The sequence below is a fragment of the Podarcis muralis genome, chromosome 10, assembly GCF_964188315.1.
Source record: "Podarcis muralis chromosome 10, rPodMur119.hap1.1, whole genome shotgun sequence".
In the NCBI taxonomy this organism is placed as follows: Eukaryota; Metazoa; Chordata; class Lepidosauria; order Squamata; family Lacertidae; genus Podarcis; species Podarcis muralis.
Window position 1 is genome coordinate 9,272,549 of NC_135664.1, and position 72,089 is coordinate 9,344,637.

At 42.5% G+C, this 72,089-nt stretch overlaps 1 protein-coding gene across 4 annotated transcripts; it reads left to right on the top strand.

Annotated features, from left to right (window-relative positions):
- The first annotated feature begins 2,491 nt into the window (after positions 1–2,491).
- Positions 2,492–57,692, top strand: CPNE8 (copine 8). 4 transcript variants are annotated; one of them, XM_028745840.2, is made up of 21 exons: positions 2,500–2,831; positions 20,659–20,699; positions 21,600–21,646; positions 25,644–25,747; positions 26,769–26,808; positions 27,617–27,693; positions 28,465–28,536; positions 30,662–30,725; positions 33,360–33,463; positions 36,601–36,705; positions 40,803–40,844; positions 41,424–41,499; positions 44,800–44,853; positions 45,708–45,769; positions 48,499–48,545; positions 49,358–49,539; positions 49,825–49,952; positions 50,287–50,389; positions 54,035–54,092; positions 54,624–54,697; positions 55,958–57,692. In XM_028745840.2, exons 1-21 carry the CDS (start codon positions 2,698–2,700, stop codon positions 56,144–56,146), a joined length of 1,803 nt encoding a protein of 600 aa, XP_028601673.1. In that variant the 5' UTR covers positions 2,500–2,697; the 3' UTR covers positions 56,147–57,692. The 4 variants fall into 4 exon arrangements, 3 of the variants coding, with proteins under 3 accessions (XP_028601673.1, XP_028601674.1, XP_028601675.1); XM_028745841.2 differs by lacking the exon at positions 28,465–28,536 and having other exon boundaries at positions 2,501–2,831; XR_013394554.1 differs by lacking the exons at positions 41,424–41,499; positions 44,800–44,853; positions 45,708–45,769; ... (5 more) ...; positions 54,624–54,697; positions 55,958–57,692 and adding an exon at positions 37,062–37,209 and having other exon boundaries at positions 2,492–2,831.
- The last annotated feature ends 14,397 nt before the right edge of the window (positions 57,693–72,089 follow it).

Below are 72,089 nucleotides of genomic sequence, written 5' to 3' on the forward strand. Positions count from 1 at the left end.
TATTGGGGGGGCTCGGCCCCCCCAATAATTAAAAAAATTATCGCGCGCCTTGGCTCCCGCGGCCGGCGAGGGGAGCCCGGGCCGCGCGCGGCTGCTGCTGCCGCCTCTCCTGGGGGCGCCGCCTCCCCGGGCGGGAACGCTGCGGTTGCGCGAGGGAGGAGGGCGGCCCCCGGGGGCTGGGAGAGCCGGGCTGCCGTGGCCGAGAGGGCTGCTCTGCCGGGCGCCGCTGACATAATTTAAGCAAATTATCGCGCGCCTTGGCTCCCGCAGCCGGCGAGGGGAGCCCGGGCCGCGCGCGGCTGCTGCTGCTGCCGCCGCCGTTTGTGGTCATGGCGGAGCTGCCGCCTAGGGAGGAGGGGAGAGGGGGCTGGCGGGGGGGGCAGGCGGTGAAGGGGGCTTGGCTGCGCTCTCTCTCTCTCTCGCTCTCTCTCGGGCTCTCTCTCTCTCTCTCTCTCTCTGGCTCTCTCATAGGCGCCGACTCCATGGGGCTAGGCGCAGCACGCTCTCCCCTATTCGCTCACGAGGAGGCGGCGCCACTTTATTTGCATATTCATGAGCTTATTTATTATTCATGAGCTTTCCCGGGCCCCCCCAATATTTTTTATAAGTCCGCGTCCCTGTGCTGTGCTTGCCCCACCCGTCTGCTGAATGGGCCTGTGTTCTGTTCTGACAGCTCCTGTTTACATTTGGGGCGCGTCTCCTGAATAGATGCGGTGTGTGACGAAAACGGACGGCCTCCTTCCTTTCCTATCCCAGCGCTTTCGGGAAAGCGATGCAGCACATTTTGTCTTTGGCAAGCAGCAGAGGAATTCCCACTGTCGATCCTGCCGCTCTCTGTTGTGCAAGCCACCCCCGCGCCGTCGTTTCTACACTCGTCCCCTGGGCCTCGCTGAACTCTCTGGGGTTATTGCGTCACACTGTTTCAGACGTCCACGTGTTCCTATTTGCTAAAAGGCAGAGAAAAGCCATTCCTTTACCATCAGTGATGACTTGAATCCGGTTTTGCTGTCTCTCGCACACACGCGATGCCCCTCTCCGCCCCCGTCTCATTTGGAAGCTACCCCGGTAACAACGATGCCAACAACTTCCTGAGAATGCATTTGCTCTTTAACGTGCTATTTCTATACTTTTTTCTAAATTAACGTGAGATGACTCACGCATTAGGAGGTGGGGAGGAGAGCCTGCTTTTTTTTCTCGGGCTAGCCCATGTTACTGTTCTGTTGTGCAATCTTTTACTGCGCTGATGCCAACTCCCCTTCATAAAGGGGGGGTGGAATTGCACAAAAACTCCCGCGATCTGTCGGAATTTCCGCTGCGATTCCACTAACACGTGCAACAATTTCGCAACCCTCTTCGTAATGGGGGGGGGGGGGGAGGGAATTGTGCATTTATTCCAAAGGGCATTTCCTGCCAAGCTGTTGGGTTTCGGCATATCCGGGCCAAACACAAGCCAGTCCCGCGCAATGCAATCCGACGCGTGTCTACTCGGAAGTAAGCGCCCTGAGGTTCAGTGGGACTTGGGAGTATAGCGCTGCTCCCTGAACTTTCGTGGGCAGCGCAGCAGCTGCTACTGCGGGGGGGGGGGGACACGGGACACGTGCGTGGCGGTGGGCGCTCGCAGATGCGTGTACGACGCGTGTCTGCACGCGGAAGGCATCTACAGACGCGCGCTGAAACTCACGGGGAGAAATGACCGTGGCGCCGGCTTGCCAAAAAGCCCCCTGGGCCAGTTTTAAGGTGTCACCCTCGTCGCGAACTTTAGACCTCCAACTCCTCTCTTCTTACCCAACGTTAAATGCATTTATTCATCCTACCAAAAAAACCCCACCCCATCCTCACGCACAAATGGTAAGGCAGGTTCTGGGTTCGAATCAAACCCTGCCTCCGTTTTCGCGCGGGCTTAGGGTTCCTCTTCTCTACCGCCAAGCCTTCCTCTGAGGGGAAACCAAAGCAGGGCGTCTCTAGATCTCCGCCTAAAGCGCTCCACAGCCCGGTCAACACGCACGTGTGAGCGCAGCTCGCGGGGACAGACTGAGGAGCGAAGCGTGGTGCGCGCGTACGCGCAGGGCTGCAAGCCTAGCTGCTACTACGACACGGAGGCGAGCCGGCGAGCGAGCGAAATAAACCGTCGTCGTCATTTCGCTGAGGCGAAATTTCTGTCGGGCGCGGAAGAGAACAAACTCCCCGCGCTTCTCTTTCTTTCTTCGGCGCGCGGATGTTTTTAGGGCGCCCTTTCGCCTGCCTTGCCCGTGCCAGGCACCGGAAAACACAATGTGGAACTTTACGGGGAAGTGGCGGCGGCGGCGGCTTCTCCTCCTCCTCCTCCTCGCCTGAGGAAAACAAGCCTCGCGCCGCCCTCGGGGACCGTTAGGAGGAACTCCCGGTTCCAACGGTCACCGTGAGGGGGGGGGGGGTTGGGGGGTGTCACGCGCGACAACCCCCATAGTGACGTCACACACAAAAAACCACACTCTCACACCCCGGCGCGCGCGCGCTCTTCCCGCTCGCTCGCTTCCCGTCAGTCGGCAGTCGGCGTTCCTGGTCTCCCGCCCGCTCCCTCAGAGCCGCTTCGCTCGGCCCCTCCGCTCCCCTCCCTCCTTCTCCGCCCTGCCTCGCCTCGCCTCGCCCTGCCCGGGAAATTCCGTTAGCGCCACCTCCTCCCCCCGCCTTTCCTTCGTCTTCTTTTTTTGTTGCCCCATGTTCGGTCCGGACAAACTCTTGGGGCAGCTGTCCAAGCTGGACAGATACGGGAACATGGCGTCCGTGGGGGATTTTAACCCGCTCAGCGCTAGCGTCCCGGCTACCCGAGTGGAGGTGTCGGTGTCCTGCAGGTGAGGGGAGATAAACAAAGATTTTTTTTGTAGGGGGGGTGGCGGTGTCTCTCTGTGGATGTTCGTCGTGGTTTCCTCGGTGGGTGGACGGGGAAGTGGAAGGGTGAGGGAAAACGCTGCTGTTTGAGGCGTGGGCGGACGAACGTGTGAACGGGGAACCATGGTTTAGTCTCGTGTTGTTGACCCCCCTCCCCCCTTGTCGAGAAGTGCGAGTGTGTGGGAGCGAAAGGCGTGTCGGTGGGGGAGGCGAGATCCCTCCCTGCCGTGGTGTGGAATTCCCCGATGGCACGTAGGGAAGGAGCGCGGACACGTTTCTCTCCTCCTACCCCCACTCCTGTGGGTCCCACTCCACAGGATGTTGGCTTCTCTCCTCCGTGCAATATGGGGGGAAGCGTGGGTGCCTGCGATGAACGTTGTGCCCGTGGCCCTTGAAACGGACCACGACGAAAACAGTCCGCTTAAAATAAACACGGATCGCCACAGTAATTAAGGACAACATCCCTCTTGCAGAGGGTTGGACTAGATGACCCTCGGAGCACTTTGCAATTCTGTGGTTCTTACTTGCTCTGGGAGCAGAAGGCTATCACATCTTGATCTACCTGTGGCACCTTCCCCTCCAGAAAAGGGTTATTATATTTTCTTAGTGCGACACACACATGCACTGTGATGAAAAGTTGTGTCCTGTCTTCCCTCTGTGCAATTATGTGGCAAAGGGAAATGAATACGCCAGCATAATATTTCCCTTCGCTGGATGTGGTAAGGCTAAGCTGTAACTTCTTGTTCTACCTGAGGTGGCACTTGCCTTGGTGCCATATATCCTCTCCTGTTGATGATGTAGGTGTTAGACTTGCAGTGGGTGTGTAATTCCTTTGCGTTCTAGACCAGAAATTCCTTTTTCTGTTGGTGTTGTTCTCTATGTAACTCGGGCAAGAAACTGTTCTGCCTGTCTTCCCCCACAATTTTATTTTACCAGGCTTGCTCTTCCTTGGGTGTAAGACAAGATCACATTAGGAGGCAGCTCTGTACCTCTTCACCACAGTATTTCCTAGAGGTGCGTGAAATGCAGAATTTCCATTGGTGATCTCCTGGCTTCGGATGGGATGACAATTCCCATCTCTTTGTAGTGGATCAATGTGGGAAATCCCCTTTCCTTTCTGAATAAAATGAATTGGATAAGGATCTGAAACATATCTGCCTCTGCAGACAACACCCCCTCCCCCCACCCCATGCACAGAAGGTAAAAAACTAGGTTTCTTTTTCCCCAGTCTGAATGAGATTAAAAAAGAGGGGCAGTATTTTTCCTTGTGCTGGAGTGAATTGAGGAAGATGATGGAATTAGTGTTTGCTTTTCTTCATGCACTAGCCCCATGTGATTTATTTGCAGTGCCCTTTTGCATAATTTGTGAGCTTGCTAAAGAGCTTCCTGCTCTTGTTTTGGTAATGGGTCAGCTGAGAATTTGTAAATCAGGGTACAAGAAGACTGAATGCTATCTGTTACAGTAAGAAGTAAATTGCAGGGAAATGTTTACTGGATTATCTCAGTGCAAACATGAGAAGTGTATTGTATGCTCCTGTTACTTACTTCTGGAGACAGATTTCTTAATCACATTTATCCTGAAGTAATTGGTTTGAAATCTTGTTAAGGAGCAGGCCATTCAAACAGCTTTCTCCACACCCACCCATATCCTTTTTCCTGTAGCCAAAAATGAAATGTTAGCCCTTTAAAATACAGTTATTGTGGCATTTCAGGCAAGAGAATAGTTGAATCAAAATACTATTGAGAGAGAAAATTGAAATTGGTAGTGCATATTATGAAGTCAGCATCCTTTGTCTTTTATGGTTGCCTCTTTTTTATTTTAATAGGAATCTTTACAGAGTCTCCTATCTTGGAGCTCAAACAAAGATTCGTAACTTATTTCTCATATAACTCTTTTAATTGAAGAATATGTAAATTATTCATGTTCAGAAACATGGAAAATTCTTTTGGCTTTGATTTTTTTCTTGAATGATTATGCCTGGAGTACAATTCATTTATAGCTTCTATACATTTTCAGAGGCCTTCATCAAGAAAATCAGATAAAACGGAGTAGTCCTTTCTTATTCAGGAGTATTTTCTAGGTTTCGTAGCATTTATTTTTGAATGTTTAATGATAAAATAAACCAGGAGCTTTGTGTGTTGGTTTGCAATACAGAGGTATATTTGTCATGTCACCAAAAATAGTTAAAGACCAGTATCAAATGTTGGCAAAACATGGTGTGATCTGGTTTTTACTAGTTCTTTGGAGGAGAGTTGTCATGGAAGTCCTGGTGAAAGGCAACAGTCTCTTGTTTCTTTCTTTTCATGGTTGCATTTCCACGAAAACATAATTTGATGTTCTTTAAAAATCACTCCCCCACCAAGCCTGCTTCTATAGATGTAATTTGTTTAGATTTAGAATCATGGCACTGGGAGAAAATTGAAATTCATCTGTGTCTTATACAACATTAACCCAGAATGAATGCCACCTCCTATACACAGCTGCAATCACCAACTCAAGGTTAGGATTCTGTTTTCACCTGCTTTCAACCTGTTTAGGTTCTGCTTTCAACCTATTTAGGTTGAAAGCTACATTTTTTACCCATTGGCATCCTGCTTGTAAGTACAAGGTATTTTCTGCTTTACATAGCCCCTACAGTGCAGGCCTCCCTGCAAATGTGTCTTGAAAACTCTTCCGTGCCAGACTGCCTTTCCTTGGTAATGTCTATGCCACTGAATCAGACTCCCTGCTTCCGTCAACATTTTTTTTACAGTACTTCACAGTATACGTTAATGTATCTCATCTCATGCCAACTGTGAAACACTTAAAATACATAAATTCGACAGATTAAGAGAACTTAATATAGATCAGTTATCTTGAGTATGTGTCTCTAGTATACGGTAACTCCTGTACTCTGGCAGCTTCCACCATGTTTGATACCTCTTACAGACTGGTCCATGCATAAGGAGAAAACAGGAGGTACTACAGTATTATAATAAATAAGCATAGGTGCTTCCAGGTTTAGGAAGATTTGTAGGGAACTTGACTCAAATATTAAAAACCAAGCAAACAGCCCATCCTTCAGAAGAAAGGAGTTACCGGTCCTTTACCATTACTGTACCTTTTACCTGTACCAAATCCCAGAGTGATTGTTTTGATCTAAGTTCATAAGTTATCTGCCTGTATTTAGTTTTATTATATCTCCTGCCACTTTCTGTGGATACTTTCTTGTGACTTTAAGTTTTGTTGGCCTTAATACAGTACTGCTGAAACAGACATGACAGAGGAAATCAGTGAAGACCTCCCAATACTTTGTTTGGAATGAACTGCTATATTCTGATGTAGTCTAAAAGTGATTTAGCACTCTTAGTGGTGAACCTTGAATAAGCAGATATTTCAGATTTTTTACCAAGTATACATGGAAAGTAACAGGGAACAAGTAACAGGGAAATGTGAATCCATTTAAGTAGCCTGAACTGTCTAGTTCTTTGATAATAAAAGTCCATAATAAGAACCTCCATGTAAATTTCTGATTAGCTACATTGGCCATTTATAGCAGAGATGCAGCTTCTTTTACCAATGATACAAAAACCAATCTGTGAAGATTCTGATTTTTACGGGTCTCAGACTGTAGGGGCCCCAGAAGGACAATTGCTCCAGGCACAAAATTCTGAAGGGCACAACCAAGTTCTCCCACAACAGGCTCCCTCATCAAGGCCATGTGGCTGAGCTGCTGCCACAGTCCAGAGATGTGGGGAGGCAAGCTGCACCCAGGCTGGGCCTTTGGGGTTGGGGCAGCAGTGGTGCCTCCCCGTGGCTGTCAAAGGGACGCCTAAGCACATGCCCCACCCTAGGCCGGCCAAGAGGCGAGGTTGGGCTGGCTCAGCCAGCCTTTCACTCAGTCACACATGCTCCCGCAGCATGCAGGCATCTCACCTTCTCAGCCTTGGCGTCACCTCCATCCAGTGGGTGACAAGCATAGAGTAACTGAGAGATAGTCTCACTCAGCCCAGTTACTTGGAAGCCCCGCTCGCATTAGGTACCTGCCATGCCAAGGTGCGGTGCAGCTCTGAGGCAGTGTCCCAGCCACTGAAGAAACAACAGTAGAGTGCTCTTCTTGCCTTTTGCTGCTGGGCAGACAGGGAAGGGGGTGAGGAGCCAGCAGCAAAGGCAGTGCTTTGGGGCTATTGCTCCAGTTAAGCAACAGTTGCTTGGGGCTTCACTCTGAGGGAGGCTGAGGGAGAAGGGCGGCAGGGGCTGGAGGGCCAAGGGGTGGCCTCTGGTATTTCAGGGGGTAGGAGAATAAGCAGCCCTTCAACATGGCACACAGCAGTGGCAGAGACCTCCACAAGGGCAAGTACTTGGTGCTGCACACTGCCTTGCTGTGCACCTCCTCCTCAGCCACTGCTATTGTGATTTTGGCCAGCTTTCCCAGCATCTCCAATACTGACCCACTGATCCCTCTGCTGGATTGAGACTCTCTTACACTACCTTTTCCTCTCCCCACTTCTTCTCTCTTGCCCCCCCGATACTTCACACGCTTAATGGTTTACGGGGTGCAATACTTGCCTTGCCCTGGGCACTGGCAACCCACCCTCCGCCATGAGTCTCAGATTCCCATAAAAATGTAGAACTTCATTCTTAGAGTTGGTCTACTTGTCAGTTGACTTCTGAAGCTGCAATCTAAACCAGTGGTTGGCAGTGGTGGGATTTGATAGACTGGCATAGTCACTGCCATGCCCACAGCTCTGCAGCTTGCAGCAGCTTGGGGGGTGTGATGAAGAAGAATGCAGCTTTGCAATGGCAGCTCCCAGGCCGGCACAGTGAAGCAATCAAGCTTGGACCTGTCATCACTTGCCAATGGTAGGACTGGCAGTTAATTAAAATACGACTTAAAATGCAGCTTCATTTTAGTAGTAGACCAGAAATCAAGACCATAAAGGAAGGAAACATCAGATGTTCACCCAAGCCAGCTATCCATGGGCCAGCAAAAAAGCCAAGGGAAAATTTATATACCAAATCCCATATAAGGGGTCAGAGTGAGTCTAAGCCAAAGGCTCAAGTCTTTCTGGCCCTCGGAAAGATGTCAAATCCCGCAGGGCCCTGGACTCTTGTAACAGAGCATTCCACCAAGTTGGGTCCAGTGCTGAAAAGGCCCTGGCCCTAGTTGAGACCAATCTAAGCTCCTTGAGGCTTGGGACCTCCCAAGTGTTGTTATTTATGGACCTTAAGGTCCTCCGCGGGGCATACCAGGAGAGGCGGTCCCGTAGGTACAAGGGTCCTAGGCCGCATAGGACTTTAAAGGTCAAAACCAGCACCTTAAACCTGACCCTGTACTCCACCGGGAGCCAGTGCAGCTGGTAAAGCACTGGATGAATGTGATCCCGTGGCAAGGACCCCGTAAGGAGCCTTACTATGGTATTTTGCACCTGCTGGAGTTTCTGGGTCAGCTTCAAGGGCAGCCCCGCATAGAGCGAGTTACAATAGTCAAGCCTGGAGGTGACTGTTGCATGGATCACTGGGGCCAGATCAGGGCAAGAAAGGTAAGGGACCAACTGCTTAATATGGCAGAGATGGAAATGTGCCACCTTTGCTGTGGCTGCAACCTGCGCCTCCATAGAAAGGGAAGCGTCAAAGGTTACACCCAAACTCTTGACAGAAGGCGCTGACACTAATTGAGCCCCTGCAAGAGATGGGAGTTGGCCCCCCAACCCCATGCCGTCCCAACCCAGCCAGAGGACCTCTGTCTTTGAAGGATTTAACTTCAACAGGCTCCCACGCAGCCATCCAGCCACAGCTTCCAAGGATCTGGGTCAGAGTCAGGGCTCCAAACTCCGGACAATCTGGGCAAGGGGGCGCATAAAGATATTGAAAAGCATTGGGGAAAGGATTGCGCCCTGCGGCACCCCACACACCAAGGAGTGCCGTGACGACAACTCCTTCCCTAGCGCCTGTTAAACCAGGTTCAGTCCCATTGCTCATTTGCTGCTGATAGCAACATTTCCTGGTTTAGCAGCTTGGGAATTAAGCATAAAAAATGGGCCTTTAATTTCTTTCAAGACAGGTGCCTGTTGTACTATATCAGCAAGAGGGAACCTGTTCAGTATTAATAGCACATTTGCCATAATAGCAAATGTGCACATGTTATGTGATTTATGATTCACATAAAAATTAATTATCATTCGAGATGTACAAGCTCCATTGCGTCAAGCTCAATCTTGTTAGGATGCCTTGAAACCCTTAAATTGGTTGCAGCATAGACATAATTAGACATCATACCAAACCATGGCTTGTATTTTCTTTAGTTTAGAATCCAAATAAACATTTGGGTTTCCAAACAGAAGAAACTGTAGTTTGATACTTTTTTCTATATGATCAGCATTCAGATCTCTAGGTGCAGCAGCCTCTGGAAAGAAAGCAGTGGCTCTCTGGTATGTCAATTCAGTCAGCAAGATAACCCATAGATAATGCAAAATAAAACCATGGTTCTGGTTTGCTAGCCAGTCACAAAAATGGCTGCCAATTCAGACGTTGCAGTAAACCAAAATTAGCCTTCTTTAACCATAGTTTGGTATGTTTTTTGATTTGAGCCAATGAAGCAAATTTCTCATGGTAAACAGACTGCCCCCATGTGTTTGAAGTTTATTTTTCGAAAGCATGAAAGCTAGAAATCCATAGTAAACATAAAATGAGGCTCTGAGGTTTATGCCATTCTTGGAAACATGTATTTAGAGAAACATACTTATCTTTGACTCCGGAAACATAATGATTGAGTGGCTACTTGAATTAATTGTCTATTTTATAGGTAAATGCATTCAAATGTCAAAAATGGATCAGTTGCAGTATTTTATGTGGGTAATATTCTTAAGGTTTTGTTCAAATGTGTAATGCATGGCACTTGAGGTTTTGGTAAACACATGTTGAGATACATATTCACATTCAGCTGGCTTTTAGCTAAGGAAATAAAAATATATCCAAATAACTTTTCAGTATGATAGGCTAAGTTACACAAAGCAGAAGAAATTTAGTCTAGTGACACCTTAAATACTGACTTATTTTATTGTTGCATAAGTTTTTGTGAGCCTCTTTTCCCACCACACATTTTATCTTCATAGCAATTCCATGAAGTAGGTTAGACTGAGAGAGAGTGACAGGCTAGGATCACCTAATGACCTTAATGTCTGGTTGAGATTTAAACCTGGGTCTTGTAAATCTTCATATATACAGCACATACCCTTTTTATAGGCAGTTCTTTCAAGAACGTATGTGAATATTCTAGAAAAATATTTCATGTTTGACGTGGTCTTCCACAATTTAGTGAAGGTAAGACTCCTAAATATTAGAAGAGGTTTGCTAGTTTAGACCACCTTGACTTTATACTGTCAACATACTGGTCCACCTAGTCCAATATTGTCTACCCTAAGGGTTGCCAAGCTTTTTAAATCAGAAGGAGCATCTTGAATTTTGAGAAAGTGCTGTGGGCGCCAGCCACAAAATGGCTACCATGGTTGTGTGGCATAACACAAAGTCAGAAGAAATACAGTCATTGCTCCTCTCCCTTACTGGACATCCTTATACTTGTTATGGGAGGTCACCTACGTCCTGCCTGATTGTGGAAATTTCACTATTTTGATCCCTGTCCATTACTTTTGCTGTAATAATGGAACATGGGAGCATGGGACGCGGGTGGCGCTGTGGGTTAAAGCCTCAGCGCCTAGGGCTTGCTGATCGAAAGGTCGGCAGTTCGAATCCCCGCGGCGGGGTGCGCTCCCGTTGTTCGGTCCCAGCGCCTGCCAACCTAGCAGTTCGAAAGCACCCCCGGTGCAAGTAGATAAATAGGGACCGCTTACTAGCGGGAAGGTAAACGGCGTTTCCGTGTGCGGCTCTGGCTCGCCAGAGCAGCGATGTCACGCTGGCCACGTGACCCGGAAGTGTCTCTGGACAGCGCTGGCCCCCGGCCTCTTGAGTGAGATGGGCGCACAACCCTAGAGTCTGTCAAGACTGGCCCGTACGGGCAGGGGTACCTTTACCTTTTAATAACGGAACATTTCCCAGTACCAGGAAAAAATATACAGGATGGCCAAACTTTCTCTCATTCAAATACACATTCACTGCACTTGTACAAACCACAGACATACATACATCTCTCTCCCTCTCCCAACACATACATGTGAACACACACTTCACATATATACAGTCACACATACCTAACTGCATTTCCATCAAAACACAGAGCATATACTTGAGCACCCCTACATGCTCACACATTCTAAAAAGCCCCTTCATATGTGAGGGAACTGCTTGCTGTTAAAATAATAATAATTGTAATGTAACTGGCTCATTTAGCCACATGTGGTTATTTGGCAATGGCCCAAAGCTGGGCTGGCCCACCCATGAGGCAAGTTGAGGCAGCCACCTCAGGCAGCAGAATTCACTGGCACAGCAGATCCCGATGTTGATCTTTCTTTCCTGTTCCTAATGTAGAGCTTCTCTCATCCCTTCTTCAGACATCCTTCCTCCTCTTTCTCAAAAAAAAAAAAAGGGGGGGGGTTAAGAGCAGATATCATCCATAGTGAATATCAATCAAAAGAAGTCCTTTCCTTCTACCACCTTATCATTCATCATGTCCATCTTGTCTTATGGTCTAACCACTTACTTGGTTAGCTTCCTGCTTATGATGTATATATAAAAAAGATTTATCCACCACCATGTTGAGTCACAGAAACGAAAAAGCTTTACATACCTATTGTCTACAATAATGTAGATTTGGCAACAGTTTTGGTTTGTTGAGTATGACCCTAAAGCTATTTTTACATTGCAAGTTAACTTCCTTTTACACCTGTTCTTTTCCTCATTCTAGTACTCCTGTATCATGAGTTTGTTCTGAGCCAGTTCCCCTGTGCCTAGGTTTGCATGTAGAAAACTGAGTGATTCTGGATAAATCAGCAGTGTGAGGAGAGATGTATAAATCTCAGGTTGCCTTTGGTAAGTTCCTCCAAGCAACCAGTCAAGGAAGCTTTAGAAAAAATGGTGTGGGTGTTGCTCTTAGGTTACAAATGTCTAACATAAATATGTTGAATAACAAAGCTGGTAGCAACTTTTATGCAGTTACTTTCATGACTGCTACCTCTGTTTAGTTTTGTAACCTGGCATCAAAGTAGTATTGTGCTGTATTCAGCTAAATAGTTATGTTAACAGAAACTAGCACACTTCCTGCTAGTGCAATGAAACTTCCCTGTTATTTCCCACACACACACACACACCAGTGGCGTAGCGGGGGGGTGCAGGGGGGGCCGGCCGCACCGGCCGCAACATCTGGGGGTTAGGGTTAGGGGGCGCAAATCCACAGGTTAGGGGGCGCAAATTACTTGCCTTGCCCTGGGTGCTGACAACCCACGCTACGCCACTGCCACACACACATTTCCCTATGCCCCCCCCCCCCGATCTATTCCAGAGGGTTGGGGCAATGCCTTTTTGCAAGGGGCCAGAGGGGGAGATCATTCTATCAGGCCAGTAGAAATGAATATACTTACAGGACAATTTCCTTAGTGCCATGTTGAATACAATGCAATCACCATAACAAGCAAAACACTTTAAAGAATTTGTAGTATTAACTTTATGGCTATAAACAGTGATCATAGTGTGTCTTTATCAAAGTTCAGCTGTTTGACTACAGTCCAGTCCAAAAAACCATAGCTACAGAAAACCTTATTAATATAATACAATTTTTAATGGTGTCTTTTATCACGAGTTGAGATTTTGGGGACTTAATTCTAAACTGTAGTTTATCATTGCATGAATGAGTCTCAGCAGGAACCGGGGTCACACCATCCCTTCTTCCCCCCTCTGACACAACTATGTGGAAGAGATTGGATGTTTCCATGTTTAAGCTAACTAGAGTTCCTGATTAAGATCCAAATTTGGGGAACTTTGGTTAGTTTTAAACAAGCCAGGACCAAACTCTGGTTTATTATCTGGTTGGTTCTCAAACCATAGTTTGAATCGGCCTTCCTTGCATTTGAACTGATAGGAGTGATAGAAAAACTGGACAGACCTCTATATTCTGTGAAAAGCGGGATGTGAATGAAGAAACCACTCAATCCAGACAAGACAGATCCACTAATAATTAGGAATTCAGGGGTCTGGGGAAGTACACAGCCTTTTCTAGATGAGGCTGCACTTCCTCTTAAAGAGCAGGTTTGTAGCTCAGAAGTACTGTTAGGTTTGGCTGTTAACGCTGAATGTTCACATTTCTTCTGGGGGAGAAAGCTCTTGTGTGCCAGCTACAGGTTTATTACCGTGATCTATGTTCTTCTAAGATCCAGGGTAAATGATCTGCAGTGCATTAGGGTGAAAACTGTTTGAAAACTTCAGCTGCATCAGAACATGGCAACTAGATAACTGTCCATAACAAGTTAGTCTGAACATATTTTACCTGTATTAAAAGGACTTCCCATTTAAGCATCCAAATAAAATAAACATTTTTCTGTAATTGGTCAGTATTTTATCAGCTCATGTGACATTCATATATATATTGCCCTTAGAAATGAACATGGATGTTAAGTGTTGTTGCTTTTTATTCCACCCTCTGTATACAACAACTTATAAAAGTTGTTGTATACAGTTGTTGTTGTTGTTGTATCCCAGCAATCCTCTGGCCACCAAGCCACTCTGCTTTCCTTTCAGGTCTTCTTTCTTCCTCCTTGATCTTCTTCCACTTCTGTTGCCTTCTCCTGGCTGTCCATCACAATCTCCAGTCGTGGACCCTTCAACCATATAGCCAGCTCCTAGCCATATAAGCACTTATTCTGGCCACTCTAGTCCAACCCCCGCCAAATTCAAAACTTGTACCCGTCAATCAGAACGTGCGGAACTTCTGATAGGTTTGATTGCATCATAGGTAGAAACCTAGTTTGGAACTACATTGAATGAAAGCTTAAATTAGGAGAAATTGTACTTTCTTTATACCTTGTACTCTACAACATTTTGTTACAGAAAGGTTGTCCTTTTCAAGCGAGCCATTATGATAATGCCCTTGTTCTCACACCAAAGATCACTGCCTTAGTGCCTCTGTCTTCCCTTGTATGTCATACATTACTTGAAAACTTTATCTACCCACTTTATTTCTTTACTCAGCAAGATATTGTCTACCATAAAACTTTTATTGTTGTCATCCTCCTGCCTTGAGACCTTGTGGTGAAGGGTAGGTAAGGAATATAATTAAATAAACAAACTGATTGCGGGAGGAAGGGAAGCTGACAAGAGCCGAGGAGGGTCTGGTTTCGATTATATCTTCCTCATTGGATGAAGGTGAAAAAAATTATGAGTATTTAAATTGGGAAGAGGTAGAATTTAGCATTGACATATGCTGGAGATTTAGAGAGGCTGGAGCGCTATAGGCTAAAGTTCAAGTACCAAGGACACTTGGTGAAAGATACTACAGTATATATAAGTGTTTATTTGCTAATGCAAGAAGCTGCTGAGCAAAGATAGATGAGCTGGAGTGCTTGGTCTGAGAGGACAACATAGATATGATGGGTATAACATAAGCCTGATGGAATATATTAATTATAGTTGATCCTCTAGAGACCCACAACAAAAGTAAAATAGCTGGTGTCTGTTTTTAAAATGCGAGGCTAGCACACAGAGAGCCCCAGTAGCAGAATATTAAGTCCCATCATTAGGCAGATTAATGAAGCACAGGAATAGGCTATTAAACCTTATTTATTCTGTTTGTTCAGCTGCATAAGGCAGCTGACCCCCTTTAACCCCTTTTTCAATAAATACACTACAGACTGCAAAGTAAGTTTGAAATGCTTTACTTACAGTTTCTTAGTCTCAGACATGCATTTTCCTTACACAGCAGCAATAAAATAAGGCATGTAAAACACTATTAGTAGAAATACAGCAATTATAGCTTCAGAGCCTGGAACAGGGGTCAGCAAACTTTTTCAGTAGGGGGCCGGTCCATTGTCCCTCAGACCTTGTGGGGGGCCGGACTATATTTTTTTTGGGGGGGGGGGAATGAACGAATTCCTATGCCCCACAAGTAACCCAGAGATGCACTTTAAATAAAAGCACACATTCTACTCATGTAAAAACACGCTGATTCCCGTACCGTCCACAGGCTGGATTTAGAAGGCGATTGGGCCAGATCCGGCCCCTGGGCCTTAGTTTGCCTGCCCATGGTCTGGAAGGTACCGGGCTCGTCTGTCTCCATGGCTTGCAGTGAAAGGGGTGGGGGACACTGGAAACAGGCTTCACTTTCTCCCTCTCAAGGGAAGAGGAGGCATGACTTTACTGAGCCTATTCTAGCAGTAAGAACTCCGTGGTCCTTAACTCATTCACATAAAGGTAAAGGTAAAGGTACCTCTGCCCGTACGGGCCAGTCTTGACAGACTCTGGGGTTGTGCGCCCATCTCACTTAAGAGGCTGGGGGCCAGCGCTGTCCGGAGACACTTCCGGGTCACATGGCCAGCGTGACATCGCTGCTCTGGCAAGCCAGAGCCGCACACGGAAACGCTGTTTACCTTCCCGCTAGTAAGCGGTCCCTATTTATCTACTTGCACCTGGGGGTGCTTTCGAACTGCTAGGTTGGCAGGCAACTCATTCACATACTAACTAGCAAATATGTATTGTTAGGTTTGTTTGCTAAAATCTCCCACACATAAGAGGAAACTTCCTAAAAATGAGGCTGTGGAAGTTGAAAGCCAAAGTCAAGAGGGTCTAATCTCTCCAAAATATTTGGGGTTGTTTAAAATCACAATAGTAGAAGCTCAGCTAGACTGTATACAACAGATCAGGAAAGGAACCACCAGGACCAAGAAAAACGCAAGTCTTGTCCAAATGAGAGAAACAGAACACAGACTTTGATAAAAGAAATACAAACAAACAATAAGGTATGCTAAAAAAGAATTTGAGGAACATATTTCTAAAAGCATGAGGATACCACCAACTTAAAAATAATAATATCGGGAGACCCGCTAGGGAGGTGGCTGGATGTTTGAATGGCAACTGAGTCAAAGGTATGCTAAAGGAGGAAAATAAGATTTGCAGAAAAGCTGTGTGTTTTCAGGTCTCATTCGCAAAGTAAAAACTGACAAATAACCTGGTCCTGATGGCATCAACTCAAGAACTCAGATGTGACATTTCTGATCTTATATCAAAAAATATGTAACTTGCCTCTAAGATTAGCCTCTGTACTGAGGACTGGAAGGTGACCTGTGTAATGCCACCTTTTAAAAAAGGATCTGGGGGTGAGGAGGATCTAAGAAACGACAGATTGCTTAGTTCCAGAAAAACTGGTGGAAAACATTGTTAAAGATAATATTACAAAGCATTTTGCTGAGCAGAATCAGAATTGCTTCTGCAAAAGAAAGGATTTATCCACACTTGTGTTTTGCCCTGCTCTTTCCAGGCAGAGGTCTATGCTTTAATGCTCCATGTCTGAGCCATTTTGTTTTTGGTTTTTGTGCTGAGCTTTCCCCATAAAAACCAGCCCTTTAAAGTTGAATAATAGCAAACACCAATTTTGGTTTTCCACAGATTGATATTTGCTCCAATTGAACTTTAAAGAGCAGGTTTTTGCAGGGAAAGCTCCAGAGCAAAAAAAAGGGGGGGTATAGACATGGAGCTTTAAATTGCATACAATGTCTGGAAAGAGCAGAGCAAAGATAATTTTGGATAAGCCCTTAGTTCTTTCTTACTAACCTCTTAGCATTCTTTGAGAGTGCCAATTAGTACAGCATATAGATGGTGATCCAGATGACAATGTGTACTCTGAATACCAGAAAATGTTTGATAAAGTCCCTCACCAGACTCTTGAGTGAGCTTGTCAGTCATGGGATAAGAGGAGAGACACTCTTATGGAACTGGCTAAGAAACAAGAAGCAGGGAGGAAGAAAAAAATATTCAGTTATTCCAGCTGAGGGATATGGAAAATGGAGTCTCCCAGGTACAGTGGTACCTCGAGTTGCGGACTCAATCTGTTCCAGGGTGCCGTTTGCACCCCGAAAAGTCTGCAACTAGAGCACCGCTTCTGTGCACACGCTTGGCGCAATAGAGCACTTCTGCGCGTGCGCGAAGTGTGCAGATTGTTTCTGTGCATGCATGTGTGGTGAACCCGGAAGTAAACACTTCCGGGTTTGCCACGTTCGTAACCTGAAAAGTCGCAACATGAAGCAGAAGCAACACAAGGTATGACTCTATTGGTAAAGAGACCCGTGCTTTTTATCTTGTTCATAAACTATCTAGAGTTGGCAGTGAGAAGCGAGGTACGCATGTTTGCTGATAGTGCCAAATTATTCAGGGTGGTTAAAGCAAAAAGGGATTGGGAGGAGCTCCAAAAGGATTTCTCCAACCTGAGAGGAGGGTCAATAAAATGGCAAATGTAATTCTATTTAAGGAAGTATGAAGTGATTGATTCACATTGGGACACCTCTCCCAATTTCACATATACATTCATAGGGTCTGAACTGGCAGTGGCTGACTGGGAACAAAACCTTGGGATCGTAGTGGATAGTTTGATGAATATGTTGATCCTAGTATGAGGAAGCTGTGAAAAAAGCAAATTACCTACATGCTAGGGATCACTAGGGAGGGGATTGGGAATAGAACTGCCAATATCATAATGCCGTTATACAATTATGGTGTGAGTACTACACCAACTATGGTGTGAATACTGCATATAGTTCTGTTTGCTTAACCTTTGGTTGCAAAAGGGCGACCAAAACTTTTGGTTGCAAAAGGGCAACCAATGCTCTAAGGGTTTGGAGCATTGCTGCTGTGAGGAGAGGTCTCAACATTTGAGGCATTTTAATTTAGGGGAAAGATAGGTAAGTGGGGACATGTTAAAAGGTAAAGGTAAAGGACCCCTGACGGTTAAGTCCAGTCGCGAACGACTCTGGGGTTGCAGCGCTCATCTCGCTTTACTGGCCGAGGGAGCCGACATTTGTCAGCAGTTTTTCCGGGTCATGTGGCCAGCATAACTAAGCCGCTTCTGGCAAAACCAGAGCAGCGTACGGAAACACCGTTTATTTTCTACTTGCACTTTGATGTGGTTTTGAACTGCTAGGTTGGCAGGAGCTGGGACCGAGCAACGGGAGCTTACCCTGTCATGGGGATTCGAACCTCCGAGCTTCCAATTGGCAAGACCTAGGCTCAGTGTTTAAGACCACAGCGCCACCCGCGCCCAGAGAGGGACATGTTAGAAGTATATAAAATCATGCATAGTGTGGATTAAGTGGACACAGTGAAGTTTCTCTCTCATAAAACTAGAACTTGGGGCAGTCCAATGAAATTGAAAGCTAGAACATTCAGGGCAGGTGAAGTCCTTATTCACACAGAGCATAGTGATACTAAGAAATTTATTCCCACAAGATAATGTGATAGACACCCACTTGGATATCTTAAAAAGAGGATTAGACAAAGGGCTATTGTGAAGGACAGACCCTGGCTCCGCCTCCTGAGTGGAGTTTCAGCCAATCAGGAAAGTAGGCAGTTAGAACCTCACAGTTAGAACTGTGAGGTCATAACCGTCGGCAGGAGCCCAGATGGGGCTTGTCTGTCAGAAGCCCCATCTGGGCTCCTGCCCTTTCTTGTAAAGATCCTAGAAGGGGCTGGGAGTTTTTTTCTCCTAGAACAAGAGCAATTTCCATTCCTTTCTAGGAGGAATGAGTCTATTCAGAGCAGTGGTGTAGCGTGGTAGTGGGGCTGCGGGCGGGGCACAGCGTCATAGTGACCTCTGCCCACTGCAGCAGTTGGGGGGGGCATGTCCTGCCCCGTCCTGAGCTGTTGTGTCCTTCTCATCGCCCTCCAGCTTGGGGGGTGGCTGAGAAGGTTGCAACAGGCATGGACCCTGGCCCTTCGATCCCAGCACTGCTTTTGCGAGCTGCGCTGCTTGCAGGGAGGGTGTCGTGAGCTGTGGTGTCCTCCTCATGATGTCCTCCAGCTGGGGGGTGACATCCTGTTGCATCTCAGCCGCTTCCCAGCTGGAAGGTGGCGTGGGAAGGACGCAACAGCTCACGACACCCTCCCTGCAAGCAGCGCAGCTCGCAAAAGCAGTGCTGGGCTTGCAGGGGCCAGGGGCCATGCCTGTTGCATCCTTCTCAGCCACCCCCCAAGCTGGCATGCCCCCCCCAACTGCTGCAGTGGGCAGAGGTCACTATGGTGCTGTGCCCCGCCCATGGCCCCACTACCACGCTACACCACTGCTCTAAACAGGCTTATTCCTCCTAGAATGGAAATTGCTCTTATTCTAGGAATAAAAAGCTCCCGGCCCCCACGGTGTGCCCTGATGCGGGTGTGCTGCTGATGTTGCCTGCCCCGGGCGCAGGCAGGAAATGCTCTGCCTCTGATTCAGGGACAGGTTTAAGGTAAGAATTTTAAGGAAGTTCTTCACTATCTCTGTAAAGAGTGTTTGTCTAAAACAATGTTGGTACCTTATTAGAGTAACAGCTTCTTCTCCAGAGCGATCTCGGCCCTGAATGGGAAGCCTGAACTTTGAAAGTCATCTAATCTTCCTTGCTGTATTATACTGTATTGCTTTAATTAGTGTTTTTATAGTTGTTTTGATTTTGTGTGGAGTGCCCTACCTGGGTGGATGGAGCAGCCAAGTAATTTCGTTGTCCCCGAGAGGGGGCAATGACAATAAAGATATTATTATTATTATTATTATTATTATTATTATTATTATTATTATTATTATTAAGCTATACCTTTCATTGAGGGGAAGTGTTCTAGCTTTCCCTCCAAATGTGCCTCATTCTTACTTTAATCCTCTGGGTAATGGATAAATGTTAACATGGTTTCTCCTTGCCACATCTTGCTGCTGGCTACTATTAAGAAGTGAATGCCCCATGCAGATAATAGCAGACCTCTCAAGTGTTCTGACAGGGAGACTCTTAAGTTTTAAAACCACCCCAAAATTGGATCATATTTATTGATGGAAGTTGCTACAGCTGTCAGTGGTCCTAGCGATGATGACTGATGTGCCTCCACTGTCAGAGGCAGGCGTTGTACTCAGTTTCTGCCTGTGTGCTTTTCATAGGCATCTGGTTGGCCACTGTGAGAACAGGAAGCTGCACTAGATGGTCTGCTCCAGCATGGCTTTTCTTATGTTCTTACAGTTTGCTAGTTTGAATGTAGCTGCAAGCTACGGTTTGTGCTATACAGTGGTACCTTGGTTTATAACTTAATCCTGTCCGGAAGTCCGTTCTTAAACCAAGGCATGCTTTCCCATAGCAGCGGGGGACTCAATTTACAAATAGAAGAAGCGAAACATGTTCTGCTTCCAAGGCAAAGTTCACAAACCAAAACACCTACTTCCGGGTTTGCAGCGTTCTTCATCCAAGTTGTTCGTAAACTAAGCCAGGCATCCCCAAAACTTGGCCCTCCAGCTGTTTTGGGACTACAGTTCCTATCATCCCTGACCACTGGTCCTGTTAGCTAGGGATGATGGGAATTGTAGTCCCAAAACAGCTGGAGGGCTGAGTTTGGGGATGCCTGAACTAAGCTGTTCTTAAACCAAGGTACCACTGTATTGTATTGCTGAGGTTGAAGGCAGTGTGTGAACATGGAGAACAGTAAAAATAATCTTTAGTTCAGGGCAACTGGCAGTTCATCAGCCAGTACAAAAGCTAGTTGGACTGATGAAGCAGAGTACTCTCGTTTGTTGGCCCCAATATACATGGCAATGAAGGCGGAGATCACTTTCTTTAATAATCTCTTCCAATGTGACTCTTTCTGTTTAAGATCTTTAGTAGTGATTTTTAAAAACAGAACGGTAACATGATCTTTTCTTTCATGAATAGGAACCTTTTGGACCGAGACACGTTTTCAAAATCTGATCCAAGTAAGTATAACATTTATTTGTTAATGAAACTTTCAATTTCCTATTCACCTCTCACAATATTTTCTTTTAAATTAAAATGAATTATGCAAGGGGCTGGAAGAAAGGTTAATTAGCCAGTAATCCTTACTTATAATTTTTGGTACTGGTTCTTGTGTAAGTAAATCAGTGCCCTGGTACTATAAAGCCAGGGCTACAATGAAGCCAACCTTGCATCCTTCTGATATGGTTTTTCCTTTACCACTAACACTGAATAATTCTTTTGAGTGATGGATGCATAAATAAAAACTGAATATTTGCTAAATGAAGAGTTTAACATAGTTTCTGTTTGGAAGATCAAGGAAAATAATTAAAGAAAGCCTTGTTCTCTTCATTGCTAGTAGATGTGCATATGCACTTTTCTTGGGCACGGTAAACTAACTAGAAGAGCCAACCTTTAATACCAGAATATTAAATGTCTAGAAGACAAGGAGATATTTCCTCCATTGTTCTTAAATGGTTTCCCAGTTAGGATGATGCTGGTGAAAGAAATGTCTTTTAAAAAAAAGTATGGTAACTTCAGCTGATAGGGCTAAAATATTTTGTAGCTGTTAAACTTGAAACAGGTTTCCTTCTACTTATAGTTTCTTAGATCTGATGTATATGGTCAGGAATAACAGCTAGACTGTTTGACATAGTATTCAAGTGAGACAGTGTTTGAATGCTGGATCTTATTGTGAAGTTTCATTAAACATGAAGCACGATCTCAGATGGCTTATACCTCCTAAATGGACTTGGATGTCTTATGTAATATTTTAATGTTTGCCTAATATCTGTAGCATTATAGCTTTGAGTATTAGTTGTAATGGAAAAGTTAAACAGAATATATGAAATTGATCACATTCTTCTTTTTCGTCCCCACAGTCTGTGTTTTGTATACCCAAGGTATGGGAAATAAGGAATGGAGAGAGGTAAAGCTTTTTGCTGTTGCATTTATATATGTATATATATGCAATATATATATTGTTGCATGACACCCCAATCTCAGAGCAGTGCGAGATTACTAGTAACCGTAGTAATCTTACCCAGGGTTCATGTTTGCTTTGGAATGAGGTACAGAAGAGACTGTGGTTCCATTATGATGTATGGTTTATTTACATATCTATACAACCTGAGCCTGCAATGGAGGGGATCACAGCATTAACACCCCAAGAGGGTCTTACTTCCTCCATAGTGATAGCCTTGAACTCAAACAGAAATTGAACATTGCTCTGTCTGGCTTCCCAGCTTCTAGCTCAGGGGCCAGCAAACTTTTTCAGCAGGGGGCCAGTCCACTGTCCCTCAGACCTTGTAGGGGGCCAGACTATTTTTTTTGGGGGGGGGATGAATGAATTCCTATGCCCCACAAATAACCCAGAGATGCATTTTAAATAAAAGCACACATTCTGCTCATGTAAAAACACCAGGCAGGCCCCACAAATAACCCAGAGATGCATTTTAAATAAAAGGGCACATTCTACTCATGTAAAAACATGCTGATTCCCAGACCGTTTGCGGGCCAAATTTAGAAGGCGATTGGGCTGGATCTGGCCCCTGGGCCTTAGTTTGCCTACCCATGTTCTAGCTCATATCACTCAACTCTCAATTCTACCCTTTGTCTTTCAAACTCCCAGGCAGTTCAGGGAGGGAGCCCACCCATTTGCCCTCTGGTGCCTTTGTTCCCTTCACAGCACATTACCTAGGCTAGCACAGTACCAGGAAGCTAGCCTGGCTATTCCAGGAATTAGAAGGGGGGCTAGGTTTACACCCCCCCCCCCCGAAAAATCCTCACAGTATATAGCAGTACTTTGTTGTTCTGGTAGAAGGAAAAGCTTGTAGCTTCGTTTAAAAAAAAAAAAAGATAGCTCCAGGTTGTTAATATAGAGACTTGGGGTCACATTTTTTAAAGAGCAATGCATACTGGGCTCATTCACACATCACACAGTAACATAAGTAATGATTTAACATGAATGTGCTTAACTCACCTGTTTTGCTCTTCTCTGATAATATGTGGGGGGAACAAACCATGATTCCTGACATTAGTATTAATGCAGAGATTTTGGATACAGATTAACTATGATCTGTAAAGAGGAATTGTTCTTGGCTTAATATGGTTTGTTTCTTAGACGTTCTAGTAGGGAGGAGCAAAGCAGGTGAGATTGGTATGTATGGATTACCTTGATGTGTGAATGAAGGTACTCTTTTCCCAATCCTTGTTATATTACCATAATATAAGTTTGCTTCTTGCAAGTCATGTTTATTTACTCTGAAGTAAGACCCATTGACTGCAGCACAAATAAATACTTGCAGGTACAAATGTGTATCATATTTTCTTTTTCAAAATATTAATGGTTTCCAAGGGTAAAGCCTCAGTTGTAAAATTCAGCAAGATGCCTGAAGGTATTATTTCAAAGCCTTCCAATTTGGAGTTCCAGAAATATTAGTATCAGCTGTAAATTTATTCATTGGCTATATTTCTTAGGCTCCCATTGATCCACCTAAGAGCTTGGATTTGCAGGATCTCTGGCAATGACTTAGATTAATTACATTTTCTGTACTGGCTGAAAAAGCCAGTCCTGGATTGTCAGGACCTGTCAATGGATAGTTGATCTATAAATGCAGGGAGGTAATATCTGACACTCGGCTTCCATTTGCTTTGTGGCGCTATTTATTTATTTATTTAGAGCACTTGTATGCTGCTCTTCAGCCAAAAAGTCTCTCAGGAGCGGCTTACAAGAAATCGAAACAAGACACTCCCTAGACACTCCGCAGGTTTACATTCAAATAAAAAAATAAAAATACAACACACAAGGGGAAAGGAACAAAGCTCAGACTCCAGTTTCTAGACAGTTGTTGCTATATTGACCAGCTGGCATAGTTCAGAAGCAAGAGGTATTGTATCCCCGTCCGAGTCCCATTGCCAAGCAAGCAGGGGCTAGGAGTCGCCAAGGAACACTTGTCTGAGAGCAGAATCCATATACAAAGTCAGACAGTTAGAGGTTAGGGAATCCAGATGACCACAGAGCCAAGGGTCCAGTCCAGGGATCCAGATAGCAAGCAGCAAGGTAGAGCCAGGAACCACAAGTATTGTTTCCAGCATTTGACTGTTACTGAGAGCTCTGTTTAAGAAGGCCAGAGCCAGCTGGCTCCCATCAGTGCCTTCTCCTCTTGTGTCCTTGAAGGCTGATCATCTGCAGGTAGAGTCACTTCCCCTTCAGACTGCTGTTCAGCAGGCAAAAGCTACACTAGGTGCTTGATGGAGCTGGGCCTCAAGCAAAGCAGATGCAATGAACCCTGCTTCATCTCTCTCCCAGTGAGGCAGTCTGATGAAATGGCTGCCCCCAGATGACAGTTGAGGGAGAAGAGGCCTGATTTGTAGTCATAGCTTTAAGCACCTGTCTAGAATCGGTGCTGGAGGAGACTCTTGAGAGTCCCATGGACTGCAAGAAGATCAGACGCATCCATTCTTAAGGAAATTAGCCCTGACATCGTGAAGCTGAGGCTCCAATACTTTGGCCACCTCATGAGAAGAGAAGACTCCCTGGAAAAGACACTGATGTTGGGAAAGATGGAGGGCACAAGGAGAAGGGGACGACAGAGGACGAGGTGGTTGGACAAGTGTTCTCGAAGCTACCAACATGAGTTTGACCAAACTGCGGGAGGCAGTGGAAGACAGGAGTGCCTGGTGTGCTCTGGTCCATGGGGTCATGAAGGGTTGGACACGACTGAACGACTAAACAACAACAAGAATCTGTGACAACTGATGTTACTATTACTTGCCAGAGCTTTCTATCCCTTTGATGCCAAATTCCATATTTTTGGAGGCTACAGAAACACATCTCCTTAAAATGTTGGACTTCATGACTTGTATTGTAGTAGCCTCTTAGTCAGCGCCATAGCCTTAACCCATACAATATTAGGAATATAGGAAGCTGCCTTAAATAAAGTCAGACAATTGGTCCATCTAGCTTTCTACCCTGATTGACAGCAGCTTCCTAGGGTCTTATACAGGGAACATTCCCATTCGTACATGGAGATGCTGCCAATTGAACTTGGAGCCCACTGCATGCAAAGATGTTCTATCACTGAGCTGTGGGCCGGCCCTTCCTTGGTATATTGATTTTAGGTTTTTGCAGATGCTCCCATTTAGATTGTTCCTGATTCTGACCTTCTTGGTTCTTATGGAGAAGATAAATTGTCCACTTTGAAATCTTCCTTTTAGCAATTAAAGTGTTCTGGCAGATTTAGAAGTTTTGTTTGTGTGCTGTTTAAAAACAAATACAAGTAAAATGTTGTTAATTGGCAGTTTGCTTAGAATCTCAGAGGAAAAGATTGCTTAATAGTGTCTGCTAGTTATGACGCCCTGTCCTGCATCAGCTGCCAATTCCAGATTCTGAGCAAATTAGCAGAAATGGTTCTTTCCATCTATTACTAAAGATTTTCTTTAACTCTTCACTTGTTCTGAAGCTTTACATCATGTTTCATGGCTCAAACAATGGTTTAGTTTTTAATTATTTTTATATATAACCTCTGAAAATTTATATGGGAAATGAATATGATGTATATACCATCTTTCTGGAAAATTTATAAAATGCAGCGTTTATTGCAATACTTTACTTTAGGATATCTGCTACATATTTTGGAAAATAGTTTGTCTGTTTGATTTCTGTTTGGCACCTCTTAAGATATTGTAAACAAATATTGCATGATGGCTCCTGAGATCTTAAGTAAAATAAATATTGGTGAAAATTACATTCATTGGGTGTTGAATATTCTCAGGCTAGGAGCTGCTTTTAGCTAGGTCTCTTTCCCTGCCAAATGAAAACCTTATATTTCTTCATTTTTATTTTTATTTTGTCTTGTGTGTGCGTATGTGCTTACCATATGTAGTTTTTATTGATATACTTCCCACAACTTCTTATTTTACAGTTTGGGAGAACCGAAGTAATTGACAATACTTTGAACCCAGATTTTGTGAGAAAGTTTATATTGGATTACTTTTTTGAAGAGAGACAGAACCTGCGATTTGACTTGTAAGTTTATTTATATACTTTGGGGTTTGATTATATTATGACAGTATATCTGATCTACAAGAATAGTTAATGAAGTGGAATTTTAAAACATTTTGACATTAGATTGTATCTTAATGTAGTGGTAAAACATGTTTCCAGTTAATTCACTACAGCAAACTATTTTGTTTCAAATTCAGCTAATGGATCTACAGTTTTCATTGGTTTAATTATTATTTTACACTATGGTTACTAAAGCCGGTCAGCTTCGAGGAAACTTTTAGCAACCTTGTTAAAACACTTTTTCCAGATTGCCCATCCACTCGTTAGGCCTCACCAGCACTATAACGGAAGACCTTTGTTGAAGCCTCTGCTTCAAGTTCTGCTGACCTATTTAAGTGCAGGTCTGTTTTTGCTGTTCATTTTTCCTGGAATCTTCCCCTGGCTCTCCTACCAGACATTTCCTGCCTAGCATTCCAAACAGCACATCACTTCTTCTCCATCAGTGCTATAGAAAGGTTCTCCACTTGTCTCTTCAGCTTAAGGCAAGTGAGTCAGCTATCCCAGCAATCCTCTGGCCACCAAGCCACTCTGCCATCCTTTCAGGTCTTCTTTCTTCCTCTTTGATCCTCTTCCACTTCTGTTGCCTTCTCCTGGCTGTCCATCACAATCGCCAGTCATGGACCCTCCAACCATATAGGCAGCTCCTAGCCATATATACACTTATTCTGGCCACACTAGTCCAACCCCAGCCAAATTCAAAACTTGTACCCACCAATCAGAACATGCGGAACTTCTGTTCTTTTGCATACTGAGAGTTCCATCACCACTCCCACCCCAAGCATTAAGGGTTAAGGTTCTGCATTGACAGTTAAATTGACATTCACCTGAACATACATAGAGAGTTCCGCCATCAGACACATTACAGTGTACATTACACGATACCTGCTAAAACCCAGTTTTAACCAGCAAGATGATGTCACTGTTTTACATGGGTATTTGAGTTTATAAGTAGATTAAAATATTTTGTTCTTTTTCACTTTAGGTATGATGTGGATTCAAAGAGTCCAAATTTATCGAAACATGTAAGTGCTACTTTATTTTAACCTTAAGTGTTTCCATATCTCATGTACACATTTTATATATTTTAAGCTCTAATTATCCCTGACTGTAATTTTTGCATCTCATTGCCATTTAACACCCACCTTACAATTTTGTCCTTTATATACATGCCACTTACGATTTCACTTCATGCATCTGATGAAGTGAGCTTGAGTCCATGAAAGCTTATACCATACCATTTGTTAGTCTTTAAGATACTACTCTAAATATTTTTGCTGCAGTATACTAACAAAAGTGGACAACATTCAAGACAGTTGTCAATCTTCCCAGGAGTGGACATCAGCACCATTGTTTGTTCCACAACCACCATCAACAAGGTGGCCTCAGGAGAAAGTTAGCTGGTATTCCCAGCCCCTGCTAAACTCAGGAAATTATAAGTTTGCTCAAATTCTGATCCTTCACTGAACATAGAGATTGTAGGGAGTCTGTCCCCCAATATTCACACCAGTACATGAAGATGAAAGAAACATTTTCCTCCTGCACTTCTCACAATTATTGTTGCAGCTTATCATAGTTAAGATAGTTCTGGATCCAAACTGCATGACAAGCTTTGGTTCATGAAAAGCAAAAGGTTCCAGACTTGCCCAGGTTAAGGTGCAATGCTCACTTAAGCATGTTGCTATAATTATGAACCATAATTGATCAGTGTGTCCAAATAAAGCCTTTAATTCTATCTAAATACTGCATTTCTCATATCCATAAGCTTACTAAGTGAAAAGTGGGGATGGCGCTGTGGGACTTAGCTTTATCATTTTCATAATAATTTTTCAGGACTTCTTGGGACAAGTTTTCTGTACGCTTGGAGAGATTGTCGGATCGCAAGGAAGCAGATTAGAAAAGTCAATCATGTAAGTGTATTCTTTTCAAAGAAACTGATGCTAAACGGCCTATATCCTTCCCACTAGCTACTGATCCTGCCTTTGGGTCTGGCAGATCCTTGTGTTCTCTGGTATTCGACAAATAAAAATTCTAGACAGGGAATACTGTCAAGGCATGTCATTTTTTATTCACTGTTGGATGTTCTGAATTTGTGTGGTGCTGTTTTAAAGTACATTATAGCACTGTCTTCAATTCAGGTGAATTGCTTTTTCATCATTCCATCATTATATAGCCTGAAATTGTAGTCACCATAAAAATCGAGATAATTAGTTCTATCAATAGGAAATTTGACATGGAAAATCCACTTTTTGGAGGTATAATCTAAGCAAATGATACCGTTTATGAACTTGGCTTGTTTCAACAAACCATAGTTAAGATTAACCACAGTTGGTCTGGTTTCAGAATAGAACGACAATCTGCAGTCAATCTAACACAGAAGCAAAAGCTTATGATCTCTTCCTTGCAGCCATATCTAAGAAGCAAACAGTGAGGGGAGCTTGTGAGCTGAAGGCTTATTGTTGGCGATTCTCATGACTCAAAACTATGGGGTTAACATTCCATCAAAGCAAGACCATTGGCTGCAATCTTTTTTCCTTTTGCCTAAAACATAATTATGTCAAATGCAAAAATATGCATTTAGCTACCTCAGTAAAACTTCATTATATAGCCTTGTTACAAGTTCCCATTTTAAATCAGTCACTGAACTAAAGGCAATATTAAAACTCACATCTATTTGGCAGATTGAAGCTTCCCTGGTGGAACCTGCTTTCCAAAGCAAAAATGGCCATTGGCGGCGCAAGCAGTCTGCAGAAGTGTGTATTTGTAGATGGGGAAAAGGAAGCTCCTGTGTGTGTTTGCATGTGGCTGCATAGTGCTGCATGTGTTTGCATTTCCCTAAAATGACTCTCTGGGAACGATGCAGCATTGTGACATAGCTTTGTTCCCATTGGGACATTTTATAAGAATTAAGAAAGCTGATTGCATTAAGAATTACAGCTGTGCCACCACTTGAAGCAGCAGTGAAACTTTTTATAAGAAAGGGAGAGAGAAAATGCAAAACTCCTGCCACTTCATCTTATGGTAACCCTTCCTGCTCCCTATGAAATTAACTAGAAATTTTATCCCCTTCCCCAAAGCCTGTTAAATAAACCTCCACCCGCCACTTCCATGAGAGGTGAATGGCTTTGTGAAAATAGAGGGCATTTCTGGCCCAGCTTTGGGCATGCTCCTTTGCATGGTGCTGTACATATTTGCATAGTGTTTGTGTGCGGCATGCTTTTGCATGTTGCTGCATATTCTCCTCGGTTTGCATGTGACACGCTGCTATATGTAGCTATGTGAGTGCCACACTCCTGCAAATCTTTGCATGTAGTTTGCTGCTCTGTGGGTGCTCTGCTGCTGTGCCTGTTTGTTTGAGGCATTTTCCTGCATGAATTTGTGTGTCCTGTGTTGCAGACCTTTTTTGCATGTGGAATACTGCTTCATGTTACTGTGTGTGCTTGTATGTAGAATACTGCTAAGTGTATTTGCAGGTGATATGCCACTGTGTGTGTAGAATTACTATGCATGTTTACATTTGATGTGCCTCTGCTTATGTGTGCATGGAGTGTGCAGTCGTGTGCTGCGGACTTTACATGGGCCGTGCTTAATAGGTAGTATGCTCCTGAGTGTGTAATGTGATGCTATTTGCATGTGATGTGCCTTTTCATAGCTGTATGTGTTTGAGAGAGCGAGTGAGTGAGTGAGTGGAGCAGCCCCGACTTCACAATATATTCTGTCTTGCCTTTGCCCACTTCCTCTAACATTCTGCTTTACAGTGGTACCTCGGGTTACATACGCTTCAGGTTACATATGCTTCAGGTTACAGAGTCCGCTAACCCAGAAATATTACCTCGGATTAAGAACTTTGCTTCAGAATGAGAACAGAAATCATGCAGCAGCGGTGCAGCAGCAGCAGGAGGCCCCATTAGCTTAAGTGGTGCTTCAGGTTAAGAACAGTTTCAGGTTAAGAACAGACCTCAGGAACGAATTAAGTTCTTAACCCGAGGTACCACTGTACAACTCGTTTGATACTTCCTCCCTATTCACTTGATTTGCAGTCTGTAACAGTGGACTACATTTCAGGGTTGGTGACAGCCACTTTGCCAGCTATAGCCCCTCTCCCCCACTGGAGCTAAACCTCAGTGCGCTATGTTGTCTGGCTTTGGGGGACAAACTATGAAGGTGATAAAAGCAGGAATAATGTGCAGGCGACAGTAAAAATGGCCTTAACTTACAGATTACTCAGATGTATGAAACATTTCCTGTATTTTCACATAGTATAAATGCTGAGTATTACAGGCTAAAAAGCCAAGTTTAATCTTTTAATTAAGTTTTGCACTCCCCAGTTATGTGAGTTTTCTGGAAAACATATAGGAAATTTTTCTGATGCCCTAGAAAGTGATCTAATTTAGCATGTTTATTTTACTTATATTTAGTAAACAAAGCCGAAAATGTTGAATCTGTCAAGCATGCCAAATATTTATTTACAGTTGACACCAATTTGTTGTTACTAATGAATGGGAGATATGGAATTTTATTGGTGGAAAAATAATGCACCAAATTTTTTTCCATCATCACTGATAATCTCACATTTTGTGCTCGCTTGCAACATAACACCCATAAACCAGTATTTCCCTTGGTCTTTTAGCCCCAATCATAATCTTCTGCATGTTGTGGGAACACCAGAAGTGAAGTCACTATGGTGCAGTGATACACTGATCCTCCACTTCCCCTATTAGTTAAGGAGAATGGCATATATTAGTACCAAAGGACTATATATGAGAGCTTGCTCAGGTTGATGGATGGAGAATGCAGAGAGGGAACTCTGGAGAGGAACGAACTGGTGAGTTTGGAATCCTTGTATTTAATTGCTATTACAATGTTGTTTTGTTACAGAGGAATTCCTGGGAAGAAATGTGGCACGATAATAATGACAGCAGAGGAGCTCAACTGCTGCCGGGTAAGTTAATATTTTGGTTTTCTTTTGTCAAAGTATATTGTTTGTCTATAGAGTACAATTCAAAGTGCTGGTGGTGACCTTTCAAGCCATAAATGGCCTCAGTCCAGTCCAGTATACCTGAAGGAGTGTCTCCACTCCCTCACCTCACACTGAGATCTAGCACTGAGGGCCTTCTGGTGGTTCCCTCAATGCGAGAAATGCAGTTGCAAGGAACCAGGCAGAGGGTCTTCTTGGTAGGGGCATTCACCCTGTGGAACGCCCTCCCATCAGATGCCAAGGAGATAAGTAACTATACAAGCTTTAGAAGACATCTGATGGCAATCCTGCATAGGGAAGTTTTAAAATGTTTAATTATGTTTTTATGTATGTTGGAAGCTGCCCAGAGTGGCTAGGGCAACCCAGTCAGATGGGTAGGTTACCGTTGTTGTTGTTGTTGTTGTTGTTGTTGTTGTTGTTAAGGTACAGTTGTTGTTGTTAGGGTACGGTTGTTGTTGTTGTTGTTAAGGTACATTTGTTGTTGTTGTTGTTAGGGTACAGTTGTTGTTGTTGTTGTTTTGTTGTTGTTGTTGTATTAAATCCATGTTATATTGCTAGACTTTTAAGACTAGCTATTGCATGCTAATACAGTGGTACCTCGGGTTACAGACGCTTCAGGTTAGAGACTCAGCTATCCCAGAAATACTACCTCAGGTTAAGAACTTTGCTTCAGAATGAGAACAGAAATCGCGCAGCGGCAGCCGGAGGCCCCATTAGCTAAAGTTGTACCTCAGGTTAAGAACAGTTTCAGGTTAAGAACGGACCTCCAGAACGAATTAAGTTCTTAACCCGAGGTACCACTGTAATCAGACTTTGAAGTGTAGACATCTTGGCATTTGCTATAGAAGTAGAGCTAATCTTATGCTGCTTTAAATAATTAAATCTATTTTGGAACAACGAAGGACGCAGCCTTATACCAAGTCAGACCATATATCTCAGTAATACTGTCAAACCTCGGTTGTCGAACGTAATCCGTTCCGGAAGACTGTTCACCTTTTGAAATGTTCGACAACCGAGGCACGGCTTCTGATTGGCTGCAAGAGCTTCTTGCACTCAAGCAGAAGCTGCGTTGGACATTCAGGTTCCGAAAAGCTTTCAAAAACCGGAGCATTTACTTGTGGGTTTTTGGCGTTCAGGGACCGAAACATGCAAAAATGGAGCCATTTGAGAACTGAGGTTTGACTGTATTGACACTGATTGGCAGTGGCTGTCCAGGGTTTCATACAGGAGCCTTTGCCAGCCCTACATGAAGATACCACAGATTGTACCTGGGTTATTTTGCATGCAGAACATGTCCTATCTACCACTGAGCTGCAGCTCCTCCTCAAGGAATATTTTGTATTGATGCATAGTCACAGTTTTTATTAGTCTTAAAATTTAACAGGACTGCAATTTATCATTGTTAAACCAAGTATGTATGCATGGATGCTGGAGCTAAATGCAAGGCTCATTGTAATAAAATGGCTACCACATGTAGATAGGTCAAAATCTACATGCTTTTCTTCACGAGTAGCTGCTTTCCTTGTGGATCATTCAGGACCATTTGTTTTGCCTCTGCAATGTTGGCAACAGTGTGGAGAAAACAGCATGGTAGTCACATCCCAAGTTCCTGGTCCTGAATGGATTGTCATACAAAATCAGCAGCCAGTGGATGCAGTTCAAATAGCCTTCAATGTATTAAATTTGTGTCTGAATTACACCAGAGAGGATATGAGCTCACATAAGCAAAATACCTCCCTATACATAAAAACATGTCAGAAAAGGGTTGCTTTATTAATTCTTTTGTTCCCTTTCTATTTATTTCAGCAATTTATATACCATTTAAAGCTGTGGTTTCTAAGTGGTATTTTTTCTGTTGCTACAGTTTTGTGGCATTGTATGCTATTGTATTTACAGTTGTACCTCAGGTTACATATGCTTCAGGTTACATATGCTTCAGGTTGCAGACTCCGCAAACCCAGAAATAGTGCTTCAGGCTAAGAACTTTGCTTCAGGATGAGAACAGAACTCGGGCTCCGGCGGCGCGACAGCAGCAGGAGACCCCATTAGCTAAAGTGGTGCTTCAGGTTAAGTACAGTTTCAGGTTAAGAACGGACCTCCGGAACAAATTAAGTACTTAACCCGAGGTACCACTGTATTTTATATATATTTTAAATTAACTATTATTGGAGGTTGTCAAAGAGCAGAATGAAGAACAAATAAAGAATATCTCCTGTTGTAGAACTAATATGAATTCTAACATGATATTTGGGTAATTGCAGTGGGAGAAGGAACAAGAAATCCTTGCTATCTCTTAATTTGTAATTGAAATTTTGTTACAGTATAGCTTCAGAAGCCTAAAATTGTGAATAATTTCATTAAAATATTTGATATGATGTGTGTGACACAAATAATGACTCAAAATTCATGACTATGTTCCCATCTTGGTAGCAAATGAAAAGAAAACCAAAAATTACTTTGTAGTGCCTCTTTTTTTTGTTAGTAAAATGAAAGCAATGTAAACTTGATGCCTAATACTTATGCAGTTTTTAATCAGTGTAAATAGTATGCTTGGTATAAATTATATACTTAATTTGTATTACACTCTTCTATTATTAGGATGCTGTACTGATGCAGTTTTGTGCTAACAAATTGGACAAGAAAGATTTCTTTGGGAAATCTGATCCCTTCCTGGTATTTTTTCGCAGCAATGAAGATGGCAGGTAGATACTCTTATTTTCTTCTTTTTTGTGTGTAGTGTATTAAAAGTTTCTCTTTCACAGTGCACTTGTCTTATTTTTTCTAGACTTACAAACCTCTTGTTTCAAAATACAACTCACAATTACACTGATGAGGAGAGAATGTGTATTTCCTCCATATGCCTGCTTCAATAGCTTTTTAAACAAACCAACAATATTTCATATTTATGCAATTTTTCAAATGTGGTCTTGCTCAAAAAAATACATATCACTAACAGACGCTTATAATGAATAACAGTGATTGGGATATCTAGGTTACTTAGATAAGTCTAGGTTTCTTAACTTTTCAACTAAAAAAAATCCGGAACTGAGATACAAAAAACAGCTGGAGTGGTTAAAAACAATATTTACAGTTTCAGCAATCTTGTATCTTTAGAGTGCTGTTGATTAGAAATTGAAACAGTCCCGTGCTCTAGGGAACTCTTTGCACAAGCACCTCTGTGCATTAAAGATGCCTAAATTGCCTATTTTAGTGGGTTGGTACTGGAACAATGAGTAAGATACTAGTTTCATGGAAGAGCAATCAACATATTGAAAAGGGTAAACTAGTAATCATTATATACTTGGACTTCCAAAATACTTTTGGCATAAGATGGTGAGCCAGTAATTGTTTATGGAAAAGGAGACAGAGTTACACAGAGTTCTCATGACAGAGGAAAGTAGGCAGTGCTCCCCATGGGTCTGGTGCTATTTAACTTTTTTTGTTAATGATCCAGAATTTTGGGTTTGTAATAAGACAGATTAGTTTGCAGACGACATGCTTCAACATGCTATCAACACTATGTTCTGGAAGATTTTTGGTTACTTACTCATTTATAGCAGGGGTGGCTAGCCTTTGGGTCTCTAGATGTTGAACAACAATTCCCAACAGCCACAACATTTTTTGGGAGGGACAAATGTTAGCCACCCCTGACTTGCAGCCGTGGACAAATCACTTTTCTCTCTGCCTTGATAGTATCCAAGTATATATATAGTTGCTATACATCAGATGGCGGTGAGATGGAGAAAACTGTAAAAGAACCTATTGAAAGTTGCTTGTGGCAACACTGCTTTGTGACGGTTTGTGCATCTTCATTTGCATCAGTTGGAATCCATTATCTGGTTGGGTATGATCTCATCTGGGGACAAGGCAGGAGAGAAGAGACCTGGTGTGTGCATCTTCATCTCCACTTGGGAATCTGCAATGATGAAAAACGCGACCAATCATATTTTTATTCCTCATGATTTACTATTGGCATCCATTTGGTCTGGAGTCATCATAGTAAGCCATAAGCCACGGTTTTCTGTGAAGGAGCAGCACACAAGTGCATGCTGCTGAATTGCTCCCCTTTTGTTCCTCCCTTGTAGAGCCAGAAGCGACAAATAGCAAGTCTTGGCTTAGTTGCAACGTGTGAACCAACACTCAGGGTTTGTTTCTGACCAAACTGTAATGTTAAACCAAGGTTTCTTCTTTGCTTACTGATCCTGGCAATTTGTTCAGGAGAAGCAAATTGTGAGTGTGGTTCACATGCTGCTTGTTCACAGAATGGAGCCATTGTAAAGAGGAAGACCCAGTGAGCTGTAACAAGGCTTATTCAAGATCACTTAACCCGAAGTAGTCAGATACTTATGCCCTTTAATCATCGTGTCGTGCTCATAATCACCATGGTTTTTCCATAGTTTCATACATGCTTATACGGAGGATATGGGATTCTACTCTGGGTTAGTGATTGTGAGCACAGAACCAGAAATGTTGAGTTTTTGGTACCACATCTTGGTGTTTGGGTTGGGTCACCAGTTGCCATTGGCTGGAGCATATTTTCACTATTTAGAACAGTCTTCTCCTGGGGCTCTGCCCTTTGATTTCCAGCAGGGTGAGGGAAGAGGAAATCTGGGAACTTCAGTCCCCACAGACCATTGTGCATGGGAGTAGACAAGACACCAGACACACCCTGAAATCCTTAACAGGCAGCTTTCTGAGCGTTGCAGAATGAGAAAGCAACAGACATACAAACCTTGGGGGCAGGAGAGCAGCATGTTGACCATTTGTGGTCTAGAAGCTGCTTATTGTTGTCAACAGTTAAAATATTGATATTCTCTGTGTTATGTACTGAGTTGAATAGGATCCAAAATGCAGCAGTCTGATTGGTCCTAGAGCAATAGGATTTGGAATGCAGCAGTCTGATTGGTCCTAGAACAATAGGATCCAAAATGCAGCCGTCTGATTGGTCCTAGAACAATAGGATCCAAAATGCAGCAGTCTGATTGGTCCTAGAACAATAGGATCCAAAATGCAGCAGTCTGATTGGTCCTAGAACAATAGGATTCAGAATGCAGCAGTCTGATTGGTCCTAGAACAATGCAGCAGTATGATTGGTCCACAGGAGCCACCCAATCCAGCTCCAGGCGGAAGTGAATCCACAACCTGATTGGCTTACAGGAGAATCCCAGAATTAGCCAGTCATGTCCAGCCCATTATGTAAATAATGTATATAAAGCAGATATTGTGGGGGAACTTCCATTCCTCCTCACCACTATGAGCTGAATAAAGCGCATGAAATCAACTCTCGACTCCGAGTGTATTTCACTCTGTGTTTAGAAATATACCAGTATGAGAGAAGGTCAGTAAACAGCACCATAGCTGTTGCATCCTGGTGCAAAGGAGACAACTTGTCTTGAGGCTTTTGTTCTGTCTTCAGAGAGGTAGGGGGAAAAACCAGGCACCTCCTCCCTGCTTTAATCCCAAACGGCAACATCTAATAATCAAGAACTCTTGCTACAAAAGATTATAAGGGAAGGAGTCTGAATATTTTCTTCCTGACATATGAAGTGGTACAACAGCCCCATCAAAGCCCCCTCCTCTGCTTGCCAGAGTTCCTCCACTTCCTGCTGCTACCCATCATGTGGGCTCCGTAAAAAGAAAAAGAAAAAGAAGTGTGGTATAGCTATATGTGTAGATTAATTTGAAAGCTGTTCACATGACTAAAAATGAAATAGTGCTCATTTTTTAGGGGAAAAAATTCACATAAATTACAGTGTATTCCCACTTGGTGGATTTGTTTTCAAAACTATCAATACCTTTAGATAAGTATTAAAATAAGAAAAGCTTGTTTGTGTTTCAGCTTTACAATCTGCCACAAGACAGAAGTGATAAAGAATACATTAAATCCAGTGTGGCAGGCATTCAAGATATCTGTCAGAGCACTTTGCAATGGAGATTTTGACAGGTAAGAGTTAAACCTTTCGTGTTAAGTAAAGTTTTCAAAGATTGGAGGTTCCTCAGTTTAGTTTAATCTTTTTAGAAGGCATAATATCAGTTCAAAACTTTAAGTAAATGTTAACATCACCATCATTCATTTAGTTAAGTGTTCATATCTAAGAGGTACATGGGGTACTATAGTATTTTCAGTATACTAATAGGTACCACTCTCCACAGATGATTGACAAGCAGATAAAAAGCAAATTCTCTGGAAACATGGAGCCACTGTTGCTAGTGCACTAAGAAACTAGTTACTGCTCTTTGTCACTGCAAAGCAAATACTGATGATACTGCTTTTCTCAAGAAAAATTCTTTTTGTTAAAGGTTCCTGGAGGTGTCCTCTTACTCAGAATTTATGGGATAAAAACCAGCCTACAAAGCAACTAACAGAATGTGCTGGTGCTTCCTTTCTTCTTTTTCATAAGTAGCAGTCATCACATGAACATCTAGTGAAACAGAAATGGATGGAAAGGTATCTTCCCCATCTTGGTTACTTCATTCAGTTGTTTTTATAAGTCAGATCACTGAGGTGCTTACAGACATTGCTGAGGCCATCTCTGCCTCAGCTGATCCACCTCGTCTTCTGTCTTTTCCATCTTATGGGCCACATAAGAAACTGAGTGGAAGGCAGACATTTTATAGCAGTCCGATAAGGTTATATCATAACCCAGGCAAATCAAGACATTGAGAACTAAGCAAACTAAGTAGAATCAGCAGTGGCACTTCTCAGAATGAGTTTCATGCTTGAGTTCTAGAAAACCTAATAGCATTCACCTTCTTTCCTTCATTTTCAGAGGAAAGCCCTCCCCCTTTCAAATTAGAGGGAGATTAGTCATACCAAACTTCAGAACTTTAATATAAATTGCCTCTAAGAAATAAATATTTACGAGACAACTAAAATACCCTTAAATAACCTTGCTTAATTATCTGACCTCAATATTTGCTTGAAATGGAAATGAAATAGATGCAATTAGGTTAGATGTAACTGTTGAAAGGATTGCACCTTTAGTATTCCAAAACCTTCCAATGGGGCCAATCTGTTTGAAGGCAAATTCCTTCCCAGCTCTGAATATGGCAGCCATTAAAGAACCACAGCAAAGCTAGTAATCACATAAACTAGAAGAAGAAATGGTAATATAAAACAAGCCCCAAAGCATGAATATCGAGTCCCAGGAGGCAAGCGGGAGTGACGCCTGTTCCACTCTGAAGCCCTACCCCCATGGACTGTCCTGATTGGCCAGAATTCAAAATTGGGACTGGTAGGAACTCCCGCATGGAGATTTCCCAACTGCTGGCTGCCCACCCCAGGACTCGGCAAGCAGCCATTATAAACATAGTTTGTGCCTGAAAACCCCTGAGCTAACTTATGACAAATGTTTATGACTCCACATGATGCTTTGCTACTTAAGAAATTTATATATAGAAGTTAATACCCTCATTTGACTTGGGACTGAGCAGAAAGTCAAAACTGTCTAAAATAATTGATTTCTGTGGTTGACAAGGAATTCGGTGAATCTTCAGGAAAAGCACCTTTCCCTATAAGACCATCACAGGACTAGAATAGGCTGCAACTTCCGCTGAAGAGACCTGCAAAGCTGTTGCTGGAATCTTCATGCAGCATTATTAGCATTTTAAGAGGGATGTAATTTTTATTAACAAATATCATCTGTAATCCAGAAAGATACACAGCAGGGAATGCCATATTTTCCATCCTTTGTTTGGCTATTGGTATATCCTACCCTTTCGTGTGATTGACTGGAGATTTTGCTGTGGCAAGGAATTTGCTCCTGAAAAAAAAAGTATTTCTCTGAGAGTAGATCCAAGAATCCACATGTTTCCTATTACATTTTTCTTGTACTGTGCTCTTTAAGAATACCTTTCTCCTAGTTATTAGGTACACTAGCAGCAGTACTTGTATCTTAATGCTACATCTGCCTGTCAATCGCCCATGGAATGAGAAGTTGCTAGTTTGGATAACTGGACCTACCCTCATAGAAATGTATAGCTAGGGAAAAATCTAAATATGCTGCACTTGTTGTGACAACTTGATTTAGTACTTATTTGTTCTAGAATACAGCCTCCTTAAACTGCTATTTTCTTACAATTGGAATACAGTGGTACCTCGGGTTACATACGCTTCAGGTTACATGCGCTTCAGGTTACACACTCCGCTAACCCAGAAATAGTGCTTCAGGTTAAGAACTTTGCTTCAGGATAAGAACAGAAATCGGGCTCCGGCGGTGCGGCGGCAGCAGGAGGCCCCATTAGCTAAAGTGGTCTTCAGGTTAAGAACGGACCTCCGGAACGAATTAAGTACTTAACCCGAGGTACCACTGTATGACAAATATTTGTACCTCTCTAATCTAGATCTTAATACATTCTGTCCCAACTGTTCTAGACTTATGATGGTTTGGTTCCATGTGCTTCAGATATCTCTGTACCACAAACAAAATTCCTTGAGATGTCCTGAGATACAGGGTGATTCCATGAAATAGAAAAAGCTGTTACTGTCAGAAGAAAATGCATAAGACAGTAATTCAGTAATAGCCAAGAGTCATTTACCATTGACATGAATAGGTATTAACTATTTCAGAGCAAAACTGTAATGCTTAGGAACATAAGTTGCCTTTTACAAAGTCATTCCACTGGTTTATCTACCTCAGTACTGTCTTCTCTGACTGGCAGTGCTCACCCACTAAGAGGACGTGGGTGGCGCTGTGGTCTAAACCACTGAGCCTCTTGGGTTTGCTGATTGGAAGGTCGGCAGTTTGAATCTGCACAATGGGGTGAGCTCCCGTTGCTCTGTCCCAGCTTCTGCCAACCTAATAGTTCGAAAGCACGTCAGTGCAAGTAGATAAATAGGTACCACTGCAGCAGGAAGGTAAACAGTGTTTCTGTTTGTTCTGGCACTTGTCAAGGTGTCCCATTGTGCTAGAAGCAGTTTAGTCATGCTGGCCACATGACCTGGAAAGCTGTCTGTGGACAAATGCCGACTTCCTTGGCCTGAAAGCGAGATGAGTGCCGCAACCCCATAGTCTCCTTTGACTGGCCTCAACCCTCCAGGGGTTATTTACCTACTTAACCTTTTGCTCTCCAGAGATGCCGGCTAGAATTGTTTCCCAGTCCCACCTCAGGATACTGTGGATTCAATTTGTAAATTTCGGCTTACAAAACATTTGCTCTATCATGGAGTTATGGCCAGTTGAATTTTCAATGAAAGTTGTTCCAAATCCATGGTGTTTATTCTCATTTCCTTGTTTAATGATTATATATTCTGTGATTATCCTGATCCGTATTATCTTGTTAACTGTGGAGGAGCAAGGCTTCACCATTGTGGCACCAGCACTACAGAACTCCCTTTTCCAGGAATATGATAGGTTACAGTGGTGCCTCGCAAGGCGGAAAACCCGCTAGACGAAAGGGCTTTCCGTTTCTGAGTTGCTTCGCAATACGATTTTCCCTATGGGCTTGCTTCGCAAGACGAAATGTCTTGCTAGTCTTGCGGTTTTTCCCCCGCTCCCCCCCCTTTTTCTAAGCCGCTAAGCCGCTAATAGCCTTTTAGCAGCTTAGCCGCTAATCCTTTAATAGCTGCTAAGCTGCTAAACCGCTAATAGCGCTAATCCGCTTAGCCGCTAATAGGGTTGCTTCGCAAGACGGAAAAACCACTAGACGAAGAGAATCGCGGAACGGATTCTTTTCGTCTTGCGAGGCACCACTGTATTTTCACAATAAAACCTACCCATGCATTGCTGGGACCTGTTGAGTATAGTAGTTAATTTTTAAATGAATTTTTATTATTGAGGCTTTTAGATGTTATGGTGTGTTGCCTTGAGCACCTATCTGTTAGAAATGCAGCCGGAAATGCTTACAAATAAATTATATTCTCCTTTGTTTTAATCCCTTTTTTTTTTTTAACAAAAAAGGCGTAATCGTGATTATCAATTTAATAATTAGATATGGAAATGAAAAATACAAGTAGTAAAGTACATTACTCATTTATTTCTGTTGACAAGTTTTTTAGTATATGTGTATAGCTTTTTCTGTGTTTTATTTCTTTCTCTTCAGAACAATTAAGATTGAAGTATACGACTGGGATAGAGATGGAAGGTAATTTTTTTATTGCACAGCATTAATTGTTCAAAAGGAATTGTATGGTGTACATACTCATAGACTATTTGGGCAGCTTTTGGAGTTTCATACCAGTTATTCCTGTGCTTAAAAGCTTTAATGTAGGAATGTGTGTGCTTGCAGGAAATAACAGGAGTCTACTGAGCCACTCCCTTATTGATTGTACACATGGTTATTTTGCAATCCGATGTATATCAAACCTCTTCATTATGCATTTTGACACAGGAGAGGGTTTTTAAAATGCTTTTAACTCCACTTTGTGAAAAAATAACAATGCACATTTTGTGGGGAAACGGTATGTAATCATGTAGATAATGAACCAGATAAAAAATATTTCCTAATGCTTGGGTTTGGTTGATAACAGGAGCCTATTAGTGAATTTCATGGAGCAATGAAAAATTTCGAATATAAAACAGAGCGCCAAATTGTGGGGTGTTAGACAAATTCCTAAAATGCCTCTTGTACTGGGAAGTGTTAGCTAGCATTTTGTTCACACCTTGACCTACAATAATGCAGCTTATCCGCTAATCTGAATTTTTGTTTGTTTTTGTTTCCTAGTCATGACTTCATTGGAGAATTCACAACAAGTTATAGGGAGCTATCTAGAGGACAGTCACAGTTTAATGTCTATGAGGTAACAGTAGATTTTTTTATATCCTCAAGTACAGGTAATAAACATCATGAATTGTCTATGTGCCCTTTTTGTAATATGGGCCAGCACTATAAAGTTTAACCACCTATCCTTTAGTAATAGAAAGCAGAAAATCTGGACAAAAGCTATAAGTCCAAGTGTGCGTACACACTTTCTAGAAATGCAGTCAATATATCTGTGGGTCCATTATATAAAGATAAACACCATTTTATTATATAACTTGAATTTTCAACATAGTTATTGAACCTGTATACGTTGTACAAAGGATAGCTCTCTCGGTAGAGGATGAAACTCTTAATGTCAGGAACATGGGTTTGAGCCCCACATTCCTTTCTGTTGTTGTATTTTAAATTATTTCCACTGCTTTCTGTTCAATTGGGGAAGAGATGCTCTTTCCACCCCTGTCACCTCTGTACGTCCCACTCCCTTCCTACTTCCAAAGGGAGAAAAAGGAAGAGACATTAGTAGTAAGTTAAAAGTGAAATACTTGGCCAATAGGAATGTCTAGAGGTTGAGAGAGACTGAATTATACGACTGTATGGAGTTTCAAATATGAGGTGTAGCTAAGGAAAGAGGATAGAGGTGTGAAATAGATGTAATTGGAGGAACTCTGACCTCTGAAAAGTGTATTTTTAAAATTAAGAAAAGAGCAAAGTGCAATGATGTAAAAATAAGTAAATTTTCAATAGGCGGCAGGCCATCACATGGGTGTTTATTTGCTACCTTTCATCAAGGCAGGAAACATTTAGAGTGTTCAGCTCCTTCCTGCCCTCATTTGGTCTGTTTTTCTGTGTCATCCAGGGTGGACCTATTCAGCTCAGCTTAGCTTAGCTTTCTGTATTCTGTGGACCTTGCTTTGTAAGTTGTGTGAGTCAATGCAAAAAGAAGAGATGATAAATGATAATGTTTATAGGCAAAAATTGAAAGATTGCAGAGTGAAAAATAGATTCAAGAAGATACAGATGGGATAAAGGAAGATCAACAAAGTTATATTACAGTAATCAAGCCTCAATGAAATAAAAGTATAAGCAAGCATTTTAGCAGTATCATTAGAGATAAAAGAGCATATTTTAAAAGTGTTAACCAGTTGATGATATGATACTGAACGTGCCTAGATCTGCAACCAAACTAGATAAGTGTCTGTTTTAAAAAATCACATCCAGTTTCTGGTGTGTGAAGGAGGAGATAGAAACTCTACTAAGAGTTAAAGGAACCAAATAAGAAGCTGAAGGAAGAAACTTAAGAAAATCAATCTCCCAAGAAATTCAACTGAAGAAAGTGAGAAATCATCCAAAAAGAACTAAAGGAAGACATGCAGTGAGATGAGTAATTGAAGATGAGGTAGAATCCGGAACTGAAAAATATGACTCTAAATCACTAACTTGAAAATGAAAATAGCAAAAGAATGCAAAGAGAGGTTGAGAGAGCACCAGAATAAGGGTTTCAGTTTAGAAAGCATATACAGTAAATGGATAGAAGTCACGAAGCAGAAAAAGACATATCAAGAGCAGTTAGAGTGATAAGGAAGTAAAATGAAATATCAGAATTTAGGAAACCAAGTTTATACAAATATTGCAAAATAATAGTATGGTATCAAAAGTAAAGGAAAGATATGATCACAAGCAAACTGAAAATTTGTGATTTTTTTTCAGACGGTAAAAGAAAATCATTAATAGAAATTAAAGCAAGGATAGGGATCAGATTGGTTAAAATCCAAAAAGCACATTAGAAGATATGAATTCTAAACAGTGTGCAAGTACAGCCAGCTTCAAGAGTTTAGGAAAAAAAGGGCGGCAGTTATGCTAGATAGAGAAGGAAGTCTCAACAAGAGACATAACCACAGATGACTTCCTCTAAAAGGAAAACTCCAGACATCAAAGAGAATATGAAAACACGTAGTGAGAAGAGCAATATAGGGGAGCCATACTAAATGCAGTGCCCCCCCAACTCCTGTTATCCCTGACCATTGATCATGCTGGTCAGTGCTGATGGGAGTTGTTTTCCAAAACATCTGGGGAGAACACCAACTTAGGACAGGAGGTGTCCAAGGTAGGGAATTTTCTGGGGCAATCACACCTGATGGGATTTACAGTGATTCATAGCTGCCAACAAAGAAGCAGCAGATGGGGTTCAATATCTCTTGGGAATGTGAATTTAAGGAACAGTAAACCGAAGAAGCTATTCAACTCTTAAAATTTTAAGCAATGGCAAGAGTAGCACAGAACAGATGGCTGTATTTCATTTTCTATCTGTCCTCCCAGCCACTTCCATCTTCTACCCACCAGACTGGAAGACAACTGTGCAGAACTTATCTATTCCCTGATATCAAAGCCGACATAAATCCAATCTGAGCTCCCCTTATGCTTTGCCTCCCTGCAAGCCTCACTCATTTCTTCCTGCATGCCCCTAGACGGGAACAAGGCTTCCTTTGAATGTTTCTTTCCCTGCCACTCGTAAGATTGATTCCAGTGACAAGAACTGGTGGAACACTGTATTTTTTATTCAATTCAGTGAAGGGCTTTTTAGCTCAGCTAGTGGAATTGGAGGCACATGACTGCCTCTGTTACAAGTCAGTGAGGAAGATGGGGGTGATGGAAAACAGGGAGCATTCCTTATAAAATCTTTTAATACAGTGGTACCTCGCAAGACGAATGCCTCACAAGACAAAAAACTCGCTAGACGAAAGGGTTTTTTGTTTTTTGAGCTGCTTCGCAAGACGATTTTCCCTATGGGCTTGCTTTGCAAGACGGAAACGTCTTGCAAGTTTGTTTCCTTTTTCTTAACACCGTTAATACAGTTGCGACTTGACTTCGAGGAGCAACTCATAGAACGCGGTGTAGTAGCCTTTTTTGAGGTTTTTGAAGACTTTGGTGATTTTTGAAGCTTTTCCAAAACTTTTCCGACTCCGTGCTTCGCAAGACGAAAAAAATCGCAAGACGACAAAACTCGCGGAACGAATTAATTTCGTCTTGTGAGGCACCACTGTATCAGTTTGCCCTGGTGTACACATTAATGTGAGCAGCAGCAAAATGCATCTCAGGGGTCCTTGCCAGGGTCATAAACATTTCCCTGTCAAATGGGTTGTGCTGGGTTAGGGAGGTGTTTGAAATGTTCATGTAGGGAAGATGGAGTTCATTCATTCATTCAGCCTTCATTGGTTTAATGAAGGTGGAGTTTAGAAGCAGGGAGCACGGCAGAGTGCAAAAAATGTGAGTCTTAAAAATATAAAGAGATTTGGGTTGACAAGCAGAAAAGTTAACGTGCCTGCATTTTCCTTTCTAGGTTATAAACCCAAAGAAAAGGGCAAAAAAGAAAAAATATGTTAATTCAGGAACAGTTAAGTAAATCATTTCTTCATTATTGTTTCTCTATCCTTCCCAGCATATATTGAAGATATATCTAAGTAAGCGTTATCTGGGCAAGAAGTTCTCTAAATAAGACAGGTGTTGTATTGTGAGAAGAACTTGCTTTCTTTGTTATCAAACTATAGATGAGCTGGTTCATTTTCTATCGAAAATGCGCCTTCCCTGGGAATTAAATAGCCAGTGTTAAAGTTCACAGGTGAGTGATTGAAGCTCCTGGACTGAATAGTCTTGGTTTAACTGAAGCTGATTGTGTCTTCCTGAACACTTCAGAAGTGAAGTGTAAATGATTGTTACTTTGTTGAAACAAGGAGAGATTGTTTTTCCTGGCTAAAGACTAAGAGCAAGAAAGTCATAGCATCTTTTGCTTTGTTCACAGAGCAATAGGTATAGCCAAAGAATTCTTAATTTGGCTTTGGCAATAATTTTGACCAGAAAAGTAATTCATGGGATAATCCAGCCAGTCTCTGAATGCATAGATACATGTGCACAGCTCAGTGTATATATGAATAGTTTGGCTCTTATAAGAGGGTTGGTAGGGGAGGTGAATTGGTGGAAGGGAATCTGCCAAGTGGAACAGCATGTATATAAAGAGGCTGGAAGAGAAGTTATGGTGGAGACTCATAGATATTGTGAGTGCTGGGGTGAGAGAAGTGTGTGGAGTGGGGTTGGGGTTACCAATACATGTCATTTCCACACAAAACCATCTTTGCTTCAGTATATTGGATAAGTTTAAATATAATTCTGAAATACAGTACAGAAACTTCTATATTTGTGGCTGTTTTGAAGGTTGATGTTTATTACTTGTTCTGTGTCACTTGCTCTCAGGTAACGTTACTTTCCTTCCTAGTGGAAACCGAAGTTTCATTTCTTGATTATATTAAAGGCGGGTAAGTGATTCATTTATAATACTGGTATCACAAAGGTTTTAAATTTCTTTATTTACAGTTATTTGTATCCCACCTTTCACTGCAAATTCCAAATTCATTAGAAATCATTCCAAGGCAGCTTACAAGTACTGTTAAGTTACATATTTTTAAAACATAGTAAATAATATTATTCTATTATTATTGCCCTTCTCATAGACAGTTGATGGTAGATCACGCTATGCAGGGGGAGGGGAAAGTCCGGCAAGAGCAGAACGACCCCCTCCTGTGAATTGATATTGCTGAGCTGGCCTTCGGTTGAACGGTTTTCGCCTTTCAGGCAATAGCACATGACTCTTAGGCGTTTCAATGGAGCAGTTTGTCACAGCTTGGGTAGAAACGTCACTGGGTAGAATAAAAGATAAGGGGGACCCACGTAATGAGTCTTGAGAAGCCGCACCAGTTCTCAGTGGGCAAAGCATGGCGCCACTCCTCTCAGATTACCAGCCAGATTCCAGTCGCATGGTCTGCAGCATCTCCACCCCCATTATTCAGCCTGGACATTGAGGTCCAGCACCGAGGGCCTTCTGGCAGTTCCCTCGCTGCAAGAAGCAATGTTACAGGAAACCAGGCAGAGGGCCTTCTCAGTGGTGGCACCCGCCCTGTGGAATGCCCTCCCACCAGATGTCAAAGAGAACAACAACTATCTGACTTTTAGAAGACATCTGAAGGCAGCCCTGTTTAGGATAACTTTTATATATTATTAATAATAATAATAATAATAATAATAATAATAATAATAATAATACTACAGTGGTACCTCGGGTTACAGACGCTTCAGGTTACAGACTCCGCTAACCCAGAAATAGTACCTTGGGTTAAGAACTTTGCTTCAGGATGAGAACAGAAATTGTGCAGTGGCGGCAGTGGGAGGCCCCATTAGCTAAAGTGGTGCTTCAGGTTAAGAACAGTTTCCGGTTAAGAACAGACCTCCAGAAAATTAAGTTCTTAACCCGAGGTACAGTCATCATCATCATCATCTAGTCAGCTGCCATGGCATTCCCCAGCAGGCATGCTGGAGGTGATACGTCAAGCTTCACATTGGAAGTCCTGACCTAATTCCATACCAACCCTGCATACCTTACTGTAGCCAATAAAGAGTTGTCCCCTGTTTTCACCCACACTTTGCCTGGAAGGAGGGGGAGGCCTTCACCATTCACCTACCACGCAAATGGCAGCCATGCAGATGGCAGCATCTGATCAGGATTGAGGCTATGGAACACTCCCCCCCCCCCCCCGGTAGCATAGTACCAACAAAAGTTGAGGCAGAAGGACATAGTGCGTTTGGTGAGCCCCCACACCTGTGATTTAACAACAAGAAGAAAACTAGACAAGAAAAATAACACATTTCACTTAATATCTACTTTGATCCTTAGCTGTTACTAATAAAGGTATTACCTGGGGTAGGACTGCCATATGTTGAAGAGAGAGAGAAGAAAGTACACATTTGCTGACTTCTACTTTTAACTATGGATTGCTATGACGACTCTTATTTTACATTCCCATGAAAAAGAGGATATGTCCTGGAAAAAGAGGACATATGGCAACCTTAAAGAGGCTTTGGGATTCCCTCCCCCCCCCACCATTATATACCTGTCTGCAATTTTGGTATACGTTGAATGGAGGTGGCATTTATTTGTGATTTCATATTAAGTCAACTTAAAGCCTAAAAACAAATAAAGGATAACGTATATACTCGAGTATAAGCCAACTTTTTCAGCACATTTTTTATGCTGAAAAAGCCCCCCTTGGCTTATACTCAAGTGAGGGTCCTTTCGACTGCTTGTTCTTCCTCCGCCGCTGCTGCCGCCACCACCAGGTTTGTGGTATGGTGAACCGGCTTATACTTGAGTCAATAAGTTTTCCCAGTTTTTTGTGTTAAAATTAGGTGCCTCGGCTTATATTCAGGTCATCTTATACTCTAGTATATACGGTACTTCCTTTTTAAACAATTTGCACTGTCACTTCTTAATTGTGGCCTGCTACTTTAAATTTATACGTACCCTTTAAATTGTGAGATGCTCAAGATATTTAAGTATATTGCATTAGAGAAGTTACTCTTTTAAAGTAGCACTTTAATAGTAAATACTGAATGCTGTACTGAAATCCCATACATGTCTGCTATGAGCGAGGCTTGCAAGGTGGCGACAGAGGAAACAAAGGTCTTTTTCAGTTGTGGCTCCCTATCTCTGGAATGATCTCCCCAGTGAGGTCTGCCTAGTGCCATCATTAACATGTTTTGGGCAGCTGGAAAAACGTTAATCTTTGCCCAGGCATTTGATGGAATGTGATTATTTGCTGCCAAAGTTCTTTATTGCTATTTTATTGAGTCTGTTCTATGGTTTTAATTGTAATGTTCTCCTAGCCTAGCCTCGGTTTTGTTATGCTTTATGTTTAAAAAATTGTTGAATCGCTTAGACTATTTATAAAGCAAGCAATTAAGAATTTAAAATAATACTAATACTTGCAAGTCAGCGCTGTTGTGTTTATTGGAGCTTATTCCTAGGTATGCATGTATATAATTACAAAGTAATGTTATAGTATAACCTTTTTGATGCTCTTTGGCAGTTCTGTGTATCGTTAACACGTACATTTGTCTAAGTGACATTTTATTGGTTTTTCTTGATTTATTACTCCTCATATAACTTACATCTTCAGGTAGTTCACATTTGTTTGTTTACTTCATTTCACAGGACTCAAATAAATTTCACTGTGGCTATTGATTTCACAGCTTCGAATGGTAAGTATTGGTTTGTTTATATTAAACTGAGTATCCGCACAGTATTTGTGAACTGCTTTGGCATTGTATTTTTCATTTTGCTTGTCCTATTGTGGGGGGACTCTAGTGAGACTATGTTTTTAAGATTTGGATCCAAATATTTATGTGGAAGAAAAAGACCCTTGCTTTTATGTGTTGCCCCCCCTTTTTTGTTCTCCTTTATGTTTCATCCCCCTCCCATATCCATTACAATACTGTTCAGATGGTCTCTCAGGAGGTGCAGAAGACTGCAGCTGGAGAAGAGGGCAAATAAGTTACCTTCTGTGGGCATAACTCTTCTCACAGAAATTAGGATTCAAGCCAGGGACCCACCCATTACACCCTAGAGAGGGAAAATGGCTTTCTTTAGGCTGTCTTTTGTTGTAAAAAATATTGTGTATATCTGTAAACCACAGTCACAATCTGTAGAACAAAATACCAAACTGAGCATTCTAGCTTTTTAAAAAATGGCCGTCCATGCCACTTTTGGAAATCCAGAGCTGTTGCTAATGCAGTTTTGAAGGGCTATTGCTTCAAAAAAAGTTACACAAAGCATGCACAGTTTCTTCAGCATGCCAGAAACTATGGAATTTGCCTGATTATACACCTAAATAATGCAAATAAAAAAAGAATATTTAGAGCAAACACCTAAATCCAAATTCATCATGGAAACACACTGTATTTCATACCTGAATTAAGACAGAGCTAGTGTGGAATCTCATATATTGATACTGTAAGGCATACTGGTCAACACGTTCACAAACCCATCTCAACAATGTGCTTTGTTTCAACAGGTAACCCTGCACACCCAACCTCACTTCATTATATGAACCCATACCAGCTGAATGCTTATGGAATGGCACTGAGGGCAGTAGGGGAAATAATTCAAGACTACGATAGTGACAAAATGTTTCCAGCTCTAGGTTTTGGTGCAAAATTGCCGCCAGACGGAAGAGTGTCTCATGAGTTTGCCTTGGTAAGGAATGGTTCTGTCATTTTTAAATTTTATATATTTAAAAATTCCTCTTTGCCTGTGTTTCATGGTTCCTCATATATATATTTGTGGATCCATTTGTGCTCCGATTCATTAATTTTTAAGAGTATTGTAGAAAATATTGGCCTTTTTTCCTGCTATATACATTTGCATTTTAATCATGAGATGTACCGGAGGTTGTGTCAGCCTCCTGCTATCGGGTAAGGGGTATACACAACATTCCTATAAGCAAGAATTAATACTTTACCCCTGTGTTTTTCCTTATAGAATGGAAACCCGCAAAATCCTTACTGCAGTGGAATAGATGGTGTAATGGAAGCATACTACATGAGTCTAAAATCTGTACAGCTTTATGGACCAACAAACTTTGCTCCTGTTATTAATCATGTAGCAAGGTAATGGTTACATTAATTATTCTGGGAAAATTCAGCACAGTGACTTTATGCTGAGTTGATGTCAGTCACCAAAAACAAAAGGGGGGGAAATATATTAGCTGTTTGAGGGACATGGGTGGTGCTGTGGGTTAAACCACTGTGCCACTTGGACTTGATAAATCAATGCACCAGTTTCTAATGATGTCCTGGTTAATAAACACACTACTACCTGTCATTTTGAATGTTTCGTTTCAGTTTTTAGTTTGTGTCTGTAGTACATTGATTTAAAAGCAATCTGAAAGTTTTATATTCTCATATTGAAACTGTAATTGTGTTTGTATGTGTTTTGTTTTAGATATGCTGCCTCAATAAAAGATGGCTCCCAGTATTTTGTTCTTCTCATTATTACAGATGGGGTCATTTCTGACATGGCTCAAACAAAGGAGTCTATTGTGAATGTAAGTTATGTTTAAACTTGATCTTGAAAATACTTTAAAAGTAGAATACATACTGTATTTCCCACTGGGCAACCACTCATTGCCCTGGGTATTTCTGTCTCATTAACATTTTCGTGTTTCTTTGTATTTGAATACCATGACCGTTCCTGTTCTTTTGTCAAATGCACCATGGGTATGTTTATTTGTTTAGGGTGGTAGTCAGCTAAGTAGATTCACTGCTATTTTTTTTGTAGTTACCTTATAAAACTTATTATTAAACTAAATACAAATTTAAAATAAATAAAACAAAGGGTTAATTATTAACATGGCAGACGTAGGACAGCTCAACAACGATATGTACCAATACTATGTTTCTCCTTTATATTTTCTATAATTTATATAATCTGTAATTTATCAAGGTTGGTGGGGCAGGCATTAACCCTTAACACCCATTGAAATGACGAAATGAGGTTCACTAATGTCGGTAGATCTATTCTGAGTAAAACTTAGTTGAATGCCACCAGAACAAGTATCTTAAGTATTTAATAATGAATCATTTATAATCCATATTTTCATCCAACTATTTCAGAGCAGGATATAGCAAAATTCAGCCTAAAATGCAACAATAATAGAATAAGTTAATAGTGCACAGCCTTCGAAAGCTACCATGTTTTAACTTGGCACTGAAACATAAAAAGATTTGGCGCCAGTCGTCTGAGCCCCCAGTGACAAAGCTTGATCTAGGAGCCCCTCCAAGCTGTAAACTAGCTCCTTCAAGGGTAGAACAACCTCTTCAAGAACAGGTCGTCTGCCTAATTCCAAGACCACAATACCCCAGTTTGTCAAGATTCAACTTCAGCCCTCATCCAGCCCTTGACAGCATTCAGGCATTGATCCAGGGATGATCCCATATGGCCTCTTCTGACTCAGATCACAGGAGAAATAGACTTGGCAAAATTAATATTTTTTGTCCCCTGCTGCCTTCACGGTCCTGGTTTTTGCTTAGGCATTTGCTGGGTGACAGAAGATATATATCCTGTCTTCCATCACTTAAAGCGCCTTAAAACACAAAGCTCCAATCCTGTACATACTTACCCAGGTGGAATCTACACACTTATAAAAAAAAGTTCTGGAAATGCTTTTTTTAAAAAAGCATTTTGAAAAATACACCGGATTTTCCATAAGGCTCATCATTGACATCTAGTGTCACATTGTAGATTGCACTTAAAACACGCTTAAAACGTTTTATTTGCAGCTGTATAGCTGAGTCCCCAGTTGTACTCAGTGGGACTTTTTCTCCGAATTGGTGTGTATCCATTCACCTCCTTGGGGACAGTTGACATCATGCCATCAGGTGGAAATAGTGTTTCCCCTAGCATCTGAAGGCACAAATTGCTGCTGTCATGGAAAAAAGAAAAACTTGAGGCATTGCCATGCCAACCCCAGCTAGTTTCGATTTCTCCCTTCACCAGCTGAATTGTCAGCTTCAACTCCCTGCTCTTGTTGTCAGCTCAGGCCTGTTACTTATCTTATTTTGTGGTAATTTATGTGTGTTGGTGACTCCCTTTCCTCCTACCCTTTGTCTGACTGTACTCCCCCCCCCCCCCTCAGGGTTTTGGGGTTTTTTGTTCCTTCTCCACTTGCTGCCATTTTCTCTTCTTATCTTCTTCTATTTTTTCTTTCCCTGTTCCCTTTCTTTCCTGTTCAATATATTAAGAATAAAAAGGACCCTGTGTGCGCATTTTCTCAGTCTCTCCTCCACTCAACTCTACTTCGCTGGGCTAGTTTCCAGCTCGGCAGGTTCTAGGGGGAGGTTAATAAGAAATAGTTGCCCAACCCGTTGGAGATCCTTCAGATTTCCAAGACGACTCTACTACTGGTTTTATTGTCTTAGATATGGAGGAGGATTGAATGGGGAATCAGATACTGAAGAAGCTTTTTAAAGGCATTTTACCCTGCCTCTTGGTGCAAGAAAATCTCCTCAGCAACTTTAGCTAGATGGTTAAAGGCCTCCATAGCTTTAGCTTATAAAAGTTTGCATTTTTATTCCCCCAGCCAAAATTATGTTCTATTCAACTAGGGCTGCAGCTACTTTACTTGCATTTTCTCTGAATGCTTCTCTGCAGGAGATTTCTTGGGCAGCCACCTTGGCTAGTCCCAGAAGCTTTATTAAATAGTATAAAGTGGGTGTTTCTGCCTCTGCAGAGGCATCCTTTGGGAGGTCCTGCTGAACCCATACACAGCCAATAGTTCATTCATAGGTATCCCACTCTATATGGTTCAGTTTGAGTAAGTCCCATCAGATGCCACGACATGCTTGGAACAGATACCAATATTACTTATTCTTGAAGGGTTCTTTTACATCCATGTAATATGGCATCAGGGTCTCACCCCTTTTTCCAGACTGCCTTTCTCACTCCGCATGATTGGCTTATTTCATATTCTTTATACAATATTTGCTTGCGTTCCCTGGGCAAGGAGTGTCTTGTGTTTGTCTTTCTTCATGTCACTCTTCTGCTTTGGCCTCTATTATCCCGGCTTATCATCATAGAAACTGGCTGGGATTGGCATGGTAACGCCTGTAAGTTTTTTTCCAATTAGAGTACAGTGGACACTCGGGTTGCGAACGTGATCCATGCAAGATGCACGTTTGCAACCCACAGCATCCACAACCCACAGTGGTACATCTGCGCATGCGCTGGTTGCGATCCGGCTCTTCTGCGCATGCGCAAAGCGTGATTTAGCGCTTCTGCGGATCCGCAACCGCTGAAACCCAGAAGTAACCCATTCCGGTACTTCCGGGTTTCGGTGGACCGTAACCCGAAAAACGCAACCTGAAGCGTCTGTAACCCGAGGTATGCCTGTAGTGATTTCTGCCTTCACCCACTAGGGGGAGCACCATTCCCACCTGACGTCATGTTACATGCATGTAAAAGAACCTTACATAGGTAAGTACCAATGATATCGTCTCCTTACCAGGCACCCACAGGAAGCCTGGCCTGTGTGAGAGAAGAAGCAGTAACTTCCCTGTAGTTCTGAGTTTAGGTGCACATGCCTTTCCTTTTTCTTCCACAAACTTGGTTTAGAGTAAAAAGTAACAGAAAGTGCCCTTTCTGTCTGTCCTTGGATTGAAACACATTACCATTTTTTTTGCATCTGAGACAGACGTACAGATGTTTAGCACAATTCAGTCAAACTTCAGCTGCTTCTGGTGCAGTTGATATCAGGGGTATATGCTGAGTTCTCTCCCAGGATCTTAAACCTTAATTTTGGCTGGATGGTGCCTAGTGTTTGTTTGAATAACACAGTAAAAGCAATATAGCCAAGTTGTTGCTGCAAACAGGTAAAAAAAATGTGCAAGAAAGAGAGTATATGTAGATTATTTTTTCCAGCATAATTTTACTTCAGCTGCTCCCTTGCCATCAAACCGCTTTTAAACTCCCTCCCAAATAGCTGAGAAAGAGGAGCTGAATCATACATATGTATATAAAATGTTTTATGGATCACAGGTATGTATTCAAATGTGATCTTTTCATCTATGATTGAAGGTAGTGTTGTGCACCACAATTAAATTGTGCATACCTGCATCACACATGATGCTGAGAGTTGCCTGTATCTTTAAATTATGTGACAATGTTCATATATGTTTTTCTTTTTATTTTGAAGGCTTCAAAGCTTCCGATGTCAATAATAATAGTAGGAGTTGGACCAGCTGAATTTGACGGTGAGCACCCTCAGTTTCAGAATGCTTTTCTTGGAAAGAGGCCTCGGAATTAGGGTCCAATTCACAGCATCACTTAAATGGCAATTTATCTTTCTTTTGTAGCTGATACTCCATTTTTCCTAGCAAAATGAACTCTAAGCAGCCTATGTGATAAAACATACATTACTCCATGCTCTGGTAACTTCTAGATTTGATTGAGGCTGCCTTTGGAAGATTGCATGGAAATGTTAACTGGTCCAAAACACAGCAGCCATATTATTGGGAGGGGTTCCCTTGAGAACTCATATAATCCCTATTTTAAAACAGCTGTAGATGTTCAGGATCTTGTGTTTGTGAATAGCAATACAGTTGAATTGCCTAATTCAGGTGAAACACCCAAACCTAATTGCTTGCTTGTAGTTCAAAAGTTCAACTGGGCCATAAAGTGCTATGTAAATAAATAACAAAACAAAAAACTATGTGTTTTTCATATGGGCTTTGTTGAACAGATTAAATCAAACAATATGAATACATTACTCTGTCTTTTTTCAGCTATGGAAGAATTGGATGGTGATGAAGTAAGACTCTCCTCAAGAGGAATGTATGCAGAAAGAGATATTGTACAGGTGAGAGAAAGCACTTCTGTCTAGCAGATCTTTTATATGCTTAGAGTACATAATATATGTATGGGACGTGGGTGGTGCTGTGGTCTAAACCACTGAGCCTTGGGCTTGTCAATCAGAAGGTCGGCGGTTCGAATCCCCGTGACGGGGTGAGCTCCTGTTTCTTGGTCCCTGCTCCTGCCAACCTAGCAGTTTGAAAGCACGTCAAAGCGCAAGTAGATAAATAGGTACCGCTCCGGTGGGAAGGTAAACGGCGTTTCCGTGCGCTGCTCTGGTTTTGCCAGAAGCGGCTTAATCACGCTGGCCACATGATCCGGAATAACTGACTGTGGACAAACGTTGGCTCCCTCGGCCAGTAAAGCGAGATGAGCGCCGCAACCCCAGAGTCGTCCACGACTGGATCTAACGCTCAGGGGTCCCTTTACCTTTACCTTTTTTAAATGTATGTATACAGGTTGACTTGCACTTCAGAAAACCAGGCTGGAAAGTTCTAGATAGCAAGGACAATTCAAAGTACTGGTCACACTTTTAAAGCGCTATACAATTTTGAACTGAGGTATTTTAAGGGTGACTTTCTGGTGCCTAAAACCTGCTCACCTGTTGTGATCATCACTGCCATTCCTGCTCCATGTCCCATCACCACCAGAGGTGCAATTTGGCAGTGACCCCAGACAGGATCTTTTCAGAAGCAGCACCTAGGGTTTGTAACTTGCCTACTGGACATTCGGTTAGCCCCTATTTATAAGCATTCCAGTATTATATGAAAGTAGCTTTGTTTCATCAAGTCTTTAGCATGGAGTAACATTTTCCTAGTTTGCTGTTTTGATATTTTGCTGCTCTGTACTTGTTTTTCCACATGTAGATTTATTTATGTTTTGATACTGTGATATTTTTATTCTATGTTATTTTATTAGTATGAAGGCCTTCAACAGAAAAGCCTAAAAATACCAATGTGTAATATAACCAGTGCTTTTTTCTAGGGGTACGCATACCCCTTAACATTTTGTAAATCTAAGTTTGGCCTCATTGAGGGACAGTATTTCAATATGAGTAGGAAAATTAGAGTGCCCCTAAACATGTTTTAGAAAAAAAGCACTGAGTATAATATGCATCTGCAAAAGATCTGAAATATTAAGATCACCTTACCAAGTTAAGTTTCAAAATAAATGACATCTTATTTTTAACCTTTGGCTTTCATTCTTTACGATGCCCCAACAGCAATGCTAAACAAATTCTCTCCCCCTCCCCTCCATTTCATTTCAGTTTGTACCGTTTCGGGATTACATTGACAGAAGTGGAAACCACATTTTAAGTATGGCCAGACTTGCTAGAGATGTCTTGGCTGAGATCCCAGACCAGTTTCTCTCCTATATGAGGGTGAGAGGAATCAAGCCATCGCCTGCGCCTCCTCCATACACCCCGCCTATTCATGTATTGCAGACTCAGATATGAGCACTCGGAATGCTGAATGCTTTTCACAAACCATAGAGCACTGTTCAGTGCAGTACAGTGGTGCACTTTAAAGAGCCAGCGAGCTGAAGCGAAGCGTTCTTCTTTGTCTGCAGTAAAGGCTTCTGGTGGCATTTGGAGCAAAATAACGTTAACTTCATATACCAAAATGTCCAACTTGGTTGCATGCGCAACTGAACAGCTTTTATGTAAGAGGAAGAAAATGGTGATGTCTGTTTCTGAGTTTTATTTTGTTTCTGACAGAATAAGCTACTATTGTCGTGTGTATTTTGGAGAAAGCACAAGTCACGGGTTCAACTCAAAAGTCCTTGTCTTTCCTGACTTAATATGTACATAAGATGTGAATGCAAATTCCTCTGTATCAATGTTTACATGTTACTACTTTTCAAACTTAACTACTTTTTATAATTATTCTTAACCTTAAGAATTTGGGATATTGAATTGTCTTCTATCTTGCAATAGTAAAATCCACAAGAGAAGCAATATCTCTTTGAATGATTGTCCAGACAAAAACGAATGCAAAACTGTGAGTAGAAATTGGGAGACCAAACATATTCTGTAGGTCTCAATAATGGAAACACCTCACTCAGGTGCTCGGTAATGAATCATCAGACGGATTTGGGAATAAGCTTCCAAGATGTGAATACTGTAAGATTTTATTTTTTTTGCAAGGTATTCCAGTTTCTGAAATAACTTGTGTTTACATTTTTTAAAGAATGATTATGCTGGCATAATAAATTTGAACAACAACACAGTGTTATTCTAGGAAATGGCAGCATCAACTTTTGAGTCCTGAAATTTGACTCATGCAATGTAATCTGTAGAGTCTCTTGCATAACAGCTGTAGAGCTTTGACAACCTAATTGCTTTCTGCAGGTTATTTTATTATGAGTGACTTGATGCTCTTATGCAAATTGCCAGTTGCTGTGAGGTTTGTCTAGATGGTCCATTCAAAGGGATGCTGGCACATTTTGAGTTATCTGTTGCCACAGTCACATCGCCATATAGGGCACACAAGTGGTAATGAATTAAATGTGTTACAATTGCACAGCTATGTTGCTTTGTGCACAACTTTGTATATAGAACTACTCAAGTATTTTATTATATATGCCTGTTCTTATCCTAATTATCAGATGTTTTTGCATGTACAGTTTTTACACACAAAATAACACATTTTTGTGAGTATTTATGTCAAAACTTTTAATTAGAACAAATGGCCTTAAATCTCACAAATACCTTGGAAATGATTGTGAATTGCCTTCAGATACTGGAAAACATGTTTTACTTTTTTGTCAAAATTGTAATTGCCTTGTAATGTGTAGCTCTCTTATTTGACACATAACCTGTTTACTACTTTATTTACTACTATATATGTTATACAGACAAGTATTAAATTAAGGTGCATTTTTTAAGCATGAAAAGTTTTTTCTGGGAAAGTATATATACATGGCATTAATGGTATATAATCCTATGTAATACAGAATCTTCCATTTTTAAATATATTAAAGATCCTTAAAATATTCTCATACTGGGATATGACTAATCAGTTTGCTCAAAATAGCTAAATGCTCATCTTGGAAACTCATACTGCAAATATTGAATCTGCAAAAATAAGAGAGCAGTTTGGGTAGAACTAGTAAAAGTTTCTAAAATCTTCGAGAGGTTCACAACTTTTTAGAATAAGCCTATCAGTGAGAAAGAAATGTTAAAAGAAAGTGGGGTTGCAGAGATTACTGAGCATTGAACAGAACTTTTGTTTCTCGAATCAGATTCAGAGCTAAGCTAATACAGTGTGTCATTTTAGGGGATGAAACTTAATTTTTGCAAATTTCTTCTGTGAGGGGTCTTAAAAATACATTTTGGGATATGAGGAATTCAAATCTATTATTTTTGTGATTGGACAACATTTAGCTCAGTAACTCGATATGTTTGATGAAGAAGCACATAAGCTGCTTTCAGAAGACCAACGAGATTTAATTTCACCTTCTGAAAATGTCAGGTAATGCTAAATAATAAATTAATGTAATATAATACAATATAATTATATAACATAACTACAAGTACAATCGTAACTACAAGTACTTGGCAATCATTTTTACACACATTTTACTTAACAAGCAGAACTGTATTAGTTTAACCAAAATATCTCTTGAATTTCTAAATCACATTGCAGTGGAACCTCGTGTTACGTACCAACTTTTTAGCAGCCCTACTTTTTGGAATTAGAAAGTTGAAAATTCAACATGCCCTACTAAGCCATATATGTCTTCACCAGATATAAAATACCTCAGCAAAGCATCTTGTCTTTCTTGCTTGTTCTCCAGAAGGTTCCCAAAGGGGCTTCCCTCAGATTACATGTCATGTAATTTTAAGTACTCCGCTTTCTCATTTGTGTTTCCATCGGAAACAAAAAGGCAATTTTCTAATGTGTCAGCTGAAATCTTTTCTCTGGTGGTCTATAATCTGATGTATGCTATAGGATGCAGAAAGCCTGTCACAAACTTCTCATAGATTTAATAATTGATTATTTCACTTAGTTCCTATGAAAACTACAGTCTTGGTATTTTAAGCTCTGTGTTGCAAATTCCATGTCAAATAAGATGTCTGCCTCATCAGCCTGGAAAAAACTATATGGCCTTCTACTATCCATTTATAACCAGGCTTCGAAATCGGCCCGGGCGCATCATTTGCAACACTTTGTTCATGCAAGCCGCTTCCAGCTAAAGAGAGATTAAATGTGTCACACCCTGAGAGGCCAAGCTTGTTATAGATTACCATGATCACTCTCAAGGATCATGATACTATGGTTGCTCAGGCTTGCATGGAAAGAATTTAAAACAACACATTTGACCTGACATACAGTCAGGAATCAGTGCAGTGTGGAGTTGTGCATTTTCATTGTTACCTAACTGAATGGAGGTCTGATAGTATCTGAAGGGGTTACAGGTGGCCATAAATTCAAACTGCATCAGGTAAAAATATGTTCATGACTACAGAATCATCACTGGTTCACCCAACTATGTCACTGCAGAAGACTAAATTTAAAGTGTGTGTTGTGACAGATACAATGTGGGATCCGTTAGGCGAAGTCCTTAGGCTATTTCCATCCAGGGTTGGCCCAAGACATTTTGACAGCTGAGGAGTCTCCAAGGAGCTGTACACGGCAGTGGAAGTGAGCGATGCATTCCTAACAATCCCAATTCCTAAACAATTCCTAACATATCAGGTAGGATGCCCCCATTTTCTTTTTTTAAAAATAATAATTCTTACTAATTTTAACATATAAATTATAATACATACCACAAAACTTCATCATTTATATAATTTTTTTTTTTTTTTGGACTTCCATCAACACCTCTGATGATCCACCGTTCTGACCATTTCTTATGCATTTCTTAAATTCATATTGCCTTTAATTATTTTAACTAACCATCCTCCCCCTTATACATTTTTGCAATAATTCCAATAATACTCCTCACAAAACTTCTTGCAAACCTACAAATGTAGTCTGATCATCACAAATACTTTTCAAATAGTCTGTAAATTTACTCCAGTCTTCTGTGAATTTCTGGTCCCGCTGGTTTCGAATCCTTCCTGTTAGTTTATCCAATTCTGCATAGTCCATTAGTTTCATCCTCCATTCTTCTTTCGTCAGTAGTTCTTTCATTTTGGGGCCAATAACATTCTTGCTGCGGTTGTTGCATATAAAAACAACTTACATTCCTTTCTATTGATATCACTTCCTACAATGCCCAGTAAAAATGCTTCTGGTTTCTTTATAAATGTACATTTCAACATTTTTTTCATCTCATTATATATCATCTCCCAGAAGCTTTTCACCTTTTTACATTCCCACCACATGTGATAAAATGTTCCTTCTTTTTCTTTACATTTCCAACATTTATTGCTAACTTTATACATTTTAGCTAACTTGACAGGTGTAATATAACATCTGTACATCATTTTCATCACATAGGATGCCCCCATTTTCATCGGAGAAATGTTTGAGGGTAATGTCTCTTTATTTTCATCGGAGAAATGTTGGTGTGTGTGGAACAGGATGTCCCTTTCTTCATTGGAGAAATATTGGAGGGTACGAGCTGCAGAAAACTAGTCAACTACTAAACAGGAGGCCTGACCAAGGAAATTGAATTGTTCCAGATCACGGTCACTACACTCCCCTTGGCCTTCAAGCTATGCCTGGGGTTGCCAAGCCTTATTGTTACTGGCCTTGTGGCTTTGGGTGTCAAGGCAGCTCACAATGAAACATTCTGAGGCGTCTACTTTATTTCCTTCTGCTTCAGCTTTTGGCATATCAAGGTTTGCCTGCCCCTAAATATTTCTGCCCCTAAATATGTCTCTAAAGTAGAGACATCACCTTGCCAACAAAGGTCCGTATAGTTAAAGCTATGGTTTTCCCAGTAGTGATGTATGGAAGTGAGAGCTGGACCATAAAGAAGGCTGATCGCTGAAGAATTGATGCTTTTGAATTATGGTGCTGGAGGAGACTCTTGAGAGTCCCATGGACTGCAAGAAGATCCAACGTATCCATTCTTAAGGAAATCAGCCCTGAGTGCTCACTGGAAGGACAGATCGTGAAGCTGAGGCTCCAATACTTTGGCCACCTCATGAGAAGAGAAGACTCCCTGGAAAAGACCCTGATGTTGGGAAAGATGGAGGGCACAAGGAGAAGGGGACGTCAGAGGACGAGATGGTTGCATAGTGTCTTCGAAGCTACAAACATGGGTCTGAACAAACTGCGGGAGGCAGTGGAAGACAGGTGTGCCTGGCGTGCTCTGGTCCATGGGGTCACGAAGAGTTGGACACGACTAAACGACTAAACAACAACAACAACAAATATTTCTTGTGGCAACATTTTCCCGATGAAAATAGGGATGTCCTAAACAAGCTATTCCAATTGCCATTTCCTAGTCTCAGCCGTTGCCCTTTATGGAGTACTTAAATGATGATGATTGTAATGAAAGCATAATGGTTGTAAGCACCAGGATCCTCATTATCTGTGTCTATTAGGAATAATGCAGCAGCAGGGGAAGGAAAAAGCCCACAGTCTGGTTCACGTTAATCCTGCTCTAATAACAGGGCCAGTTTCATTAGGAGTCCCGAATGCTTGCAGATAAAATCCTGACTCCTTTCCCCACTCCATACTGGCACATCCTGATGTCACATTTCAGGCCTGCCACAATCGACAGACCACACAGGTCTTGAATGAATGACTGCGCTCCATCAGTAAGTTTTGCTCCATTTTGCAGTGACAATGCTGCTCTCAGCTGGCCCAGGATCCTGAGAAGTAAAGCTGTCGAAAGAAAGCCTGGAAGATTCTTTCTCCCCCAGGAAGGGAACATTTCCTGTGTATTTTCTGAACAATTACAGTGGTACCTCAGGTTAAGAACTTAATTTGTTCTGGAGGCCCGTTCTTAACCCGAAACTGCTCTTAACCTGAGGTACCACTTTAGCTAATGGGGCCTCCCGCTGCCGCCGTGTGATTTCTGTTCTCATCCTGAAGCAAAGTTCTTAACCTGAGGTACTATTTCTGGGTTAGCGGAGTCTGTAACCTGAAGCGTCTGTAACCCGAGGTACCACTGTATAATGATATTAAAAGAGAGAAGGTCTCAGAGTTGGGGACCAGTTCTGGGCACAGTTGTACTTCCTCTGAAGGAACAGGTACATAATTTAGGGGTGCTCCTGGCTCCATCTCTATCATGAGGCTCTGTAGCAAAGATTTCCTTTTATCAACTTGGGTTGGTATACCAACTATACCCTCCTCATAACCCCCAACATTCCTCAGATGAAAATAGGGATATTTTTCACTTCCAGCCAACTGACCCTCCTCAACCCTCCACCCCATTTTTTGCCATCGTTCCCTGCGTAGCATTTCCTATCAGAAGAAGGATGGGTGCAGCCATCATCACACCAATGGGACACGGAACACATGCCCTCCACTGTCCCGAAAAAACAACCTTCATCCCAATGTTACTATATTTTTTTATTTGATATAGTTACAGAAAGAAAGACACCGCACTAAATATATTTTAGAAAGTGTCAAGATTACACGCGGACACACAAATCGTACTTAAAAAAAATCAAGACTCATTGCGCTCTGCTCCACTCCCCCTTTCCTCCCACGCAGGGGTGCCCTGCCCTTTGCCTGCACCTCAGAGCCAGTGCATCACGCAGAGCTGGACCTTCGTAGCAGCAACAGCCTCCCCTCCTCCTCCTCCCCCTCTTCCCTCGCACTCCAGCAGTTGCTATGAGCTCCCGAAAGGTTGAGGCTGGCAGCAATGGTCATGAAAAGGCCATGAAGAGGCAACGGGATGCATAGCTGTCAACTTACAGATTTGAAAATAAGGGACCAGCAGCCTCGAAAATAAGGGATCAGCAGCCAAAATAAGGGATTTTAGTCAACCAGCTGAAATACGAAGTTAAAAAGGACCAGATAATTTGGGAGAGCAGCGCCGGTTTTTAGCCCTTCGTTTCCAGAGGTTGCTGCTCAAGACACCAGCTGATGAAACACTGCAATTAAAGAACTACAAGCAGCAACCACTTTTCACGCAAAACGAAGTCCAAGCTACGAAGATGCTGCTGCAGTTCTGTATCTTTTCTCTCGTGCTCCATCTGCAGCTCTCAGTTCCATCAGGCGGGGCAGGAGGAAGAGGGGGGGCAGAATAGTGCCCGAAGTAAACCCGCAGATCAGACCATCTATGCTAGTCTACCACTGCAAATCTATGAGAGAAGCGCTTGGGGTCCTTCCTCCGCTTTCCTCCTCTATGGTTAGCCCTTGGAACACCTGCCTCCTCCTCATCTCGCTGAACTGCTTTCTCTGTGGTTGCCCTCACCTCTCAAGGCTCCTCAGCAATTCATAGGCCGCGCCAGGCTGCCCATCTTATTTGGGTCCTTCAGTGGTGCAGCCACAGTATGGCCTAGTGGGAGCAGCGGCAGCGGCGGCAATGGGCAGAGGGGAGGCCCCAGGCAAAGATGCTCAGTTTGGCGGCCGCGAGGAGGATGGCGGCAGAAGGGCCCAAGGCTCCCGCCAGTCCTGGCGGGGAGGGGCTCCCAGGGGCCGAGGCTGGTGAGAGGAGGCCGGAGGGGGGGCGGGCCGGGCAGCCAAGCAACACAGTTGGAGCCTCCCTCCTCCCTGGCTGGCAGGGAGGGAGGGAGAGGAGCTGCTTCCCTTGATACCTAGGAAATTTAAGAGACATCATCAATAAGGGACAGCAGTGGGACACGGCGCTGGGATAAGGGAGTTTCCCGCCAAATAAGGGACGGTTGACAGCTATGACGGGATGCTCCCTTGGAACAAGCACCAGTTCATCCTCCTCCCCGAGCTTGGCTCTGCGGGTGCTGGCAGGGGGTGGGATACGGACGTTCTGGGATCAAATCCGAAGCTGGGCTGGCTTTCATCATTCTGAGACTGCCCCTGGAAAATTGGGACACTTGGAGGCTGTGTCCCTTTTGATGACAGGGTAGCTTAGTTGCTGTGATGGATGTACTGGTGACTTCAAGACCGAACTAGTGTACAATCACACACCTCTCTCTGTCTCCCATTCAGTTAAGCAGGCAGGCCTGGTAAAGGGTGTGGCCTGGGGAGAGGGGGGGGTGGCCGAGGAGAGTCCCAAGGTACAGGCTGAGAAATCTGGAGGGCCTCCTTTGGCCCCCAAGTCTGAGGTTCCCCAACCAGCATTGGACATCTTTAAATCTAAGATGGATGCAGATGTCTACTTATCCGATAAACAATTGAACTAGGTAAAGGTAAAGGGACCCCTGACCATTAGGTCCAGTCATGGCCGACTCTGGGGTTGCGGCGCTCATCTCGCTTTAGGGGCCGCGGGAGCCGGCGTATAGCTTCCGGGTCATGTGGCCAGCATGACTAAGCCACTTCTGGCAAAACCAGAGCAGCGCATGGAAACGCCGTTTACCTTCCCGCCGGAGCGGTACCTATTTATCTACTTGCACTTTGATGGGCTTTCGAACTGCTAGGTTGGCAGGAGCAGGAACCGAGCAACGGGAGCTCACCCTGTTGCAGGGATTCGAACCGCCAACCTTCTGATCGGCAAGCCCTAGGCTCTGTGGTTTAACCCACAGTGCCACCCGCATCTCTCGATAATAAGTGTTGGAAATGTAAAAAAACTGAAGGTACATTCTTTCACCTTTGGTGGACGTGCCCAAGGATTAAGGCTTTCTGGAAGATGATATATAATGAAATGAAAAAGGTATTTAAATATACCTTCCTGAAGAAACCAGAGGCCTTTCTCCTGGGCATGGTTGGCCAATTGGTGTTAAAGAAGGATAGAACTTTATGTACGCTACAACAGCAGCAAGAATACTCATCGCGAAGTATTGGAAGACACAAGATTTACCCACCATGGAAGAATGGCAGATGAAAGTGATAGACTACATGGAATTGGCGGAAATGTCTGGCAGAATCCGAGACCAGGGAGAAGAGTTGGTGGAAGAAGACTGGAAGAAATTTAAAGACTATTTGCAGAAATATTGTAAAATTAATGAATGTTAAAATGATGTTGGATTGAAATGAAACGGCTTTAGCAATAAGGTTAAAAAGAATATGTAAAAATGGATTGATAAATAGATGAAATTACGAAGCTATAATATGTTAAGATATAGAATTAAGATAAAAACAAAGAGGGAATGGATTTGCTGAATCAATTATGTGAACTGGAATACAAAAAAGGGAGGTGTGAGGGGGTCAGGAAGCAAGTAAATGAAATATAAGATATGAAAATACTGCTTTGTTTTTAATTGTTTTTTCATTTTTTCATGTATTTTGTATTTTTTCTGTTGCATTTTTGTATTTATTATATTTTGTATTTTTTTATTTTTCCTTGTTACTATGTTATTTGCTCCTTTTTAATTTTGTAAATCTTTTTTGTTGGTAAAATCTTAATAAATATCATTTTTTAAAAAAAATAGAAATAGCCTAAAAACAAACAGTTCCATTTGTGTTTCCAAAACTAACTCTGCTCAAGGAAAATAATATTGAGCTCAGACAAGAAAATCCCGCCTTTTAAGTCAACTCCACCCTTGGGAAAGGTTGTTCACTACTATTATAGCCAAGTTACACTCCTGCCTTTGTCGGTGATCTCAGCTGGCCGTGTTAAATGCTATGGTTTATGAACACTGGCAGGTGTGCAGAAATCCCCCGTTAGAAACCATCTTGAGAAGCACTGAGTGTGGAATTGCTTCACCAGCTCAGTAGAAAATAATAAAGATGCTTTTCCTTTATAAGGGAGGAGATGAGACGGATTTTCTTTTTTTTAAAGTGTTACTTCTTAAACAGAAACTCTTCATTTTTATTTAAGGTAAAGGTAAAGGTACCCCTGCCCGTACGGGCCAGTCTTGACAGACTCTAGGGTTGTGCGCCCATCTCACTCAAGAGGCCGGGGGCCAGCGCTGTCCGCAGACACTTCCGGGTCACGTGGCCAGCGTGACATCACTACTCTGGCGAGCCAGAGCCGCACACGGAAACGCCGTTTACCTTCCCGCCAGAGTGGTCCCTATTTATCTACTTGCACCCGGGGGTGCTTTCGAACTGCTAGGTGGGCAGGAGCTGGGAACGAACGACGGGAGTGCACCCCGCCGCAGGGATTCGAACCGCCGACCTTTCGATCGGCAAGCCCTAGGCGCTGAGGCTTTTACCCACAGCGCCACCTGAGTCCCATCCATTTTTATTTAGGGAGCCTCAAAACACCTCCTTGTGATGTTACCAGGTTCTAACTAAGTTTTACTCATATTGAATGAATGAACCTAAGTTAATCATGTCTATTAATTTCAGTGGGCCTACTCTGAGTAGGACTAACCTTGGCTACAACCTGTATGTATCAGGTGTCTGCTAATAAGTTTACTGGATAAAACCTTACAGGAAGAATATTAAAAAATACGAAGAAAGTGTAACAAAAATGTCTTGACTGGGAGGTAAAGATGGGAGAGAAATCCTACAGAGTTCACATTTAAAGTCAAATGTACCTAATTCTTGCTTTCCAAAACAGCAAACTGTTTCTCACATATGTGGGAACCCCTGACCCATAATACTTTTTCTACAAGAGTCACAAAATCCTTGCGCATGGAGAAAATCAGAGCTGAGTGAGTTGATGAAACCTGGTATAAACTTACCTTAAATAGGTTTTCATATCTGTGGGCTGGCAGGTAATAGGGGCATTAAATGGATGGATTTCATGATGGGTGGGTTTAATAAAGTTAAGGAACACCCTCCCTTCAGATGTGAAGGAAATAAGCAGCTATCCTATCTTTAAAAGACATCTGAAGGCAGCCCTGTTCAGGGAAGTTTTTAATATTTAATGCTGTACTGTTTTTAACATTTGATTGGGAGCCGCCCAGAGTGGCTGGGGAAACTCAGCCAGAGGAGCTGGGAATAAATAATAAAGTATTATTATTATTATTATTATTATTATTATTATTATTATTATTGGAGAGAAAGCTTAGTTTTGACCTGACAGGTATAAGTGGTCAACTGTACTTCAGGCTGATCATCTTTCTGAAATGATCCTTTGAATTTGATGCCCCCCAGTTTCATACTGTTTTCTGGTCTGACAGGTTACCTGAGATGAGTTTTATTACTCTGCTCATCCTTATGATTAACACCTCAATGGTACCCAAAGAGAGCTTGCATCCTTAGGTCAAAGACACAACGTCTCTACATTTAGCAATCTTGTGCAGTCAAATCATTATCGACGTTATCAGACTGACAGATTTGCCTAGCCACTACAGGAAGCGTTTGGCAAACTAATGAATATTTCACCAAAATTAGCTGCTACAGCAGCTCTGGCTCTTTTTCAGACAGGAACCGTTTCAGTTGTTTTATGATGAACATGCAGAAACTGGGAGCTGATCTTGAGTTGTGCACACTTGATTGTGCAGGAAGCATGCAAGGGAAGAGCTCCATCTGTTTTAGCAAAAAGAGACATCTAAGAAGCCATGCTTCTTACTTCGTACTAAGCTACCCATTACCAGGACATCAGTCAAATAATGGCTCCCGACCAAGGCATAAATACAATATGTATCAAAGGGGCGCTCTCTGCTGAACTCACAAACGTGACGAAGGAAGGATAATATCTAATACATAAATATATTCTCTTCTAAAATCTAATTGCATCCCTACACATTTTTGGACATTGTTCTTTTTTTAAAAAAAACATTTTTTATTTTCACGTTTTACAGTAGAATCACAAATCTGATTTTACAGATCCAATTTTAAAATCCTATCTTTGAGTCCCCTACCCACTTTCTGCGGTTACTTATGTTATATCTTTCCCCACTGTCTATCCAGTTCACATCTATCTATCAGTCATCCTTTCTATTAAATAGTGGGTAGACATAGCAGACGACACAGATATATATATCATATATATATATATGAGACACCTGAAGGGCATCATCAACACCTACCAACCGAATGTGGGCCTTTTGATCCCTAATCTATAGCTCTGCAGCAGAGAAATATAAAATCTCCTTTCCAGTGCTCATGGTATGTTGCCCTCTTATTACAATGACATTCTTGCCACTTCCAGCCCTGTGATCAGGTCACCCCTTGCTGTTCTGGAGGCTGGGTCAACGTCTGAGTCTTTAGTCATTCCTCTGAAAGAGAGCGTTGTACTTCTGCATGTCACAGACCAAACGCGTGGGCCGTGAATGCCAACAATGGCCTTCCTATTTCAGGGTGTGCATTTCTTCCTTTTCTTTCTGTTCTACGTTCCACTCCCACCAGCCAAGAGCGCTCCAATCATTATGTAAACAGTCTATTTAGCCTATGGACAATCTGTTCTTGGAAAAGCGGCAAAAAGTAATAACCCTTCTTTTCCTCCCCTCCGCCTCCTAGAACAGTCGACTGTACTTAAAGTCAGCCTCAGCAGGGTAACACTGTTGTTGTGGCCCACAATGGAAAGTTCTATTTTTGGTGTTCATTATTTCCATCTGGTGTCAACGAGGGAGGCAGTGCTAGGTGGAATCCCGCCGCGAAGTCCTGCGTCGGCTCCACCACTCTGCACAACGCACCACCGGCAACCTGAGAAGGCTGTGTGTCTTGCAGGCTTGTTCGTCAATCAATCAGTCTGGACCCCAGACAGGTCTACATCCCATGATTCGTTGGCGATTCGTTGCTCGCTTGACCTACCTTGCCCTGAGCTGCTGCTACTGCCAATCTGGGAAGAGAGGGGCAAGGTGGCGGGGAAGCTACTCCACAGTCTCCCAGGACCAGGTGAGGAATGAAAAGGGAGGAGCAGAAGCAGGTTACACAGGCATAGTCTCTGCCTGAGGTCAGGGATAGGGGATCACTGTTGTGGCAACTGCCTCATCAGGTGCACACTAACAACAACAACAATAATTTATTATTTATACCCTACCCATCTGGCTGGGTTTCCCCAGCCATTCTGGGCGGCTCCCAACAGAATATTAAAACACGATGAATCATTAAACATTAAAAACTTCCCTAAACATGTCTTCTGATAGTTGTTTATTTCCTTGACCTCTGATGGGAGGGTGTTCCACAGGGCTGGTGCCACTACTGAGAAGGCCCTCTGCCTGGTTCCCTGTAACCTCACATCTTGCAGTGAGGGAACTGCCAGAAGGCCCTCGGAGCTGGATCTCAGTGGAGCTGGACCATCAGCTGAACGATGGGGGCGGAGACGCTCCTTCAGGTATACAGGGCCGAGGCCGTTTAGGGCTTTAAAGGACAGCACCAACACTTTGAATTGTGCTCGGGAGTGTACTGGAAGCCAATATAGTTCTTTCAGGACCAGTATTATATGGTCTCAGCAAGCGCTCCCAGTCACCAGTCTAGCTGCCACATTCTGGATTAATTGTAATTTCCAGGTCACAGTAGTGGCGTCATACGCCACTATGGCAGCAAATGTATTGATAGCACAAAACTGGAAAGGAGACCAAATTCCAACAAAGAGGAACTGGCAAGTGAAGTTGATGGACTACGCAGAGATGGGCAAGCTGACAGGGCAGTTAAGAGACCAAGAGTACCAAAAATTCAACAACAATTGGAGTAAATTCAAAAAATATCTGAAATCTGCTGCAGCGATTTGAAATTTTTGACTGGACTAGAATGACTCTTGTAAAGACAACTAGTAGAAACTGTAGGAAAGATGGTAAACAGAAGAGTGCCTCGCAAGACGAAATTAATTCGTTCCGCAAGTTTTTTCTTCTTGCGAGTTTTTCATCTTGCGAAGCACAGTTTCCCATAGGAATGCAATGAAAATCAATCAATGCATTCCTATGGAAACCGCCTTCAGACCAGGTCCGGGGACAATCTGTCCCCCGACCTCTTCTGAAGGCTGGGGGGGTGGGGGACAAGGGCTTTTCTTCCCACCGCCAGCCTTCAGAAGGCTGTTCTGAAGGCTGGCGGTGGGAAGAAAAGCCCTTCTCCCCACCTCCCGCCCCACAAGCTCCGGGGACAGGAGGGCTTTGCTGCCGACCGCCAGCATTTTAAAAGCCCCCAGGACAGCGGAGACTTCTCCGCTGTCCCGGGGCGATTTTAAAATGCTGGTGGGCAGCAGCGAAGCCTCCGCTGTCCCGGGGCGATTTTAAAATGCTGGCGGGCGGCAGCAAAGCCTCCGCTGTCCCGGGGCGATTTTAAAATGCTGGCGGGCGGCAGCAAAGCCTCCGCTGTCCCGGGGCGATTTTAAAATGCTGGCGGGCGGCAGCAAAGCCTCCGCTGTCCCGGGGCGATTTTAAAATGCTGGCGGGCGGCAGCGAAGCCTCCGCTGTCCCGGGGCGATTTTAAAATGCTGGCGGGCGGCAGCGAAGGCTTCGCTGCCGCCCGCCAGCATTTTAAGATCGCCCGGGACAGCGGAGAAGTCTCCGCTGTCCCGGGAAGGCAGGCGGGGGGGAGCAAAAGTCTTTGCTCCAGACCGCCAGCATTTTAAAAGAGGTCCCCGGAGATTTCCCTATGGGCTTTCTTCTTGCGAAGCAAGCCCATAGGGAAATTCATCTTGCGGAACGACTCAAAAACGGAAAACTCTTTCGTCTTGCGAGTTTTTCGTTTTGCGAGGCGTTCGTCTTGCGAGGCACCACTGTAGATACAATTGGAAAGGTATACAAAATAGAATTCTACGGACCCAAATAAGAGGTGGAAGGAAGTCCGGTGCAAACAAAGTAACAACACAACAAGTAGATAAGCAACGTAATTTTTATTTTTTGTTTACGCATACATGTTCAATGGTGTAATGTTGAGAGATCTCAAATATTTATTGTAAATGTTGACATGTATGTAAAGGATGGCTGTAAATCAATTGAAAAACCAATACATATGGACAATGGAGGGGAAAAGTAATTTCTGGGTCACCTTCAAAGGTAGCCCCACGTAGAGGGCATTGTAGTAGTCCAAGCGGGAGACAAGGAGCTGAGAGACTAGGACTGGTGGACATGCCTTTTCCAGACTTGTAAGTGCACTTGTGACAATTAAGAGTTGGTTCCTCACTCTGGACATTCCAGGCCTGCCAGCTCTATGACAAATGAGATCTCAAGAGATCTCACTAGAAATCGGTACCTATTCCAGTGCTGCTTTTGTGCCAGTGGCAGAGCCAGACACCCAAAAGGTCCCTGTTTTCCAGGTATGTCCCTTATTTAGAGAAGCTGTCCTTCCGATCATTGGTATTGATTGAAACAAAAATAGCATTATCGGTAATACATTCTTCTTTCTGATTGGCATTCTGCCCAGCAACGAAAGTTTCATTCTACCCCATATTTGCAAATTTATTTTAATATCCTCCCAGGTTTTCAAATAATTATCTTTAAGATTTATATTCTTCGTTGTTAACCATACACCTAAATACTTAATCTTCTTTTCAATCTTTAGACCTGATATTATTTTTTACTCTCCTCATTCATGTTTTTTTACTAGAAGCTTGGTTTATTCTTTGTTGATTTTAAGACCTGCTATTCCTCAAAAAACAACAACACCAAAAACAACCCCTCTCCTAATGCTCTCGGAATTGACTCTTTTGGTTCTTCTACAGAAATCGGTGCCTATTCTAGTGCTGTTTTGTGCCAGCGGCAGAGCCAGACCCTCTAAGTGTCCGTATTTTCCAGGGGTATTCCTTGTTTAGTGAAGCCGTCCTGGTTTCTGATTTGATCCTGGAATATCCCACTTTTCCTTAAAGGTAAAGGGACCCCTGACCGTTAGGTCCAGTCACAGACGACTCTGGGGTTATGGCGCTCATCAGGCTTTACTGGCTGAGGGAGCCGGCATTTGTCCGCAGACAGCTTCCGGGTCATGTGGCCAGCATAACTAAGCTGCTTCTTTTTTTTAATTCATCTTTATTAATTTAAAATATCATCTTACATATATATGACTAAGCTGCTTCTAGCGAACCAGAGCAGCACATGGAAATGCCGTTTACCTTCCCACTGGAGTGGTACCTATTTATCTATACTTGCACTTGACATGCTTTCGAACGGCTAGGTTGGCAGGAGCTGGGACCGAACATTGGGAGCTCACTCCGTCGCAGGGATTCGAACCGCCGACCTTCTGATCGGCAAGCCCTAGGCTCTGTGATTCAGACCACAGCGCCACTTTTCTTTAGGATGTCTCTATTTTCATTGGAGAAATGTTGGCAAGTATGGAGTTATCCAACCTCCAAGCTGCCTGAAGGCAATCCTGTATAGGGACGTCTTTTTTTAATGTTTAATGTTCTATTATGTTTTTAGATATGTTGGATGCTGCCCAGAGTGGCTGGGACAATCCAGTAAGATATCTGGGGTATAAATAGTAAAATTATCACTGTGGAATGGGACGTCCCTATCTTCATCGGAGAAATGTTGGAGGGTATGCAGAGCAGGTGGAGTGCCTTTGGGGGTGCTGCCTCGGGGGTTTCAGCCGCCTGAGGCAGCTGCTTCATCCCACCTCATGGGTAGACCACCCCTGTCT

Bases quoted from the DNA above. Each gene is read 5' to 3' on its own strand.
- CPNE8 (XM_028745840.2), top strand. From the start codon at position 2,698: ATGTTCGGTCCGGACAAACTCTTGGGGCAGCTGTCCAAGCTGGACAGA. The intron at 27,694-28,464 runs GTAAGTGTATTC...TCTATTTGGCAG, and splicing joins AGATTAGAAAAGTCAATCAT to ATTGAAGCTTCCCTGGTGGA. The intron at 49,540-49,824 runs GTAAGGAATGGT...TTTTCCTTATAG, and splicing joins TGTCTCATGAGTTTGCCTTG to AATGGAAACCCGCAAAATCC.